Source organism: Tetrao urogallus (assembly GCF_951394365.1).
Source record: "Tetrao urogallus genome assembly, chromosome: 1".
NCBI classification, from domain to species: domain Eukaryota; kingdom Metazoa; phylum Chordata; class Aves; order Galliformes; family Phasianidae; genus Tetrao; species Tetrao urogallus.
In genome coordinates this window covers 131,254,660-131,326,748 of record NC_136813.1, presented here as the reverse complement: position 1 = coordinate 131,326,748, position 72,089 = coordinate 131,254,660, and the positions used below count along the sequence as shown (strand labels likewise).

At 38.8% G+C, this 72,089-nt stretch overlaps 1 protein-coding gene across 1 annotated transcript; it reads right to left on the bottom strand.

Annotated features, from left to right (window-relative positions):
- Nucleotides 1-41,984: 41,984 nt before the first annotated feature.
- Nucleotides 41,985-70,483, bottom strand: SLC15A5 (solute carrier family 15 member 5; the record flags this gene model as incomplete). The annotated part of the gene is made up of 9 exons (XM_079550818.1): nucleotides 41,985-42,132; nucleotides 44,522-44,630; nucleotides 50,863-50,994; nucleotides 55,038-55,226; nucleotides 58,907-59,093; nucleotides 61,429-61,649; nucleotides 64,722-64,891; nucleotides 68,504-68,729; nucleotides 70,117-70,483. The coding sequence occupies 9 exons, from the start codon at nucleotides 70,481-70,483 to the stop codon at nucleotides 41,985-41,987; spliced, it is 1,749 nt and encodes a 582-aa protein (XP_079406944.1).
- Between the last annotated feature and the right edge of the window lie 1,606 nt (nucleotides 70,484-72,089).

Below are 72,089 nucleotides of genomic sequence, written 5' to 3'. Positions count from 1 at the left end.
GGCTGAAGCCTGGTGTCGTGCCAGTGGTGCACCACATGATGGGCAGACCATGGAATAAATATTCCAGCATGTCACTGTGCTATGAATTCTACAAATGAAAGAAATTAAAAAGCCAGGAGCAATTTTGAAAATGATTTGTGATTGGTGGTGCACTTAGGAGTGCTTTTATTGTCACAGGAACATCTCCTTTCACATCCTTAAGGTGAAAGCACCACTCTGCTTCGCTTTGAGGTTCTGGGGACAGCCTGTGACTGCGTGAGGTGTGGAGGCAAGCAGTGGGGCTTGTGCTGGTGAGTATATGTGCACTTAGCAGCGTGCAACTGCTTGTGAGGGTTAGCTTTGCACAGCCTGAGGGTGACAGAACAGCAAATTGCTTCTGACACTTTAAGTATGCGAAAAGACACCAGTTGTGGGGTGGTTTGGTTTTTTTCCTTTTACAGCTATACTATAACTATGCTCTGAAGTGCACATATAAACATTTTATAACATAGATTTGGACTAGCACTTGAAAAATAACCTGAAGACTGGTTCTTTGGCGGAAGGTATTCCTATCAAAATAGCAATCTGTTGCAAGTCAAACTTTCACTCCATGCATAAATGATGCAGAACTTAGTGTACTTCTAATGCAGATGTTACTAGAAGTTTTACTAAAATAGCATGTTAGTATTAATATGGATATGTTATCTTAAATAGAAAGTGAATTCATCTAGAATTGAAAGGCAAAATATTTTAGTTTGCAAGCACTGTACTCAGTGTAAAGAATGGCAGCAGTGAAAGTGAGTGAATCATAAAAACATAGAATACAAATGTTGGAAGGGACCCATAAGGATCATCTACTCCTGTGAACTCCTGCTTCACAGAATCACACAATTGTAGGGGCTGGAAGGGATCTCTGGAGCTCATCAAGTCGAACCCCCCTGCAAAGCAGGCCCTCTGCAGCTGGCTGCACAGGTAGGCATCCAGGCGGGTCTTGAATATCTCCAGAGAAGGAGAATCCACCACCTCCCTGGGCAGCCTGTTCCAATGCTCTGTCACCCTTACTGTGAGGAAATTACTTCGCTTATTGGTGCAGAACTTCCTACGCTCAAGTTTATGGCCATTCCCTGCAGGAACACCCAAAAATCAGACCACATTACTGAGAGTATTGTCCAGGCACTTCTTGGACTTCACAAGCTCAGTGCCATGGTCACTTCCCTCGGAAGCCTGTGTCAATGCCCAACCACTCTCTCAGTGAAGAACTTTTCCCTGATATCCAACCTGAAAGTGAAAGCTTGGATATCCAAGAAGGATAGTTAATCCTCCCCCAGGCCAATGATACTGAGCCACAGACACTAACCTACATGATGCCTTGCTGTCTTCCTTGTTCCTCCTTTGGGCCTGCCTTCAGGCATTTGGTCTTGTGCTTTTCATTTTTCTGGGATGGCATGAGGACTTCCCACAGCAGCGTGCCATGTACACACACCCAGCAAGGCTGGCTGGTTAGATATCTGCAGTTTTTTCTCCAGCAACAGGTAGACCTCAAGTCAAGAAGCCTATTTCATTGCTGCTGCTTGTGTCCACAACTGTAATAAAGCTTTTAAAAATATGTTCTACATAGGTGTTTATTCAAGGAAAAGGCTAATAGCTCTCTTAGTGTTGCCTATCATTAGGTGACTGTGAATACCTGATTCAATCTAAAACGTCTCCTCCAGACCAATGTTTCCATGTCTGACTTCTCAGAAAGGGTTAATTTTGCATCTCTATACTGATCCTTCTCCATCCTGGGGCTGTGTAGGGAAACAACCTTAAGAACTTGGTTGGAGGTCGGCTCTTCAAAGCTAGCAGCTCAGGGGCTGTCTTGTGATACCCTGCATGTCTTTGCTTTTCCTTCGCTGGTCTTTAAACTCCTGCGAGGTTCTTTCACCCTTGTGCAGGGATTCACACAGCCTCCTCTTGGCAAAGTGGCTGGGATAACAACAACCAATGGAGAGGATTGTGAGTGTAAATGCTGTGTGTAAGTGGGGTACCCCAAACTATTTGCCTAAATCTTTATAAGCCTGAAGAGGAAGAAGATGACCACTAAGTAGATTAAGGAGTATCCAGGGTCCTACAAAGACGCTTGTGAAGAAAAGAAGGTGCCAGCCCGAAAATGTGCCTAAAAATGAGTAACATGCAAAGACAGATTCCATGCTTCATGCTCAGCTCCCTCAGGGTTGGTGCTGCCTTCTCCTCACTGGATGTCACAAGTGTACTGATGATGTGGTTTACAGTGCACACGGGAGGGGAGGGTGACTGCCTCAGGGTGCCTCCTCACCCTCAGGGGGCACATCACCATGTGGATGTGAGAGGAGGGGGGTGGTGTCAAAGCTCTGAAGGAGGAGCTGCTGACTCCCTGTGAGGGAGTGGAGAGGCAGTGCTGAGCTCTGCTCTGTGTGACAGCGACAGGGCCCAAGGGAACGGCATGGAGCTGCGTCAGGGGAGGGCAGCTGGGGGTCAGGGACAGGGTCTGCAGCACAGGGAGGTGGGCATGGAACGGGCTGCACAGGGCAGTGGGCACAGCCCTGAGTGCCAGAGTTCAAGGGATGCTGGGACACCACTCTCACACACAGGCTTCGGACTTTGGGTGGTCCTTTGCAGAGTCAGGTGTTGGGTTTGATGATCCTTGTGGATCTCTGCCATCCTGGGCTATTCTATGGTTCTGTGATTCTATGATTCTTATGGAAGGCTTTTCTTGAATTTGTGTTTACTTTTGTGAGTGTCTCATATTTTGGTTTCTCTCTTATGCTTGATAAAGATGTTGGATGTATCGATCACTGATTGCCAGTTAATTACAAGCCATTAATAAATCAATAAACTTCTTTGATCCTGATTTACCTTAAATTATGTGAATTGAGCAGTTTTTCCCTGCAACAACACTAATCTTTCTCTGCGTGTTTTTTTCAGAAATAAATAAACCAATGATGTTGTAAAGCAGACAGCCAGAATGTGGGTGTCTGTGCACATCATATCTCCTCCATCACATTGAATAAAAGGGGCAGGATGAAATAAAAAAAGAGCTACATAGTAATGGGGACATTCCCCACGGCACTGGAAAATAAGTGTACAGCTGAGTGCTTTCCAGGGTGGCAGTAACTCTGGGTAGGGATAAGTCCAGTGAGCTCTTGCAGCACCAAGAGAGCACTGCAAGCTGTACAAATTGTGCTAAGGGAAAGTGGATGGACTAGAGCTGTCGTAAACTGAGAAAGCACAAAGAAGATTTTAAGCCATTTAAGCTTCCTCCTTGTGAAGTCTGTGCTGAGCCCCTGCAGGCTTGTAGCTCAGGAGCTTCCAGGGCCCTGTGCAGACCAGGTGTTAGTTTGCTCTGTGCATCTCATCTGCTCTTGATCTCTCTTCCAGTTTTACTGACGAGGTTGCTGAGCAGTGGCTGCTCTGACAGCAATGGGCACTTGTGGTTCCCTATTTAATAAGAACTAACCTGAGAGAAATTCTCCATCTGCATAGTAGCCTTATGGTCCTCCTTTTTTCTAATTTGCATTGATTTAGAAATGCTAAATCATAATTTCAACAAGGCAGATGCTGCAAGAAATGGAAGATGTAAAAAGAGTGATATAATCACGGTGTTACATTTGAAACAAAACTGTCTCCCCCGAAGGAGGGGACTTGCTTGTGTCAGATCAATCATGAGTTCTTCATCCTAAATGGAGAGAGGGGTGTGTCAGGAATGGGGGCATGGGAGCCACATGCCTCAGTGGATTTAGGCACTGCAATCCCACTGCACAGCCTGCAGATCCCAACTAATGATATTCCAGCATTGGAATTTGAACTACTCATGCACAAAGTTATCTGTGTTTTTGTAGTGGATGTGTTGGTGTCCTCCCTGAAGTCGGCATCAAATCTGCCAGTCAACGACCTCCGTTCTCAGAGAGAAATCTCACTTTCACAGTTTGTAAGGATATATGCCTTCCCTCCCGGGGCCTTCTCCTCTCTCTCTCTCACCCTTCCCATCAACACTCCAGCATGAAAAAGGGATGCCATCAGGCACAGTTATTAATACATAATAGAAGTGCCGTGTGTGATTGTCTGTGAATATTCCAGTGTTTTATGTAACGCAGATTTAGAGATTTCATTGTAAAGTCATTTTAAACTCTGAACTAATGGGTAGTTTGGCAACAGCCTCTAAGTATGAAATCATTATTAATTCCTTTAGTACCATAATAACATTGATTTAGATGAACTCTTATAACATAGAAATTGTATAGTATTTAGCTGTAATTAACGTCCCCTAATTAGGAAGTGTTGCCAAGTAGTTTTCTCTGCTGGCTCTGTTGTACTTAAGTGCAGCTGGATGAAAATTAACCACAAAGGGAACAGCTTGTGTTTTATATGAAGTTTGCCTATGATTGATTAAAAAAATATTCCTTGGTACTTTATTTTATTATCAAAAAGTGTGCACTGGATCATCAGTGTTACAGAGAGCCATAGAGTCCACATGCCATAAACTGCACCAACATTTGTGTAGAATGTTAACCCAATGACGTAGCTACATGTTCACATAACTCATAGATGCATTTTGTCTTAATACCCTGAGTTATCACAGTAAAAATAAATTGATTTTCATGTGGCAGTGATTAATAATGTCTGGAGAAATTTAAGAAGAATTAACAGAATTTAATGTCCACTCAGAAGACATAGTCATAAGCTGCAAGCAGAGAGCATTTGTTGATGTGAAAAATGCTGACATTTTTGGAAATTCAAATTATAAATGAAATACTGCTGTCAGTTTATTGTGCAACTTCGTAGCATATGGTGCTTCTGCTGGTGGGTGTTATTTCAAAGTTTGCAAATCACACTATGAGAGTGTCCCTCTGGTGAGCTTTTGCAATGCTTAGCAACTGTGAATCAAAAGTGACAGTACAGAGGAAGAGGGACTAAAAAAAAATCTGCCTCTAAGACAGTAGAACAAAGTACATGATAAGTTAATACATTTTTACAGGGGGAAAAAAGAGGCCAACATGCTAAAGCTAGAAGAGATCCAGTGCCTTCATTTTTGCACAATAATGCACCAAGTCTTCTAAATTGTTAAAATAAAAATATGGTATCTCTCTCCCAGTCTTTTTGACTTCGGTATGACAAGGGAATTAAAATAACTTTCAAAATTAGGAAAGTTACTTCAATACATAATGTGAACTCCTCCAGATGTTTCTTCTATCAATCTCACTGACAAAAAGTTTATACTGCCACAAAATAGCACTAGCCATCTGAAAATCATTCCACACAAACAAGATAACACGGAGGAAAAGTGTTAGCCAGAAACAAAAATTAAGTGTTCTCTTAGTCCGGCATAAGAAGGGATTTCAACTGATTGGATATAAAACGTGCCACAATAAAGTAAATTTAAATACAGTGATGCAACACCGTCCACCAGTGTTTTCGAGACTAGTACCCAGAGGCTCTCTTTACATGCACATACACTATCAGGAATTGAATATAAATTCTGATTCATTGTGATTTCATCTGACCACTGTTGATACTTGTTGTTCTGCTCCAGGTAGTGATTTTTGGTGCCAGCATGCAGTTGTGATATGTGGTACAGACCTCATCATTTTGCCAATCAAGCTGGCTGAGAATAGAAAGTGATGGAGCTGTCAGTAGCAGTTCAACCATAAGCAATTCTAAACTAAGCAATTTGAAAATTTAAATAGTTATAATGACCAAGATTTTCTACGTTGGCCCTTAATTACTGGAATGTCAATTCAGCTCAAAATTGCCTTTCTCAGGTAATGATAATTGTTAGAAAAGTCTTTGCTTATACACCCACCCATAGCACTCATTAAGTCAAACTTCATCCTTTTTTCTGAGGAGCTGTCAATTTTATGTGACATCACCAATCATCTGCCATCTAAAAAATCTCTGGGCTGTCTTGCTGAAGACAGGCTAATTCTCTTTTAGCTGCTGTGCGCTCCATGGAGCACAGCCTGCTCTTAAAAGCATTGTTGGACCAAAAGAGTGTCATTAGTTGTGTAGTCTTGGCACCACTAAATGGTGATCCACTCAAGTTTGACTGTGGGCATCTTGGCTGAAACCTAGTGTCCACAGAATAGCAATATACTTTTATATACCAAGGAAAATTCTGCTTCCCAGCCCTTTGAAGCATTCAGCATTGGAAGAGAAGACAGATGTCCCCTTCATCACTTCTTCTGGAAAGGAGAAAGAGAAAGAAGGATTCACTGTGTCAGGGAGTTCCTTCTGAGATGGGCGTAAGGTAGAGAGATGGGCAGAACGAACTGCGTGTAAACATGTTCCCATACTTATTCTATATTATTTCTTACATGCCTTTTACATCAATCTGCTATTGCCAATTCAGAATGATTGTATTGCAATTCTCTGGTGTCAACCTGTGCTAGTAGACATTTCTGGTTGTTTTCTTTTTGAACATAAATAAATGAAAAACAGGCAAAACCATCTCCATGAGCAGAATGTGTCTATGAGCAATCAGTTTTTCCTGTAACCTATATTAATATGACTGCTTCCCACAAAAGACCAACAGCACTTACAGCTGTAGCTACAGAACAGGAATGTTGTGGTCTTCTCTTCCAGCTGACCTGGAACAAATTTTGCCTTCTGCCCTCATGGGTAATATTGAATGAGAGGAGAATCAAGAAAAAGTGAGAATAGTACAGTCGCATCTGCTGAAGAAAGTCTGTCACAGGTAGAGGGAATTCAAATGCCGTACTTCAACATTCTGACTAATTCACAGAGTTTACTACCTCGTCATGATGGTGTTTCATGTGCCCAAAGGTAGTATTACACCTCTCTAGACACCATGACCAGTAATAGCATTTTTTTTAATGTTAAAAAAAAAAAAAAAAAGAGGAAAGGGACTTTTATATTGATTTGAAAAGTTCTCAATTTATTTTCCTTCATTAAAAACAGAGAGCTTTTCTATGCTGTCTCCTTGAACATGACACTACCTTCCAGGCCATACACACTGAATGTACCTTTCCCCCACATCTGGAACAGCTGCACAGGGGTTGCAGTCTCATTCTTGCAGTTAAACTCTTTCTTACTAGTTTGGCTGTAACTTGTTTACTTTCTCTCCTCACTCCTGATTCTTGGCATGCACACAGTGAAATAGTAGGGGCCTTAGGCACTTAAAACAAACAAACAAACAAAAAAGAAACCCTCAATAAATCCCCCTAAGAGACCATTTTAATTCTGCTTCTGTTCTTGATGTGCAAGTTCTTACCCTACTATCCCCCTAGAAGCAGTTTATTTCTGTCTGTCAGCCCTGCCAAAAGTGACAAAATCCTCTTTCCCACCCACCATGTAATTGCTCTGTTGTTGCCCTTCCCACACATGCCTGTAGAAAGAAAGCTCTTGCTTTATTTGTACTGCTGAAGTGAATAGCATCCCTTCCTTCCCTTTCTCTCTCCCTCCATGTGGCTTTCAAGTAGTCACACTATCATTATTTGTTGCTATTCTGGAGGAGCTCCCCATCTGAGAAACAAACACATTTGATACAAAAACAGAACAAGGGCCCCATCCTGATCCTCTAGCTGGCCTGAGGAGTTTGGAGCTTGCAAGGAATTCAGGAGCAAATATTGCAAATAAAGATCAAAATTAAAGCATGTTCAGAGGAAGAGCCATAAAACAAAAAAACTGGGGGACCTGGTATTTGTAATTGCAATTTTCTTATTGGAAAGTCTTCGGGACAGAGTAGCTCCCTTTGTTCTGTGCTTGCTCAGAGTTGTGTTGTTAATTTTAGTCTATGACAGCAAAATTTTCAATTACAGCAGAGATATTTTTACTTTTCTGGTGGTTCACTCTGTCCACAGAAAACAAAACCTGTTCTGGAATCATTTTTTTCCAATGCATTTGGGCTTATTTATCCATTTATTTCAAAGGTGCACAGCAGACTGATTTGCACACCTCATTCTTGGTGCTGAGTGTATGATTACAAGAAGATCACAGCACTGCTCCTAAATACATCATCAGAAATGATTTGTTCAACTTGCCTGAGGAAACTGACCCCTATTTCTTGTTAAAACTTCAAAATTCAGTTTTATGGAAAACAAAAAAATGCAGTTTCAGAGCCACTCACCTCTAAGGAAAACAAAACACAATACATTTTTCTTAATACAGTTCTATTTCTTAATAAAAAATTGCGGTAACATAGCCTCAACTGGAACAGATGTTTGTTACAGACATGCTAAGCTGTTCACAGTTTTTGATCTTCTCTGTGATTTGGCAATGCTGAATTGGTAAAAAGCCATAGATGCATTTTTAAATAATAGGGGTGTCATTTGTTTTACATTCAGCTTCCTATTGTATGCAGCTTCACATTTTTGCAGTGTGACAACTGTCTTTGCGAAAAGAAAAAAAAAAACAACTCCATAACAGTGGTCTAAATCACACATTTACTTTTCCTTCAAGCAATGGCAGTTGTCAAAACCTGTTGCTGTCCAGTAGGGGAGCCTTTTAGAGGTATTCCAGTGCTGGCTGCACGCAGACAAAATGCATTAGAGGCCACTCAAATACCACATCTAAACAATGGCACAAACCTGCTTCTGCCCGCTTCATCCGTGAGCAGCCTTGCAAACCACGCGGAGGGCAGCGGGTCTCCTCCTAGCTGCTGAGCACTACCAAGCATATCAAATATCAAGGACTGATAGAAATTTACTTGTATAACTTCCCAACTGTCTATTTATGATATCAGTGGGAGTGTTATCAAAGAACGCAAGAAAGCCCAAGTTAGGAGAAAACAGACAGAATCTGATTGTAGCAGAAGCATGATAAGCTAACCGTGAATTTATACTTCCCTGTGTACCCAAACCTCTCTGTGTTGCCATTTCTCTCAAGCTCTCCCGCTCAGCACTAGCTGCTTCACCTTAAAACCTACTTTTTATTCAAACTTCCATTTTTTTTAGAATTAATGAATTAATTTTTGAAACAGTCCAAGCTTACCTCTGAAGAAGCTGTATGGAAGTACCCTTCATTTCCTGCCTAACCTGAAGAAACGTGTGCTGGGAGAGCACCTTATTATACTACTGGCATTGATGTTCTTCTGATGATGTGCCCAGATTTGTAGCCCTTGTAGGACCTCCTCTCTCCAGCTCAGTAATTGTCAAGTTTCTGTAGGCGTGTCTGATCGATTTTGGATCCAACGCTCAGAGGAGTGCAATTTCACATCACAAAACCCAGCACTGTGGGTTTGGTGATGCTACAGCATTCAAGATCAAGCACATACAGTCATGAGCCTTTTCTCAGCTTCAGGTGCTAAGATCCACATGCCTGACCTTAACCACCAGGCTACATACAGGTGTGCTCATGCAGCTGTGCCCTAGTACAGCCCTGTGTGAAGGTGGGCAGCCTTCACTCCTATCCTCTCCTCAAAAGCTGAAGAACTTCAGTACTAATTGGGCCAGAGAGAGAGGAGAGGGAGTGTGTATGAGCAACAGGGACTGTGGCTCTTCAGATTATTATTTAGAACTTTCCTCTGAGAGGGAGAGTGTTGGGTCCCAGTGCACGCTCTTAGAACTTGATGTATTTTACATTACATGGATTCTACACAGATAAAATACAGGAGGGGCTGTGACTGGAACTCAGGACTCCGTCTTTCGAGCCAAATGCTCTGACCACAAACCTGGCTATAGTCTCCTTCCTTCTCTCTGGCCAAATCATTGCTGATTCTCTTCTACATGGTGGCTCAGCTCTCATAAGAAGACTGGGAAAGGCAAAAATTTCAGACTCCTCAGAGAGAAGCAAATGTACAAATATATTGCTTGGAGATCTTAGGCTTAAGCATGATCAGACTTAGCGAGCGAGCTGGTCAGCTATTTCAAGATTAAGATTGCTTCTCTGGGTGCACAAAGACGGACTGTGAGATGTTTGGAAAACTTGCAAGGAGAAAATTGCTTATAAAAGCTTGAGTCAAAAGCAGGGTTCAAATAGGACTGCAGATTGTGTTACTTGCATATTTCATGCAAATTCTACTGAGGTATCCCAGTCTTCTGTCTTCTTTAGAGAGTGACGTGTCCCCCTGTTCAGCACCCCCTCATTCAGCTGACAAGGTCACTAAGTTTCAAGCATTGTATCTCCACTGGCTCTGATTCCCTCCTATTTTAAGCAATCGTACATGGAATGAAAGACAAGCAGATATTTCTTAGGCAGTCAGAGGCATTTAGCTTTTTGTTGTGTGACACAGGAGGAGAGACGTACCCAACCAACCAACTTCTTGCCTGAACTTGGAGCTCGTCCTTCCTTCACAGCTGACATTTATCCTTCTGCCAAATCAAATCAAATCTCGCTCTCACAGCCATCCTGAAAACTGCATTTACATCCAGTCCAAAGCTCCCTACCTTGTGCCAGCTCTTCGTACGCGTCAAAGTGCTTGGTGGAAAGAACATCCTTATTAAACACACCTGCTTTGGTTTGCTGGACAAGAGCCTATTCCCATTTACAAGTCAGGCATATCGCTGCTGAAGACAGAGGAATTATTCCTTTATATGCCAACTCCAAGAGCAAAATGCATCCCTCCATTCACGTGAAGTGTAAGCCCTCTCTTTTGCCTTTAAGTACCCACCGCCAGCTCCACATTGCACCTTCCATTAATTTAAATCCCAAAATCATTTGGCTCATGATGGGCTGCACTAATACACGAGGAAAAGAGGGGCCTTGCTCATGAAATATTTCAGGTATAATTGGGAAACTGTGGCTACAGATGCAATCCAGGAGCATTTTGGGTTGGTAACCAAGGCAACACATTTTGCTTCAAGACACACTTTTCTGTTGATAATCTATTGTAATGCCAGTAATTGCAGCTGACAAGGCTCTGTTTGTTGTGAGAGATAATTAGCACTTGAAATAAAGTAACAGATTTAAATAAATTGAGGGGAACTGAGTGGTGTGACCTGATCGCTTTAGAAACAAACAGGAGTGTTGGGAGCCTGCATGCGGTGTGATGTTAGTGGTGGCCTCCTCAGTGGCTGAACAATACCAACATTTATTAGGCATTGTTTAATTGGGAATTACAGTCCCCTTCGTGATGAAAACACTTTTTCTGTTTCTCACCCAGGTTATATTTACAATATAAATTATGTGTTAGAAATAAAACAATAAAAACTCTCCTTTACAGAACAAAACTATTGATGTTTTCATCTGCTTGTTCTTTTGCCTAACACCTGGGATGCTTAAAAGATGATGTTTTTAAGTAGATAAGCATTTTGGACAGCTGCAGGGTTTTAAGAGATCCTTGCACCTTGCTCAAGGGTGTGCAGGGAGCATTGTTCATGTAGCATGTAGCAGGAATGTCCATATGGTCAGCAGGCAGCAAGGGTGCTTCAGCTCAATACCAGTTTACTCAAAGCCAGCTTGCATGGCTTAGGTTGTGAACACAGCTCCTTGGTTGGTATTCTTGTCTGTATTAGCTATTGATGTATCTGAAACTGGATGAGCAAGCCAGGGCTTCTGCGTGTTGCAGTGGGGTCTTTTAGCTGGAGGAGTAGGATGCATGCTAGAACCACAGCACCTCTGGGGCTCCCCAAATAAAGCCACTCCATGTCTTGCTTTTCCTTTACTTCTAAGGCACAACTGCTTGGCTCACTGCATAACAAGAAAAGGAACACTGTCCTACTAATGCTTGTGCGCTGCAGGAATTGAAAGTATTTTACATCAACTTGTAGCTGCTAAACTGAGGATGCTTCTGTGATGCAAATAACCTCTTAAAGTCTTTAGGAGACTCTTTTCCATGGTGTCTGAACATCAGTTTTGGCATTCAAGAGAAAATAAGATTTCCTAAGAAAATGAGGTCTGATAGTTTACTACAGAAGCTCAGGCTGGGCCACTTTGTTCTTCTCATATGCAGATGCTGATCAGCAAATTGAGCCTGCAGGTCAGCAGCATCAACCCTAATGATAGGGTACTTCTCTCCTGAAAGCCAGAATGTCTGGGGATAGAGCAATTCAGCTTCTTCATAGGCTCGCACCAAACATGCAAAACCACCTAGCCAGGAAATTGTATCATAACCTGTTTGAAAACACAGTCTGTTGTGTAAATGCATCCATCTCATGGCAGGCCAGAAGGCAAAATCAGTATCCTCTCAAGATTTCCTCATAGATATTCAACGACTTTCTATGGCCACTAATATTGTTTATTTCCTCCATACTTCATCAAAAAGACATCTCTGTTATTCTCAAGATAGCACACTATTTCTCCAACAAACATTAATCAACTGTTCGCATCAGAATCATGCATTCATGATACATTACTGTTCATAGCCCTCTTAATACAGGACAGTAATATTCTCCTGAGCCCAAACCCATATTATTGCTTTCTTTCCACAAGTGGGGACAGTGGTTAAAGGCACCAGAACCAGATAGCAGTTTGCTAGACCCAGCTGAAGTTACAGATGTGATCAGGAGAGGAGACCACCTGGAACCCAGGGGTGCTGATGCTTCAAAGGCCAGTGACCATGCCCTCCCACATGCTCAATTTTCTGTACTAGTTCTTGAGAAGCAATCAAATAAAGACTGTGTGTTAAAAACACAAGTGGAGTGCATAGATTATGATAATCTTTCTTTCGTAATCAGCAATTTAGTGCCGCCAGGCAATGTTTTTGCTTTTTAAATGCTTTGAAACACACAGAAATGTTGCATCTATACGTTATTTAAAAAACAACAACTAATGATCTGCAGTAGTTCCCCAGGAATTAAAAATTGCTTACAATTTATAGCATATGCAGGATCCTACTGCAAATCCCATCCCATCCCCAGTTCTAAGTAGCTCATAAAAATGGCCTGTTTATTTTCTAAAACGATCTGCATAAAAGGATTAAGTTTATTTATTGTAAAAATTAACATCTTTCTGAAACAGTAATGACTATATCATCGAGGAATGTTCTCTCTCTGAATGCCTCCCTCGGCACTGCTGTACAAGGAGACCTGCATTTATAGTCTCCTAGAATAGAGTTAATGCTCATAAGACTCCGCTCTTGTACGCCTACAGCTAAATCATGGAATCTAGCAGATGGTGTATGTGTGTTTCCTAATGCAATGTCTTGTATATGTGTAGTTGTCATAATTAAATAATAACTCCCTACACCGTCTCATGTAACAGGAGAGTCTCAGCCACATTTCCCATCAGAGTGAAGCCGTCAAACCCAACTTGTGGGAAGATGAAGTAGGCTACAAGGAAACTAATATACCGAATACCCCCCATCACCTTCTCTCAGGAATAAAATGAGTTCTTTGTGCAGCCAGTCCTCGTTAAAAATTAAGTAGGAGCATCTCAGTCCAAAAACTGTTGGATACTACAGTCCCAACACATTGCTGAGGTTAAGTAATCTGTCCTTTAGAGAAAGGAGTGTGGCTTCATCTGTTTGGGATTTCCCCTGCTTTTTCTTGGTCATTGTCATGACAGAGGAATTATGGACATCTGCAGGAGGAGTGCCGGTGAGGCAAGACAATTTGCAGCTATCATCTTTGTAAGATAAATGCCACAGCTGCTTTTTATATTCTTTTATGGATGGAAGAGAGAATGATAGGTCTCTGCAGATATTCATTCTTTCCTTGGCTTAGAGAAAGAATTAAGTTGTTGATTAGGCCCAGCAAGAAACATCTCTGTTCAAACTGAGGACAAATGTAACTTATTTTAAGGGATACAAGTTTAACAATTCCAGTATTATCCTTCACTTTGCGGCAGAAAAATCCTTTTACTAAGGATACTATAAATGCCTGGAACAGATGAAAGGCATTTAGCTTTTATTTCATACTAAAAATTAGAATGTGAAATCGAGAAAAGTATCTTTCAAATAGGAGTCTGCAAGTGAAAAAGGAGGCAGTGGGAGCTATCTGCCTCTCCTGTGCAAAGAAAATACAGGGTACGTGTGCTGCTGGTCCCCTTTGGCACAACCTCTGTCTCTAGGCCAGTGCTCTCGTCCTGCTCACAGCCTGCACCTCACTCTTGCAGCGCTGGGAAGCAGCAAGCAGCACCTCCCTGCAGCTTTCCCTTCTGCAAGATAGCAGAGCAGGAGGTTATCATTTCTCCTCCTCTTTCTCAGATTCAGAGAACTGATGATTCTAACCAGGTTTAGTTCTAAGCTTTGCAAAGGGCCCTGTCCCCTTTGCAAACAAATCACTCCTTCTCTATCTCCAGGATCCTAACATCCTCTTTTGGTTTATAAAAGGGAAGATGGAGTTGACCAGAACGTATGAATGGCTCTCTCGGTATTTTTATTTCACAGTGACCATTTTGCTGTGTGTGGGAGAAAAAAAAAGAGAAAAAAAAAGTGCTTTTAAATTTCACATCATACAGCCTAATAAACACTCAAGGGTTGCTATTGCCATGGAAAGCTCATAAGGACAACAAACTCACTTTTTAAATATATTTTTTCTTGAAGTTTGCACTATAATAAATATTCATGCAGTATTCCCTTCACAGTGTAGCTGCTGGAGAACACACTGTAATCTGTTTAAGGAGAACATGAATCGGACTGATAAAAAAAATTGGTAGAATTTTTCTTTTATTTATTTATTTATTTTCAATGTTTTAAATAAAGCTGTCAAAGGTTCATGTGGTAATGAAGAGCTTTGTTGTTATGACAACTGCTTATTCTTTCCCCTTTGAAGAAGCCTGCAATTTGATAGGCAAAACATCAGGAATAATTAAAACAAATGGGAAGTGAAGACAAAACATCTGCTATGAGAAATTTAGATAAATTTAGAAAAATCACACCCGAAACCTTAGCAATCTCACTTGTTCAGTGACAAACTTCAGGTGGAATTCCTTCGTGTCAGCCAGTGTGGGCACACTCAGCAGCTGCTGGGGCTTGGGTGTTCCCACATCTGAAATCCCATCTATTTGTAAGGACACGGGGTGACTCCTTCGTGTAGCTACTTCTCTTCCTCTCCAAAGCTTATCCTTACCAAAGAAGGCTACTTTCAGAAGGTAATTATGAGATAGGCGCATCGTTCCTCCATTTTAAATCAGCAATCAGTTGAAGTATGGCCTCCAAACACTTGGTGAGCTGGGCTAGTTTCTTTCATGACAGGTGGCTCCTGCTCTGTAGGACAGGGAGTGTGGGGCAAGATGAGTTTTGGTAAGGGTGATGTGGATGGAAGGGTTTGGGGAGCCAGGAGGGTTTTCCTTTAGATGTGAATGTGGGCGCTGCTGGAGAGGCTTCTAGAAGATGAGGTAGCCCTCAGAGTTCTGACTGGGCACATACTGAAGGTCCTCGTGGTTTTAATACATCTCCATGTGAGCAGCTACGGCTGTCCATAGCTGAGATGATAAGCGGCCAGCTGTGGTGTGGAGAGCCATACACATGCACCAGGAGATGCACCTAGCAAAAGTATTCCTCTTTTCTGGAGCTAATGCTGGACATAAGGAAAAAACACACTGCAGACAACTACTGAAAATTTTGGAAGGTTTTCCCCAAAGCATATTTTTTCCTCATTGTTATCTGATTCTCATGAGCTGTCCTTCCCAGGGGACATGTGACTGTCAGACTTTAGTCATTTCTACATACAATAACTAATCTGTTAACACAGAGTTTTACTTTTCAAACTGCAAGACTTAACCCCTTAGAGTGAATACAACAGAAGGGCAACAAATGCACGTTCCTGGCTCTGTAGTGTTAATAAACTCAGCATTTGGCAACAAGCTAGCATGGCACACACTGTGCAGGGACCAGCTTCAGGAATGCCAGCATTCTTGCTGTGCTTCTGACTTCACAAGACACTTTGCAATAATTTCTGTAGATTTGCATGCCAGCTCACACTACCAGGTGACTATGGTCTCGTTTTGCAGTTCTCTGAGGCACACACTGTTCTCCATTGCTCTATCCACTTGGAAATAAGCCAGCACTCCTGAGCAGTGGCATTTTAACCACCTCCATTTAAAAGCCTGCATGTTTCATGAAGTCTCTTCTCAATGCCTCTGTGCACTCATTCATTCAGCCAAGATACACTTCCACAAAAGTGAAGATTTCAATGTCCCGACTGAGTAAATATGGTCCCCACTTACTATCCTCTTCTCTGCAGAGAGATTTCAAATATCCAAGAGAAGACTATTTTGCTAAGAAGGTGGCAGGATTTGGAAATAAAAGCAACTGTATGGCTGTTGCAGCTGCAGATTTTTGAGAAGCTGCTGTAGGAGTCTGTGGTAACAAGAAAACAAACAAACAAACAAAAAATAACCAACCAACAAACATAACATTAAAAAAAATACAAAAAATCCCCACAATTAGTATCCAAACAAAAAAAAAAAAAAAAAAAAAAAAAAAAAGAAAAAAGAAAAAAGAAAAAAACAACCAAAGACCCCAACCAATCACCACCACCTAAACCAACCATATTTGACTTTCTCCCCCTGCTGACTGTGTTCCCCAGCTAATCATACATGAGTCTCCAGGCTTGACATTAGATGGTGCTAGGATGATGGGGCGTAGGGATATTCAGTGGGAAAATTCTGGGTGGAAGAGCACAGTAGGTTGCAAATGATTACTTGTCAATAATACATCTGCTCTAGAGCAGCTAATCCATTACTATCTGTCTATGTTAGGCTAACTCACATGGCTGGACACCATTAGCTGGCAGAATGGATATCTAAGGCTTTGTTTCCTCAGCCTGGCTCTGACACTCATCTGGAGTGTGTCCCCTCACTTGCTAGGTGGAGCATACTGCAAGTAAAGAAGAGTTCCTGTGAGATGAACGGAACCTACAGGTGATGCTGAACTTCTACTACTACTTCATGGCAACAGGAAAGCTTTGTGCAAGAATGCCCTAGCTGCAATACCTGCGTCTTCATCAGTCAAATCATCTTGCATGGGTAGACATGCCCGTAGTGTAGCTAGGTATAGTATCTTATCAAATAGTTTTACAAAGTCATTAATTACTAAAGCTCAGAACAATATTATCTAAATATATTATATAAATCTTAAGGTGCCCTTAAATGGAATAACCTTGTTTTGGCTGTAACAGACACAGGCAGTGAGTAGCTCTTCATGGACTGCATGCATTTCCCTGCTCCACCCTTGCTAAGTATGCAGGGAACTTTTGAGGCAATAGTTCATGCACATTCAAAAAACGTTTTTAAAAAGCAACAATAACTCGTTGGCTATTTGCTATCTAAATGAGTAGTCTCAGATGACCATCTTGTTAATGCACACTATAAAATATACTGTCCCTGTTCTCTGGATGTAAAACAAACGCAGAGATTTGTGGGTTCTGGCAGTTGCTGCTTGCTCAGTAATGCTCATTTGTCTTGTCACAAATATAAAATGTAGATTTTTTTGTATATAAATATTTCTAGCTTGGCAAAGTGATTAAAGACAGAGGATATCCATCTTAAAATATCTAAAGGTATAAAAATGAAAAAGTGAAAATAATAGCAATATTTCACAAAGGAATAGGTCAGAAGACCCAGACATTATTATGTGTTTTAGCCTTCGAAAAAAAATGTGGCTAGCCTGACAAGAACCCAATCCATCCTTGGAGAGCCACCCCTGACTTCAGTAACACACACCAATGACCCCATCCCCTTCCAGCAGTGACCTCCTCCTGCTCTAAGTGCAGCCTCATCTGAAGGACCTGGAGATGACTGTGACCCACAGAGCAAACCAGTATTTGGGATATTGCCACTTACTGTGCAGATATTTGCATTTAGAGGGCTAAGATGCTTGGAGTGCAGCAGAAGTGGTAGCATGCAGACAGAGGGGAAGCGAAGTAACCCCCGTGTGTGCTTGCAGAAAACAAGGGATATATATACCCAGGAGCTGGCTGCTGCCTAAGCAGGGCAAAAGTGCTGCTTTAAATCTCTGCATACTTCTTTCAGTTACTGCTAGAGAGAACAAAAGTAGTTACATGAAGCATTAATAAGATCTGAAGTCCTTTCGGTAATAACCAGAGAAATCAATGGAACCACAGATGGCAGGAGCGTCAAGTGTGCAGAGCTCCTGAGCAAAAATTCATGGCATGAAATGTGGATCCTCAGCTGCAAGAAGGGGCGCTGAAACCTGCCTGTCTGACCAGCTGTGTGTGCTCACTGTGATAACCATGCTTGCAGACATGGACTCTGGTACTGCTGAGAGAGAAAACAGCACCCAAAAGAGGCTCCTTTTACAGCTGCTGAGACTGCCTGCAGTCTATGTTCTGTTGCTTCCTTCTCAGTGACTACATGCAACTGCATTGCCACTTCGGGGTCCTAGGGATAGTTATTAGGCAATGGCCACCAAATTACCTTCATTAGAGTGACAAAATGCAATGCCTGAAGCAATGCAAAAATCTTTGTACACTGTTATCCCTCATCATCCAAGGGCTTTTAGCTAGCTGCAGCCAGACTGTTGAGGACCCCCATGTATTAACGCACAGGCAGAAGACAGGAGATGGTAAGAGATGATCAGACGGCAATCATGGAAACAGATACTTAAAAGATCTTTTCATTTCACCGGGTGATGGACCTGATATGCTAATTGAAACAACATCTGTGTCTGCTCATGCGATTTCAAACCATGAAAGCTTTGTTTTGACACTGGTGCGATGGAAAAAAGGTCCTCTTCAAAAGAGTCGTAGTGACCTCATTCAGACACGCTCGCTTTCATGAAAGGTAAAGATGGCAGGCAAAGCAGTGATGCCAGCAGTTTGTTCCTGAGCAGAACACGGAGGGGGAAGGCGGGGGGGGTGGGGGTGGGGGATCATCACATAGTTTGTCTTTCCAGCAGGCTGATTTCCTTTAGCAGCCTGAATAAGCAATTGGCTAGTAGCCAGCTGCGGCGGATTTGTCCCGTGTTTGCAAGATCAGTCAGCGAGCAAAGCTGTTTTCAGTTAATAAATATTTGATTTACAAGGTACAGCGAGTAATAAAAAGGGAAGAGAGTTTAGCTGCTGGGAGATTTGTTTAGCATTTTAGTGGGGATAACTAACAACCAGCATTGGTTGTTTTTCCTCCTTCGCATGGCCAGTGGGCAACCAACTTGATCAGTCTTGCTGCATTACAGCTTATAGCGAGCAGAACTAACACACTGAGCCAAATAGAGGTGGACTGGGATGTATACTGTGCCTTGACAGAAACACAGCTGAAGGGAACATTCGTAGATTCCCCTTTCTTCTTCTCTGCAAGTAACCTGTGATAAATATTGCATTTCTCAGTATCATTGGGAAAAATCAAAACTGTTTGATCCTTTCCATATGATATAGATAGATATATATGAGAGGGGGAAGGACATAACGTAGCAGGTACAGAACAGCCAGCAGCATTTTATCAAAGGAGAAAAGACCCCAGAAGACACTAATCAGCTGACTACAGAGTCCTGGGTATTTTGGATGGAGCTGGAAAACAAAGTGGGACCCTCCTCCCCCCCAAAAAAAAAGAAAAAAGAAAAAAGAAAAAGAACAACAACAACAACAACAAAAAACCTGTGTTTAGGAAAAAAAAAAAAAAAAAAAAAAAAAGAAAACAAAAACAGAATCAAAACCAGCTACAAAAGATTGCATTTTTTTTTAATTTTTAAGTTTTAATTTCCTCCTACAGCACTGAGCCTCTAGGTGGGGATGTGGCCACGCAGGCAAGGCAGGAACAGGGCATCCATCGGGAGGCTGGCAGTGCTCTCCTTGCATGGCGCCAAGCACAGTCTGCATGCTGAAGGAGCCAATGCTCCTGTACTCGGTCTCTGGTGCACGGCAGGCCTCCCGTGTGTCTATGAGAACATCTCCTAGTCCTTCAGATCTCTGCTTCCCCCACTTGTGGAAAGGCAGACTAACCTGCCCACTTCTCAGGTGCAGCTGGATGTTTCCTTCAGTCTCCATACAGGAGTTCTGTGTTGGGAAGCAGGCCCTAAGAAGTGTAGAACACTACTGTTAGTGTTGTGGTAGTTCATTGCAGATCAAAGCCTCCTTCAAAGGAGAAGAGTAAAAGCTTCTTTCTAGAGGCTCAGAAGGGCAGCGTGGCACCAGAAGCACTGTGCATAGACAGTTATTGTTTTCTAGGGCTCTGCCACAAGTTTCTTCCCAGCAGCTACTGATAGGACAGAACAAAGTGTTTTCTCTGTCAAGTACAAATTAATTATTCTGAGTTCTAGCTCTTCAGCCCACTCTATTTTACACTGTTAAACTGCTTTGTATTCGTCCCCAGCGTGATTCCAAGTACATGCCTGGTGTGAGGAAAGCCCCACACAGCCTTACAGGAAAGGACAGACTGCAGGCCTTTCTTGCAAAGCAGTCTGAAAACGTGGCTCACTCTTCACTCCCAGCTACACAGAGTGTACAGAAGCACCTGGGCAGGACAACAAAAGGCAGCCCTAGGCAGCACTATGCCTTCCATTAATGCCTCAGCATCTGGTGGCACTGCGACCTCGGCTGCCCCATGGCTCTGCTCTGAAGAACCAGTTGGCTGGCTGATCTAAAAGCAACAGTGCTGCTGAAGGGATCAGTTATGAGGAGTGTCAGAAGAGATTGGAGCTGTTTAGTCTGGAGAAGAGGAGGCTGAAGGGAGTCCTCATTGCTGTCTATAACTACTTGAAAGGAAGTTGTAGCAGGATGGATGTTGGTCTCTTTCCTCTGTTCAAAAGTGATAGTATGCAACAAAATAGTCTCAAGTAGCACTATGGAAGGCTTAGATTGAATATCAGGAGGAATTTCTTCACAAGGAGGTGGACAGGCATTGCAATGAGCTGTCTAGGGAAGTGGCGGAGTCCTTATACCTGGAGGTATGTAGGATGTGTGAATGTGACAGTAAGGGAGACGGATTAGTGATGGGACTAAGTAGGTCAGGTTGCTGGCTGGATATGATAATCTTGAAGGTCTTTTCCAGCCTAGATGATTCAATTGATTCTGTGGTGTCTCTACTGGACAAGCAGCAGGCACTTGCCTCTGCAGTGATGAGACAGCTTTCTCTAGTAGCCAAATGTGTTAGAAAGGCTTTCTCTTTTCATCTCTGCTAATGTACCAAAGCCTTACGAGAAATAAACTATCTGGTGTGTGTGCTGGGAGGTTGGAAGCTGTAGGTCCTTTGCAAAAAGATTATTTTAAAAATCTGTGGGGAAAAAGTTTGTGTAACATACCAGAGGCTAGGAGCTTAGGATGTTCTCAAGGGTAACAGGAGGTCCCAGTTCATGTCCCTGTTGTGCCTGAACTGAAGAGGTGAGCTCATAGCTGTGCCACACAGGCTGTGCATGCAATAGGTGCTCTATTTTGCAGCCTGACATCTTCCAGATTAGGGGCCCTGTGCAGTGATAGAAGAAGGCCCATATTTGCTTCTCAACTAGCACAGAAGTTCTCACTTTAAATTCTGTACCAGACACAGGAAAAACTTTGCGCCAGTAGTTTCATCAAAGCATATGCTTTTGCAAAAGAGCTTTAATGAATAAATGTTTACTGACTTTTTTTTTTTCCCCAGAAATCCTGTCCAGCTCCACCATTCAGTTATCTCTAAAGACTGCTGTCTGCCATCTGGAAAACAAGGATAAGAATTTTACCTGCCTTTTATGAAGCACATTAGGGTTTAGTGGGTGAACAGCTCACAAAAATAAGTGTAACTAAAAGCTAGTGCTTTCACAAACTGATCTGGCAGCTGCCACACTAATACTGGACAGTAATATCTAACTAGGCCGTGCAAAATTTTGGCATGAGCAGACCTGTGTTATATTCTTTTAAAATATCCATTCATTTCTATGGAACTGGAGTCCAATGGTGATGTCAAGTGTTTTGGGACAAAGAGGGTGTATTTCTTTCATACATGCTTTACTTTCTTATAGCTATTGGGCTGTCTGTTCATAGATAAATGCAGTGGTTTGGGATGGAAAGGACCTTAGAGATCATCTAGTTCCAACTGCCCTGCCAAAGGCAGGGAAACTTTCTGCTAGGCTGGGCTGCCTAGGGCCCATGCATCCTGACCTTGAACATTAAGAGGGATGGGGCATCCACAGCTTCTCCGGGCAGCTTGTAACAGCGCCTCAACCCCACCATGGGAAAGAATTTCTTCCAAATCTTCCAGAGCTGTTCTCAGAGCCTATCCCCACATCATTGCCCTAACTGGCTCAGGCAGCTATAGACAATATCTCAGTCTTACTCTAGAGCTCAGGGCAGAGCCTGTGGTTGCTGCTATTAAGCCAAACTGTAATAGTTGGACCATGAACATTTATTGCAATAACAGCAACGTTACAAAACTGATCATCCCCATCCCTCAGAAACAGGCTGCATCTCTGCTTGTTTTCTGTTGAGGAGGGAAGTGTCCCCAAGGGTCTCCCTTTGGGAACCCCTGTCTTGGCATGAAATGAGTAATGCGATTTATGTAGACGCTGCCAGCTTCTCTCCTTTCTCAGACAGAAAATGGTTTTATCTAGTCAGGTAATGTCACAATAAAGTAGTACAGTAGAAATTTCATCAGTGAATGGTCTAAAAGAGATAGATCACCCAATCTATATTTTCAAAGGTTTTTCAAGCAGTGTGCTGTGCTCAAGTGGCATCAAGCAATATAATGAGAGAAAAAAAGAACAGAGGCTACACCACAGATTTTAAGCAAAATATTTTCCTGAGGGATTGATAATAACATTAACAAAGTTGGATAAACAAGGAGCAGACAATTCAGTGCAGTAAAATTTAGTGAATGCATTATACTTGCTTTTTGTTGAGCTTTTTCAAAACAACTTGATGTATCCTCTGTTTAACCAGGCAGGAGCTGAGAGGAGGGGACAGGCTCTGACAGGGCTGACAACCCCCTGCTAGCTTTGTTCAAGATGATGCTCACACCTCTGCTTCACATCTGCACACTTGCTACATCTTCCCTGCCTGTTGGGTTAGACTAGGGCCATGCCTCACTCTGTCTTCACACATGCATAGGTGGGGATTGTCAGGGGCTAGTTTTTAAAGAAAGGGTAAAGAGCAGTGAACTGAATGCAGTGAATTGAAGGCATTTGCAACATTATTTTTTCCTAATACAAACACTATTTCAATATCTTGCTCTAGTCACATCTGTCCCTTACCAGAGACTGGCCATGGGCACAAGCTCTGCCCAGGTATAGCAGAGCAAGCAGCAGTCCCACATCACTGCTTACCAACAGGTAACACAGGTGAGAGCTGGGTTTCTTCTACATCCTTCACATTTCTGTTCTCATTTGAAAGAAAAAACAGTATGCATATGTGTTAGGAAATGCCACAGGAGTTTTTTCTTTTTAGATCAGGCTGAGAGAGGTGGGGCTGTTCAGCCTGGAGAAGAGAGGGCACTGGGGAGACCCAAGAGCAGCCTTTCTGTATCTAAAGGGAACTAAAAGAGGGGAGATTTACATTGGATATAAGGAAGAAGTTTTTCACAATAAAGGTAGTGAGGCACTGGTTGCCCAGAGAGGTGGTGGATGCCCCATCCCTGGAGACACCCAAGGTCAGGCTGGACGGGGCTCTGAGCAACCTGATCTACCTGTGGGTGTCCCTGTTCACTGCAGGGCAGTTGGACTGGATTGCTTTCAATGGTCCCTTCCAACTCAAATGATTCTATGGTTCTATAAAAATAGGAGGGCTTGGGAGGATGTTTTAATTTTCTAACTCAGAACAGTCAGTGGTGTCACGAACCACTTGCATGTATCTTGACGCACCTCTTCCTGCTGTGTTACTAAATGCGAGACTGCTGTGTCACTATGATATTTTCATGTTTTTAAATACCTGAACACAAAGTCTTAAAAAATAACCAACAACCATATTATTCAAGAAAACGTACACCAAATCCTATGCAGTTAACTTGTGCCACTGCTGCTCTGTCAAGGAGGGATCAATTAGCATCTCAGAAAAAAAACTCGTTCCAAAAGAAAAACCCAGGCTTTTCTTGCAGTTCTTATTAGTTGCTCTGTACCACACTGTCAGTGCCAAAGAAGGACGAGAACACAGGAATTGGTGATGGGCTTTAGTCAACTAAGAGAAAAAGGTGTGTCACCACCTGCAGAGATTTTTTTACTTACTTTCAAAAGAGTGAGTGTTTACAAGCTCACTTCCCACAAAAGTAAAAGCAGATCTAAACCAAACCTATGTAAGTCACTACTGTCTCAACTGATTTAGGCAGCTGTTGTTGCTGATGGTGTCTTTGCTTCTCGACATTCATGAATAAATTCCTTCATCTTAAACCTTACAAACATACAAGTTCATGAAAGAACCCACATGACTCCTTTTATATTTAGGAGATTGAATAAAATATTTATGTCCCTCTGTGTCCCAAATATCAGTTACTTCCTTCACCAAAAAAAGTACATTTGCAGTGGGATTAAAAATTTACCCTACTACAAAACAATATACATTTAACTCATACATTTCCAGCTGTCTTTTTCAGACATACACTGTATTCATTCACCTCCATCCCTTTTGAACCATGCATACCATCAACACCCCCTCTCAAATTTGACAGGTAAGTCAAAAATACAACTATTGTCAGACAACACATCTGCCTGATCTCATGACAGCTACAAGCACATGCAGCATTTACCACTGGGAGAAGTCAGCATTTACTAACGTGTGTCAGACAGCAGCCTGATTTTCCTGGATTATAAGATTCCTAAATTAGGTTGGCCTCAAAATTAATTTTTTAGGTATGGGATATATGAAGAATTTTAAATTTTACTTAGAATTAAGTAACATCTTTCAAATACATACTGGAATGTCTTTTCTGAAATAGTCTTTCAATAGCACAACCATGAAAATCAGAGCCATTAAAAATTGCATGATAGATTGCCTATTAAACAGAACAACAACAACAACAAATAAAAGCAGTCCCTCAAAACAGAAAATCCAACTGGAATATCAATGCTCAAAGTAGGAAAGCCAACACAAATGTGTTTTTGTTTTGTTTTGTTTTTAAAAACCCAAACTTCTACATCATTCTCAGTAGTTTTTTATTCTTAGAAAATCTCCCAAATCTCTCTAAAAATTAACTCTGCTGATGTGTTTTGACCACAGGAGCTGAGGAAGAAGTGAAAATGATATGTAAATTAAGGGGTGAAATGCTGGTTGTGAATGTCAGGTCCATAACAGAATACCTCTGGTAACTAAAATATTGCTTGCTAGTACTAAAAGTTATTATTTTTGCAATTTTGTAAAAATAAATTATTATTGCGTAGAGGAAATGGACATGGGGTTATTTGTTGATGCTCAGCTGAACATGAGCCAGCAGTGGCTAAAAAGGCCAATGGCATCCTGGCTTGTATCAGAAACAGTATGGCCAGCAGGAGCAGAGAAGCCATCATCCCTTTGCACTAAGCACTGGTGAGGCTACACCTTGAGTACCGTGTTCAGTTTTGGGCTCCTCATTACAAGAAACACATCGAGGCTCTGGAGCATGTCCAGAGAAGGGCAACGAAGCTGCTGAGGGGTCTGGAGCACAGGCCTTATCAGGGGAGGCTGAGGGAACTATGTTTTCTCAGCCTAGAGAAGAGGAGGCTCAGGGAGATCTTATTGCTCTCTACAAATACCTGAATGGAGGTTGTGGTGAGGTGAGGGTCAGCCTCTTCTCCCAGGTAACTAGCAATAGGACTAGAGGGAATAGCCTCAGGTTACGTCAGGGGAGATTTAGGTTGGACATTAGGAAAAAATTCTGCTCTGAGGGAGCAGTCAGGAGCTGGAACAGGCTGCCCAAGGAGGTTCTGGAGTCACCATCCCTGGAAGTGTTCAAGAAATATTTAGATATTGTACTGAGGGACACGGTTAGTGAGAAATACTGGTGATAGGTTTACAGTTGGAATGGATGATGTTAGAGGTCTTTTGTAACTTTGGTGATTCTATAATTTAAAATAAAATAGCTATGATACAATAAATAGCCAATTGGTCCCAGCTAAATTGGCATAAGATTTTTCTTAGCTACTTAGTGATGTTACTACGCTAAAGAATTGCCTTCAGGAAAGCATTTATTCCATTGCTTCTGTTTCTTAGAAAGCAAGGGGTCCATTCTGTATTTTGTGACTCAACAGGAGGGTGTCCTGAATGAGTGTTTAACCTTCTATGCAGTAAATGAAGTATACTTTGCAACTCAAATCTTGTTAGGTAGTTGTTTTATTTACTATGGAGCTGTGTTAAATCACTATTTTCATAGAAAAGACCTCTAAGATCATCCAGTCCAACCATCCATCTACCTCCAATATTACTCCTTAACCCATGTCAATAAGCACTACATCTACTCTTTCCTTAAACACCCCCAGAGACAGTGACCCCACCACTTCCCTTGGCAGCCTGTTCCAACCTCACCCCTCTTTCTGAGAAGAATTTTTTTCTAATATCCAACCTGAACTTCTCCTAGCAAAATTTGAGGCCATTCCTTCTTGCAACCATCACTGTTACCTGGGAGAAGAAGCTAACCCCACCTCACTGCTGCCCTCAGATTTAATATTTTTGCAAACAGTAAGAGCTCAGATCCACTGAGCAGGAAGCACATGGTTCTCATGCAGAAGGGATTGGAAAGAAAGAGAGGAAAGGAAGAAATGTACTTCTGAAAATGGAAATCCCCCGAATCTTTCACCTCCATTTCACTAACTGTGCATATAAACAATGTATATTTTCTCAGTTGTGGATCTGAAGTGGCCTGTTTCCAAAATGACAAGAAGTGAGTTGCCCGACCTGATGTTGACTCCATGCTACAATGGAGAAAATAAGCTTGAAAAGTTATGTGGATCAGGGGCATCTATACAGTACCATGACTGTATAAATATTTGAGCTAGTACTGAAACCACACAGAAGTAAAAGTCCTCAAGTCCCCGTGCAAGGTTGATCACATGCCTCTTGTATTTGCCTTTGGAAGACCTCAGGATTGTTTCCCTGTTACTGCATTCCTACAGCCTCTGCTAACACAGAAAGACTTCCCATCTGGATGGTTCTTCTGACAAGCAATAACAACATCTGACTCAGTGATTTCCAGCAGGAGTCCAGAAGAATGCACAGTGGAAAAATTCATCTTTGAATTCATAATTTTTGAACTTATTTTCATTCTCATTCTATGAAAAATTCATTTGTGCTATTAAAAACCGTGGTGGCGGAAACCCAAAAATCCAAGCCAAATTCATAATCGAAGGCAATTAAGTTGATTGCTTCATGATAAATACCACATCTTTTCTTAATGGGGATACTGCTCTTGAGTAAGCAAACTGTTTCTCTGTTCATTAATTTAAAAGAATGCATCTCTCTCAAAAGTTCAATGGAAAACATTCATTTATTACAGAGTTTGTGAAAATCTCAACCATTTAAATAGCTTATATACTAGTAACAGGAGCAGAAAAAGCAACCTGATTCTTCTTATGCAAAAATGTTGATCTTCATTGTCTCCTAAGGATAGAAAATCTACCTCTACAATTCCTGGCCTCAATTTTTTGTTTTCTATTCATTTCTAAGAATCAACACATTCCTAGGGAGTCTGGAGTTTGATTTAGCAACTGAATGTAAGAACCACTGTGAAAGAGCGTTAAGTGACAAAGTTTGTTTCTCAAGTAGGACAAGCAAAAATATAAAGCTGACTGATTTATTCCCCTGGTCCACACCATTTGAGCTATATAGGTTAAGACTGATCCTTTATTCTTAAAAATAGACAAAAATAAAATAACCTAGTCCAGAATTCATTTTAACATTCATATGGAACATAGATAAAGAATTTCAGTGCTCGACAAAATTGAAAAAAGGGGAAAAAAAACCAAAACTAAAAAAAAATGAGAAAAATAAATGATAGAGATCAGTTTTGTAAGTAAAGTCAGGAAAGAGTCTTGGGCTATAATTATAATTTGCAGAATAAGAGTATTTCTGCAGCAGTGAAATAATGAATGACAAAATGCTATTCCTTATTATGATATGATCAACAAAATCAAAATGTAGTTCTTAGCTTAGATAAACCATATGCATTAAAGAGATAATGTAAGAAATGTGAAAAAATTAACTATTAGAATACAAATACAAGCCCTATAAGGGAATTTTAGGACTCCACAATTGAAAAAATCAGGTCGGTCACACTATACTCATGTAAATTATATTAGGCACATCTCAGACCCTCTCTGAAGGCTTTTCTAAATCAGGCAAAAGGAAACCAGGAATTAAAGCCCAAACAGGAGTCCATTGCAGTCATGATTCTCATAATCTTGAAGTAACTGATAGTAACAACTGAGAAGAAACTCAAAGTACTTGATAAAATATTGTCAAAAGAAATTAAGTGAATAAAAATTTGAATTGCTTGGAGTATGTGGTATTTCTCTCTTATTTCCCAGTGTTTCTTTCTTTATTGTTTCAAAATGCAACAACAAATTGCTGGGGGTTAACAAAACTCCATCTGTTGTATTTGAATAACACACAGAAGTGAACTCTGAATGTAATCAAAATCTTCGTACATGTAAGGAAATTAACAACATTGCAAAAATAAGAAAAAAAAATAGATTTTCCCAGAAAGCTGCTTCTCCTTTCAGTTCTGTTATTTACTGCCCAGGCTAAGATTTGACTGAAGGTAATATAGGTGTAAAAAAAAAAAAAAAAAAGATTTATATATATATGTGTGTGTGTATGTATATAATGGTAAAATTCATTTTTTCATGCTTTGTGGTGCCAGGAGGCAGAAGCAGCTCTTCAAACCATCTTTAGAAAGGGACTAAATATGATGTGTTTTGGAAGTCCATTCTGTTGCGTATTTATGGCTATGTGGAATGTAGCGAACAGCGCTAACTAACTGTAGTAGTCATTAATTGAAAAGCTATAATGTGCAGAAATATTGGAAGATTAGGCATATCAGAATACTGGGAACATACATACTCCAGTTCTGGGGACCAAAGTCAACGTAGTATGATATGATCATTTTACACGCCAAGCAGTATCAAGATGTTCTGCATCAAAAGCTGCTTGTAGTTTACTAATAGGCACTGGATGCTCAGAGTGATATCCAGCCAAATTGGCATTTTAAATGGAAGGTACCACCATAATTGTAGAACTGAGCCAAGGCCTGTCCCTCTTTTGGCTTCCTTAGTCAACTGGCCAGAGGGCATCTGAGGAGGATCAGCACCTTCAGCACTTCTGCATGCGACACACTCTTTGAGATCATCCACTCAAGAGATGTGCACTGGTTGTATTTATCATAACCAACTACCATCCCCTGCATGTTGCAGCTCCTTTGTGAGTTTCTGTTTGAGCACATACAAGGATAAACTTCTGTGAATCTCTTAAAGATATGTACGCTGCAGGATAATAATAGTAATAATATTAATAATAAGTATTTAATGTGGCTTCCTGATATGACTCAGCAGTCAAACATTTATTTTCATTCAGAGATATTTAGCATTATGATTCAAATAGATGCAGGTGCCATTAGCTATTTATGAGCGAAAGATTCTCAATTAAGTATTCTTGATTTGTTAACAATTCAAGTTACAATGGAGCTTTTATTTCCTTTTAATTGTAAGCAAACAGTATTATTAGTTCTCAAGGCAGACAAAACAGCAGTATTATCACTATTCATTTAGCATTTTTACTAAGAAACACTATAAAAAAGAGAAAGTAACAAAACCCCCCCACCTCAGTCTCTTCCTCCACCCCTCAAGATATCCTTTCTAATCCTATAAAAGCATCTGTCTTTGATTTCAAGTGGAGTACCTGCTGTGCAGGATGCAATGCCAATCCAATTTGTGTGCAACAAAACCAAATGGGTTGAAATGAACTCTGCATTTTAAAGATGTTTTTGTTTAATCATTACCGTCACTTCTCTTTAATGAATGCATTAATCAAGCAAAACTTCAAGCAAAAACGGAAAGGCTCATCTCAAGAAATGAAAAAACAAACAAAAAACCCTTCCCATCTTCACAATATCCGCTACTGTCAAACGCTGTTACACTTTCCTTTGGCAGAACTTCAAATGCATATTACTGTAGGTTGTTTGGAGATGTTAAGTGTAAGCAGCAGCTCCCTCAGAAAGAAGCGGAGGAGGAAACAGGTGAGTTGCCTCACAGAACTGAGCTCTGCTTCTGAGCTGATGGACGACCGTCTACTCAGGATGTACAGCCCTGACACTTCCTGACCACCCCTCCACATGTCCTACAATGCCTTTTTGTTTGGTTTGGTTTTATTGAAAATAGAGAAGAATAGTCAATATACTGCTGACAGTGATATGTAAAAAAACACACACGCAACATTTATTCTGTCCTTAGAAATACGTTTGTTGCAAAGCTGGGTATCAGTAAGAATGTTCAGTGTTGAGCAGATGTCCATCGAACAACATAAGGTACAGAGTTGTCATGAAAAGAGCCTCATTTTTAGGAATCGGGGTAGGTATGAACATACATTTTACATATACAAATTCACATGTGCCCATAATTTGCCACGTGATGTTTATTCCAAGTTTTGAAGATTAATTTTCCTGGAAGAATATGGGCAAAGAAGAACACAAAATGAGAGAGCAACACAGGTTTTTCAGTCTGGCATTCCTGCCTCCTCCATTACCCAGGTAGGATTAAGGATTTATGAAATTTGACCATCATGATACACTGGCAGAAGCCAACTGTCATTTCACGAATAAAGCAGACGTAACTTAATGAAACATGCTCAGCTGTCAGATGCATTTATATAAATGCTTTTTTCCTTATAAGGATTTTCCTAATTTAAATTGTCATAATCTTTTGTCATTGTAATATTTTAAATCCATTGCACTTCTCTTGCTTAATTTGAGCATTATATTTTTGCAAACGTTTAAGGAATTTGTACTGGTCACTGCACTTAGGTACCGCATGCAAATCTGGGGAAAAGAGCTGTTGAGAGCTGTACCAAAGCTGCAGCATTCCTTCACAAGGGTTTATTACAGAGCTAGATCTTTTCCTGGAGGAATTATCCAATAGCACTCTATTAAAGGACCATAAAAATTTTAAAGACATTTTATGATTAGGCCGGTGACCTCTACAAGAATTTCTCCCAAAGCTTCCACAAATTTTATCTCAATGTGGAAAAAAAAAAAAAAAAAAAAACAAACTGCACAGGAGCCATCAGATTTAATTTAAATTAATTTGTAGTTTGGCAACAACAAAAACCCAGTGTTTCTAGAATCAGGTGAGCTAAGAGGATTATATTATAATATTACATAAAATAATCTTTCTTTTATTCTAACCATAATAACAAAAAAGAAATGAAATTAGATTTCCATACGCTCTCTTTATTCCTGGAGGGTTCATATTCCTTTTTTCACATATCTGCACCAAACTAGGGAGCATCAAAGTTGGCTACACTGATGCGCAGCAGATAGACATTTTGCTGTTCCGATGCTAACTAGAAGATTAGGAGCTCCTGAAATGGCACCAGCTAAGTGACTGAATTTGATCACCAGCACATTCAGAAAAGAGAGCGAGACAGCTCCTCTCAGACTCATTACAGACTCCAGGATGAACCAAGGTACACATGAATTTTGTATGAGATAAATTGAAAAAGTTGTATAAAAAGTTCAAGTTGTGATTTTTTCTCATTGAAACTTTTTTTTTTTTGAGGAGTGTCTATCCACCTAACAGAAAACATATTTACTTCTTATTCCAGTGTTGTGCATTCAGAATAATAGCCAATATTTCCCTTGCTATTTCTCCCAAATTCTTCATTTGAAATGCAATTAAAAGATACCCACATTTTCTTCTAAGAAAGACCCAATTTCCTGATTTCAGTTGCTGATAGGTATGAAACAACATGGGGGGCGGGGGGGGGAGGGTGAGTAAAGGAAAAGACAAGAGAGAAAGAAGTCATCCCAACCTTCTGTCAGGCACTTTACAGCATAATGAGCTATGATGAAAAACAAGTCAAACGCTGAAAAAAACAAGAAAGCTTGGAAATCTGATCTTGCTGACAGGATCTGGAGTAATTAATTTTAACCCATGTGACCACTGGATGTCCTCACTGTTCCTTGAATGCAATGCAGACATCATCTAGCTGGCAGATAGAAAAAGCAGCAGAATTGACAAAGAGCAGAGTGTGTGCAAGGACACAGCAAGTGATGACTCCCACAGTAGCCAAACCTCTAGTGCACACAGACACAAACACGCACACCTGCATGTACAGAAGCAAACTAGAGAGCAGGGGAGCAGCAGCCCACAGGCACTGAGAGAGAAATACTCTTTGAATACGGTTTCCACCAAATTCACTTGGCGCCTGCTGCACGCTTAATAATGCATCATGGAGCGAGGCTGGGTGACAGATCTGGGAGGGAGCCAGAAAGCAGAACTGCTTCTCCTGAGGTGTGCAGGAATACTGGACTGGAGCTTGGTGTGCAGTGCGGCAAATGGAAAAGACCCCAGTGCCATAACAGGTGAGAGTACGGGTGAGAAGGAACAGGGATGTCGGCACCAGACCGCTGAACAGCTGCCAGTCAAAAGCATCCAAAGGAGCCAGAGTAACAAGAGAACACCTACAATGCCATGGGGTGCTCTCCAAATCAAAGGTTTGAGGGCACTGGTGGGATGAAAACTGGACAAATCAAGGAAAGGAAAACAAAAAATCCACCAGGATTCATGTCCTATTTTGAGGTCAGGTTGAATGAGAGGTTTGAGTTCACATAAAGGTGTAGCAAGCTGAGGTGTTAGCATCAACTTATACTTACTTACTGTGTCATGTGACTGAAGGTCAGATCTGCCATCCAAAAAAAAAAAAAAAAAGTAAAAATTGCTTTGCTTATTTCTGTGTCAAAAAGGAATGAGATCATGCCATTTTCCCATGGAAGGATTTTCCTATCAGTAGTTCAAAATCAAATTATAAATCACCTATGTCTCTTCTGTGCAGACCTCGAAAATTCTTTTTCTGCAGCAAAAGACTGTGAAAAAGAATCCCCCTCCCCAGTACCCCAGGTCCTTCCTCTATCCCCACATTCTTCTATTTGTTGATGTTAGGCATTGAGCTAAAAAGGTTGCTGTGGGAAGGCAGCAATTACTCATACAAAACAATATTTGAGGAGTGAAAGTAAACAATTTGTGCATTCTCTCTTCTTCTCTGTGATTCCTACTGCTTCTAGAAGTCTGAGCAGTGATGAGGTTTGGCCACAGCTGACTTCAAGGAAAAAAAAAAAAAGTATAGAAACCACAAGAGCACAGGTAGCTAACAGAGAGATACTGAAAACAAATCTGAATAGTAAGCAACACGTTGCACTGGAACACAATCAACTTGAAAATTATATAAGGTACAATTATCATCAATATAACGTTTAGTTACATAAACAGCAAGATGATGACCAGAAACATAGAACTTGGGGGTAACTCCTTCAGCCTGAATGCTGCACAGAGCACAAGCAGGCCATCGTGTTCTCCCTTGTGCATCTTCCTCACAGCCTGCTACAAGGATCATGGGGCTGACATAGCACCGCTATTCTTTTGTTCTCATTTCAGACATTCACAAACTGAACCGCACTGAAAAGGCAAGGTTTTTTTTTTTTTTTTAGGGAAGATGCCCTGGGGGAGGGAAATGCATGAATATATTTGAATAATAAATTAATTTGAGAATTTCATGGTTTGCAATTAAATTAATTAGGTACTCTGAATTACTGTCCAGTGACTCTTCAAGCTTGTTCTACTTGGTTTGAAGTGATGTAAATACATAACTATGCCAGATAAGCCTTAGACAGCTTTTGTTTTCTCCCCTGGATCTCATCTGTACTACCAGATCAGCAACTGACCATAATGCATGTGCTTCGTATGAAGAACGAAATGGCTCAAGTGATTTGTTGCGATTCAATAATAATAATACAAAAAATAATACCTGTTAGTCTGACTTCTTGTAGTCAATACTCTCTTCTGAAGCATGTTGTCTGACAGAGAGAATTCATTGTGTATGTTTCAGCATTCCAAAAATATGAGTTACTATCATGACTCTTCATCCAAAGATCTGAGATTGCTTAAAAATGTCAGAGATGCTTTATGACAGCTGCTCGAATTCTGAGCAGTTTCTTTATAGCTTTTGGCTCTAAAGGTGCATAAGTAACACATCTAATCCCAAGACCTGATTACTTTCCCAGTTTTAAAATGGAGACTGCGCATTCTCATTTTCAGGCTGTCTGCTGGAAAGGCAACTTTCCGGCACCTCATCTGCTCTCAAGGAATGACATTGCCACTTCAAGCCAAGCTGAAGTCAAGTAAGAGTGCTGTGCACTTTCCAGCATTCAGCTTTTTGCATCTTAATCAGGTGCTACAATTAGATAATAACCAAAATTAAGGGAAACAAAAGTTTAGGAAAAAAGCTCAGAAACATTTTGAGTCCATCAAATCTCTTTGGGGCCCCAAATTTCAAGATCCTGTCAACACTCTCTTATCCAGAAGCCAGAGAAGGAAGAGTTTGGCCATTAGTTTTGTGGCTGTGCCTTATGGCTAAAGCAGATTCTTCTGAACCCATCGGATTCCTCCAATTTTAGTACGACCATGGTTTGAGAACTGTCAGATCTACCTCAGGATAATTTATATGAAATCTTTATCCATTAGGGATACAAATGAGCTCAGAGAAATTATAGTTAGGGAAACAAAGATAACCCAACAGCCAAGCCATTGCTAGGTTCCTTCCCAGTACCTCTACAGAGAAAGCTTTGCCAATGCAAGTTGAAAGATGACTGAATGCAGTAGTATTAAGAGGTGTCCTCAGGCTTAAAAAAAAAAAAAGCCTTTGAACAAATTCCTTGTACTTTTCTTCTGTAGCATTTGTTCCTTACCTTTTACTCACTTAGCAGTATGAGTTTGGTCCCGAGATGCTGCAACAAGCTCCGATTAAAGCAGTTTTAGCTACTCTTACATGATAGAAACCACGTGCACGAAATCACCATGCAGTCCAGACTGAACCACTTGTAATGCCTAGACAGAGACCCATAAGTGGGATAAACCAGAACAGGACTACATGGCAAAACCCGTCTTGCAGTAGAATCTCACAAATTCAGTTTTAATTTTTGTAAACAGATTGCTTCTTGGGTTGTTATTATTAGTGTGAGCTGGACAGCTTGAATTGGAGAATAATTTATTCCCTGTGCATTTCTAATTACAGAAAAGAGGTTCACTCACTGACACACTTGTCCGTCTTGTTCTTTCCTGTCTTTCAGGCATGGCTGGTTGCAGTTAAATAGACAGACCAGCGCAAACTGCATAAGAAACACAACTCTGTCAAAAAAGGACTGAAGTGTTACCATTAATTATTCTGGACCATGTGCTCATTTACAACAGATCTAACATGAGAAATATTCTCAGAGGTGTCAAACAGCCTCAATTTCATAGGTGCACAGGGGTAGCACTGACTAAATGTTTGAGTGACTGGTAGGATGTGACCTGCCAGAGACCCCTGAAGCTTGGGGATTTCATGTGCAATTTGTGTTTCAGCATTCAATAGATAATTTAAATTGGGCCACTCTCTCTGAGCATTTCTGAAGGATCTACATGCCTGAGCCCGCCTTGGAACTGTATGAGAATCTCAAAAAAAAATTTATGAGCATCTGTGCAAGTGATTATTTGGAACTCACTGCATCTTAAAAGGCTTGAAGAAAGAAAGTGAGAATGTAGTTTTCTAAAGAATGTGGAAAGTTAGGTGTAACAACCACCAGCTGCATAGGAACATAGCTTGAAAATGCAAACTGCGGGAAAGAACTAAAACAGAATCGCGATGATTTAGTTAACTATCTTGATATTACAAAAACCTGAGGAGAAAACAGTTCACCCAAGCCATTAACCAGGTGAACTAACTTCACGAAAGCAATAATCGATCAACTGGTAATTCACTTTGGAACTGGGAAAAAGAAAATAACACAAAAAACTGGGTTTAACTAAGCTATACTCTACAACCATTTCAACCAGTGCTTCAGGAATATCCTTCTTACGCGCAATTTTTGAACTACAAGCAGTGCATGAGATAGGTGCTCCCTCTATGCCAGTGTAATTACTTTTATTTTTATTCTATTTTATTTTAAAGCCTCTGTATGTTGTAACAGAGAAGACCTCCATCAAACTAGTATTTCCTATTCCACTTAACAACAGAAGGATTTCCCACAACACAACAACATTATTTTCAAATCAGTAATAATCACTTTGTCTCCCTGGTATGGTTTGCTGCTCTGTTATTAAAGCTTTTTACTTATTTTTACTTATTTTTACAAAATCTGTATAATTTATATATATGGATCTCTGCGTTGAAGAGTCCTCCTTAAAGTGGTGAACATTCCCTTGCTCTTTTTCATAGAAAATATATGCAGAACTTTTGGTGTTTAAAGTTTTATACAGCATTCGAACATTAAAGTTTACTTTACAAAGAGTTTAAGCTTTAAAAGCATTTCTATTAAGTGACAACTCTTTATAAGCAGTGACAAAGCTTGTTGAAGAGGTTATCATCTGTCAGCAAGTTATTAAATTATCTCAGGTTTGTATATTTTTCACATGATATACTGAACGTTTTAAAACTAACAAACAATTTCAAGACAACAAGAGAACTCTAAGACAACGTAGAGAAATGCAGAGTTGTGCACAGTGCTGGATTAGCTTTCAAGCAACGCCTTCTGCTAACCTTTGGTTACTACTTAAAATTGCTTTTGAATTTGAGATTTTTGTTCGTTTGTTTGTTTCAAAGGTATCCTCTTTCTGCCAGCTAGCCAAGTAGACAGCATTTACATACTGCATTCATTGACCATCCCTGCAGCAAAGCTGAGAAAACTTGCCATGCTCTTTTAAAGCACTCCTATAACTACCATCCTCAACCTGAGATCTTCTGAAGTTCACAAGACAAGACAAGGAAAACATTCAGGATCTGTTTTCAAAAGATGCTTTTTCACAGACTACAGTGCAGGGAAGACAAATGTTGACTGCTAAGGGCTTCTGTTCCTTTGTTTGTTTTCTGACAGATTTTTTTTTTTATTAGTTGTTGTTGGTTTATTTTTATTTATTTATTTATTTAGTTTAGATGTTAAAGCATCTCTTTTTCTGAGTTGAAAATTAAAAAAATATTTTGTATTATTTTTCATTAAGTAAAAATAGTGCATCAAAAAACCCAACACACCTTCGTTCAACCTCCATCCCAGAGATACCCTGCTGGGTATAGAAAACTCAGTTTCCACTTACTGCTCTAAACTAAACTATTCCAGAGGTGGTGCAGCAAGCATTTGAACAGGAGTTTCCCACAACTAACAGGAAAGGAGTATAACCCCCAAACCGTAAACTTAATAACTGAAGTATTTTCTAGATGTGTGTTTTTTCTCAAAGGAGTATTACAGGATTGGAATGGACATATTTTGGCTCTACACAAAACTGTAGTGTTTGGAAAGAGGTGGGCTACCCTCCAATTAAACCGTATATATACTTATTTGTTTTAACCCACACACACACAAAAAAAAGTAGGAAGATATGCCAGTCATTCAGTATTTTAAAAAAATTTCTGCTCATTTTCTGAGTGTGCACATCCCCAACAAAAAGCACAAGTTGCCTTCATGATTTGTTATTCTTAGTGTGTTATCCAGTCCTCTGCATAGATGAAGCATCTCCAAAATACAGAAAAATCATTACCAGATAAATTCTTTTTAGTTTAAACTCTCATTGTGCATAAGTACTGATTAACTAAATTTAAAAAGCCAGCACCAGGACTAGTAGACTTCATAAGGTTCAGATGTCAATTTCCCCACCAACTTTCTCTAAATTAAGGAAATCTATACTTCAGGTTACAGGCAGAGACTGAAGCTAGAATAATTTAAAGAACTAAACCAACAGAATAATACTTTCTTCAGTGAGCATTGCTTCAGATCAGGAAGGTAAAAAGGAAGAGCTAATTTGTATTCTATTTAAAGCAGATACGCCGTGAGGAGACTTGTGAACCTATTTTTACTGTAAAGAATTATATAAAAACAGTCTTTCCAAACACACTGGAAGGCACTTATGTCTGTCCCTGCCAAGGCATGTTACTTTATGTTACAGCAAACTGACACCAAGCTGAAGTCCAAAAGGATTAATTCTGGGACCATGAGGAAGGCTTCTCCTGACTCCTTCCTACCTAGATTTTCCACAGACGCTGAACAAGAATGAGAAACTAAGCAAGAGTGATTTTTATATTGAGCAGGTCAGGCACCTCTTTCTCCAGAAACTGGCGGAAAAGCAGCAATTTTAGGAAATGTGCACAAGCTTTTCAGATGCACTAGTAGTTCCACCTAACAGAAAGCAAAAAGATATCTAGCACAGACCTACAGAGATTGGTTTAATGCTGTAAAATTACATTTTAATCCAACACACTCGGAGTTCTTTACCAAAAAAGAGTTCAGAATGTTATTACTCCTTTCACAGACAGAGGACCTGACTCGGATTAAATAATTTGCACAAGGACACACATGAAGTCTATGCAATGTCTGATCCAGGACCTATCTTCTGACTACTACTGTGGAGCATTAACAGCCCCCTCTTTCCTCTGCAAAGCTTCAGGCTTCAACAAACAAAGCATTCCTCATAGCTAATTGGTATTACATGGAAACTCAACTGCTCTTATTTACAAAACTACAGATTTATGTCAAGCAAAGCCAATTATGCTTAATGTTTAAACTATTGCAGGTGCTCAATGACATTGTTGCTAGGCAGTAGAAGTGAAATTGCTCTTTTAATGCATCTTGTTCCAACTGGGAGCATGTGTTTTATCATCAGTGCAAACTTAACAGATGGAGATCTTAATCCTCACCAACGAGCTTTCTTCACCCTTCCGCACTTGAAATGGTGTCCCATACATTTAGACTTAACTGAGGTGCTCAGTGAACTGTCTGGGACAACTCATTTTTCATATGTGCATACATGAATACAGAATAAAGCACACATTTAACCCTTAAAGCAGCACCAGCAATGCTCAGCACTCCATATGGCTATTCAAGGTTAGTACTGACCTTTCTGAGCACGGTACCCAAGTAGCTGTAACCAGATCTGTTAGACAGCACATAAGCAGCTTCTTTCAAAGTTGAGACTGAATCCACAGATTCCTTTATATTAATTTCATTGCTTGTCAGGACAAGGTTTGAAAAATTTAAGCAGTAAAACTACAAAACTGAACTGGGATGTTTCTGTTCACTGACAGCCTGTGAACCCCAGTTTGGAGGCGACTTCTTCCATGCACTATTTCAAAGATTCAGCCCTTTATGATAGGGATCAAAACATGCATATCTGCATTTACTTCATGCATTGCAACATGAACATGTTATCTGAATGTTTTATCGTCTCCCATGAGAAGTGTCATAGATCAACAAAATACTGAACAAAAAGCTGTTTTAACAATTTACAGCTGCTTATTACGTCATTTCCCATGCATACATGCCTCAGTATTTATTCTCTTCATTTTTCATAATGGATTAACCCAGATGTAATAGGCAGCATCTTTCAAAGTCAAGACCACAGCTACAGAGTCCTTTACACTTATTTCACATATGCTGGGACAAGATTTATAAAAAGTAGGAAATGGTCTGAAACTAAAAATAATTCCATTATTTTTGTATACAGCCCCAAGTGCTCCAGTTGGGGAAGCATCCCTATCTGTTGAGGTGTAACTGCTGAATTGCTCTGTCTTAACAACAAGCAAATATTCACCACACAAACCATTTTAATTCATGTAATTCTAATATCTCCTTATGAAGGGTGCCCAATGTTCACTCTCCATTGCTGTAAGGCTTTCTTGCAGTGTTGCATGATGGAGATCCTTCCTTACAGGGATTTTTTTTTTTCTTCAGAATGACAGATCTTTATCAGACAATTAAACTGCAGTATTTTATGTTCTCTGCTGTGATCTATTTTCAGATTTTGATCTCCAAGAAACAACAGTCTCAGTGTGTGCAATCTCAAATTTCCTAAGCATGACTGGAAGAAATACATATGTTCAGAATGGGAACTGAACCAAGGATCACCAGAACCACAGGCTTCTAAAAAGTTCATCTTATCATCAGAGAAGCCAAGTAAATTTTGCTACCAACTGGAGAGAAGTCACCAAGACAGCACATCAAAAGGCCATACGCAAACTCCTAACACTCAAATGTGCATAATTTTTAAGATTAAAGAAGCACAGAAATAGAAATTCACAGACCAGGTCTCAGAGACTTGAAAAGAAATCTTCTGCTTCAGAAAGCTCTTTCACAGAAACCTAAACAAAACAATCAGCAATCTCAAGATTCTCAGTAGATAGGGTCTCTCTTCTCTCCTGGGACCCCTGGAGTTTCTTCCTCTTCACTATGCAAGCAGAAGCCAAGGTGAGAAAAGTAGGCAGCCTTCCTCCACCCACTTCCCCTCCCCCCCAAAAAAAACCCTCACAGAGCAAACAGCCAGTTGTACACTCAGCTGTGCCACTGAATCACTGTCTCAGTCAGAAAGCACTTCTTGAATGTGGACAACCATAACTGATAAGCATGCATGAAGATACTTGTGTTGGTGGAGATGGAAGAAACATCCCAGGATCAGTTTCCCTTTTATCACAAAGGACAATATTAAACAAGTTCCACAAAAGCTTACTTGCAGATGGGTACCTCTCTTTTCCACAATATCTGTCGCCATCTGGGCTTAAACTGGGCTCTTAGTCACCTTCTGATGACTCTCATCTACACAAGTTGTTTCCCTTGAGAAATATTAAGGGAGATCATCTCTACCATGTTTTGTTTAAAAGATGAGTGCTCATTACGCACAGGCATTAAGGTTGTCTGGCAAATCTACCTTTGATATATCAGCATTGCATTTTATTCAGTTTTCCTTTTATCTCATGACTTTAAAAATTCTCTTTTATTTATTTATTTTTTTAAACAAACTTTAAATACAAGTGAGATCAAACTAACAGCTTTAAGACAGTCCTGACTGCCTTCCTTCCTACTTGTTAGATATACTTACTGCATTTTGCTTCCCCCTCAGTGCTCCCCACCCCAGCCTATACCTGCAGCACGGTTAAATGGATAACAGTACTGTGATTACCTTCATCAACTCTTTTACAGTTTCAGTGCATAAACTGTGTCACTTCAGAGCATTGTGTGCATTCAGTGTGATTTCTCCTGTGGTATAGCATTCCTTGTGTCTGGTAGCATTCTGACTAAAATTTTCAACTCTGTCAACTCTTAATCAAAGTGTTCCTCTAGTTTTTGGGTTTTGTATATTTCTTTATTACGTGAGAACCCTAATACTTTCCTCATTATCATTTTATTAATATGACTTAAAAAGGATTGATCAGCATTACAAGTCAGTTTCGGGAGTGCTTAACACTGTTTAGATTTTTAAGATTAATTTCATTAATTCATTAATTTCAATTTTGTTAATTGTTTCTTCCTCAACTTGCAGCTGTATCTACACTTTCCTGAACATCTTCCTAACACCTTCCACCCTGTCCAACTGGGTAACAATTAGTGATTTTCACCTAAATAAGTTGTAGCCTCTGGATCTCCCACTAGCAACATTACTGTATATCATCCTCTAGGAATGACAAATACCACAGTGCTTCTGCTAAGGTGATGGCTACATGCCTTGGTGCTTGGCTACAAGTGTCTCGCACCAGATTTTTACAGATTTGTCACTAGCTTATAATATCAGTATATTCCTGGTAGACCTCAAGGCAATCTCTAGATAAGTTTAGCAAGGCAGTGCTCCATTTTCTATTTTCCTGAAGAGGAAACTAAGGTGAAGCAGCAACTTGCTGAAGATCGGAGAGCAGGTAAATATTAACCAGGAATAACACAAGACTCCTATCTTACAAGTATGAATTAATTAATACTGCCTACAAAGTTATTTTCAAATGATACTGTCACAGTAATTCACTAAACAAATATATACATGAATTTATTAATCATAAATACACATGAATACCTGTTCTTTTTCCTATGGAGATTAAAAGCATCTCTACACCAACCATGCAAAGCAGTGAGCTCTCATTGTCTGTGGCATGCATTATGACAGTGCAGCATCCTACAAGGCTAAATCCTAAGACAATTGCTATTTTGTAAACTTATAAATAACAGTCCTAAGGTGATTAGTAACTACATTGGTGGTTCCATTAAAGTGCACTACATTATATTTCATTAGAAAGCTTATAGATAACAATCAAAATCTAATCCAACAAGGGTGAAACTTTTCAAGTTGTCTCCACAGGAGACAAAATGGAAGAATGATCCAGGACACTACCATAGTGCTCGACGACTTCGTCGTGTTTCAGAAAGACTTTTTCCTCAGAAAGACTTCCTCTGAATTCACTGGTATACGCCTGGTTCAGACTGCTGTATCTGGGCAGGAGAATAGTGAAGGAAAACGCTAGGGTACACATCCTTTCTGGGACTGATTTCACACAAGATAAAAGTGCCTTAGGAATCCTGAGTTTCTAAGCAGTCAAAGAATATGGTAGCAGTACACACTTTCATGGAAACTTTCACAACAGAAGGACAAGAAGTTCTAAAATTGATGCAAGCATTAACAAAAGCAGTACTTTATCAATAAATATACAGCAATTAATATCTGGAATAGTACACAAAAACACTGTTTTGCAAACATGCTTTTCTCAGAGAAACTTCAGTAGACTTCTTCTAATTCAAAGTTATAAATGCTAATATCCTCCTACAGTTAAATCAGTGCTTATACCTGTATAGTCTCATCCTTTTTTCTCCCTTCTGCAAAGTGACAAGTATGAGAATTTAATTTGGCACAAAATGAAATGGTAACATTTAATCCCAAAAATATATTTCATGTTGGTCGCGGTCATCTTACTGAAAAATAAAATACCTCAATATCGTAATGAAATGTCAATTTGAAATAAAATTAAATATATACACACACAATATTTGCTCTAAAAGTAATGCCTCCTATCTTATGTTGGCTCACAATGTCAAAGGCAGATATTGGTGGTATGGCCATAGAGGTTGGACCTTCCCATCAACATTTTGTTAGATTTTGTTGCCTTGGGATGGATGGCAGCAGAGGGGCAGCCTGACAAATTGGTGTCTGACACTGAAGTGTCTATGAAGACAAGGTGTCTCACTGAATGTAGAAAAAACTGCATCCATTAACATTTATCAATGCTTGCTGAATGCTTATGGAACCCAAACAGTGGATTTTAGCACAGTGAGGTGGGTGGTTTGTTTCAGCAGTGGTGATACTGATGTGAAAGACAAGCCACATTCTGGATAGCCACACACAGCTGGTGCAGATTTTGTATAATCACAGCTTGCAGGCTCTTGTTCGTTGCTGGTGAAAACGCACAGCTGTACATTTCATAGTTGAAAAATTCTGTTTTGTAGCTGAAAATTTGCTTCATCAAATGGTGCTATTGTACTCTTTCTAGCTGTTGTAGTTGGAAAGGAAATAATAGGAAGCATTACTTTTGTAGCAGCCTACCTATTTGTAAGAAAATATGAGAATTTTGTTGACTCCTAAAGACAAGTTAATTTGTGGCAAAATTATTTGTTGAGCTTGAACCAGTTTTGAAAACCAAAATCCATCAGTTTTCAACACTAAGTGACACAAATAGGTATTTCAGTTTACAGAAGAGAAAAATCTCATTTTATAAGAAGACTAGACAAAGTACCTGGAGGAGAAACATTTTCAACCATGATTCAGGTCACAGTTGAAAGATCTGAAGTGAGAACTAGCTACCTGTACAAATGGACACTCGTGTTTCAGGTTACAATGAAGTGATAAGATGCTACAGTAAGTGTTGGTACTGCAAAGTTAGAGTAATACGCAATAGGAAAAGAAGCATTTTTCTTAAAGAGTTCCTGGCACCTTGGAAATCTTCTATTACTGTTGTTATCAAACCACTATTTCAAGTCTTCTGAAAGATTTTCATAGAATTGCAGCCAGATATCTTGAGAGAATGCCATTTACACATGACCTTTCCCCCCTCATGATAGCACTGCTTCCCTCTCCATTCTTAACCACAAGTATTCCTTAAACACTGACAAACTGATTAAATATTCCAGAATACAAGATGCAGACCAGCTCTGAAGCCATCCTGGATACAAGGTGAATTGCTTCTTGTAATTCCTTGCATTTTACAGGCAATATGTGGGCATTAAACCTTGGCTCTACAGGTGGCAAAGACTTGCTTTCTCTTTGGAGGCTAATTGAGCAATTCCACCATTATATCCAGCAAAAAGTTTCATTCATCTCACTACTCAGACTATCACAAATTATTTCTCCATTACTCTGTTGAGATCACTACATCAAGCTTTAACCAGTAGTGTTATGCTATCTTTTTGCAGCTCTCACATCTACTGCCTTATGCTAAGGCTCATAGGGACAATAGCAGTGTTTACCATACTTTGGTACATAAACAAGTGCACTGTAAGTCATTTTTAGAGTTTTAATACCTTGGTGCTATAGTTTTAATCCCATATTTATGTCCTTTAGGAAAGGATTCTCTTTTTAGTTCAAGTCATTTTTTGTATTAAAAGACTCTTAAGGTACTCAAGATTAATTATATGCCTTTGGCTATTTACTTTTACCACACATTTTCTGTGAAATCTCCCACTTCAGGAAAAGAAAAAGCCCACAGAATTCTGAATCCTGGACAACATCATACGATCACTACTAATTCAGTATTGCATGCTACTTACAGGTTCTGCAAGAATTTCTGCCCTACCTACAAATGAAACATCAAGTTTATTTCCTCACACATACCTGTGTGCAATGGTCCAGAACCCAAGGGTGTTCACCATCATCAAGGAAGCCAAGAAGAAGAAGAATCTCTCCAATTTACCTTCATGTAGCAAGTGTGGAAACCAGTTGCCTGTCAAAGCAGACATTTGAAGCAGAATTAGTTTGCCTTGCAGGGTGAGACGTGATTTTTATGAAAGACACAAAGAGAAGCTTCTGTAATACACAGTCACAGCAGGTGACTTGAACCCTCCTGTAGCTATTTGCACAGTCTTAATTCACTCAATATGTATTTTTTTCCAAGTCTACAGTGCACTTTGCTTCTGATACGCAGACATGAAGTGAAGAAATTTCTTTTTTTTTTTTTTTTTTAATAAATCTGAATCATATTAGAAAGTTAACTATACAGCTACTACAGTCATGACCGGGCCATTATCCCATTAAACGAATGTCAGTGCAAAAGTTTTAGGAAGGGTAATAATTAAGGTGGTTCATAGAAATCTTTATTTACGTCTCTCATGGTTTTAACAGGATTTTGTTTCAAAAAAAAAAAAAATATATATATATATATTTTTTTTTTTTTTTATTGCCTTGAGTGTTGCTTCATTACCAAGATGCCAGCTGACATTTAACTTTCTCTACGGTTGCCTTTAACTAGGAGTCTGTAACACATTATTGCATTGTACACATAATTTGTTCTGCAAGAGTCACAGAGCTTTGGCTCACTGAGGCTTTTAGCAATAGTGTCTGGGACATTCTGGAAGAAAGACTCCCTTCCAGAACAGTACCACCTATAGATGCACACCCAGAGCATCTGTCTGTATTACGTGCTTTCAATGTTTCTCATTACAACCAGCAAATAAAGCTCAGGTGGTAAATTATTACTATGGAAATTGAGATACTTAACAGGAAAGCAAGCCCCAGTCAGACTGAACCTGAAGACAATCACCTCCTGAAGCATTATAATCAACTACAATGAGAGGTAAAACCAAGGTGAAAAAAGAAATGACTGTAGATACGGAATATCAGAGAGCTGAACAGTGCTATAATGACCTCCTATGTTATTTGAGAGCACAGGTTGTTTACTGCCTTTGAGGAAGGAGAGTCTGCCCTCATTAGCAAGTAGTGAAGTTCAAGAGGAGCACTCAGCCACAGCTGAGAACCCGATGCCCACACTGCACACAGCTTAGGAAGGCTGTGTCAGACTGATTCCCATTAGCAGCTGGAACACAGCCAGCACAGGCATTTTGGGGATTTAGTTTCATCCAAAGGAATGATTTTTTTTTTTTTTTTTTTTTTTTTTTTTTTGTGGTCCAAGATTGCTGTGATGCAAACCAATGCACAAATGGAGATGATCAGAAAAATACAAGTCAGAAGTACACACCTGACCTGAACTAAACCACCAGCATTTATGCACATAAATATACCTTTCTTTGCTCCCTCAAATTCTGGTACCAATCCCTTCCCATTTATATGGGTCACTATTCACCACTTGAACTAGCTTAAAAGGGAGAGGAAGAAAATAGCTTTCTATGGCATAACTATCCTGTGCAGAGCTGATAGCCACAATTTATCTTTTGACCACTGAAGACATCTTCAGCCATCCAGTGGAATTCTTAGCATGTTAACTTTTTACTAATTAGATTTGGAGAGAGAAGAAAAAAAAATACACACACACTTACTTACATCTTTCCTTCACATTTTGGCATGGTAAACACATTTCTTTTCAAAGCAGTTACCTCTCTCTCTCCTGGGACTGTCAGGGAACACCTGCCATCAGTGCAGCAGCTCTCCCCCAGCTCTCAGCTGACTCTGTGCCATGTCACCTTCCTGCCTGTCACAGCACAGCACCACCTCACCTCCACGCCTGGTGCCTTTTGTAGCATTATTCCAGAGTGAGCTTTAAAACGTATCACTTAACACTGTCAGTTGACTGAGCTCCTAGGTGCTATAGCTTCATTTTAGTAGCTTATAAACTTTTACTGTCATAATTCACAATCAGGTAGTTTTTCATTTTGCATCCCCGTGTGGCTGACAGAGCTCACGGAGAGAGCAGGTCTATCTGATGAGAGGGGAAGCACACATGGGGCTTAGTGCTACGGCTTGTCAAAGCAGAGTTCACACTGTCTGCCAGGTTACTTACACCGGCTGGTATAACTATATGAGCAGGAGGAGTCTCCTAATGGAATAGCGTTTACAATGTAAACTGAACAGAAAATATGGACTTTAAAATAGTACTAAGCTATATATAAGGAATTCAGCGGCTTTTGAGAAAAAGTGAAATAGATTTTGGACACTATCTTAATGGTAGGAAAGGTACCATACTGAAAGGTTGAAAGTGAGACTGGTTGGCTCTATCGGTGGAACGTGCACATAGGCATTAGGAGACCTGGGTTCTGCCTTCGTTTTACCTCCTCTAGAACCTCAAAGATCAGGTTGGTCTGGCAATATGTATTTTCACCAGTGTGTATAGCCAGCATTAATTAATGACTTCCTGGTTTCTGTCACAAATACTTGCTTCTTTTCTTCCTTTTAAAAGTAGGTTGACTTCCCAATGGAGTAAGTGTTATACCTGAGTGACATTATCTTCTGCTCACACGCAGTGCACAGAGAATCCCCTGCTGACAAGAAGACTTGGGAGAACAGCCATTGGTGCTGTAACTTCGACCATACGTTTTGGACAGTGAAACTACCTTTAGACACCTCACTCCTTGCCCACCAGAAGCTTTCACAAGCCATATCTAGCACGAATCTAGAACGGGCTGGCTTTGGTTCATGTTTTCAGAATTTTATTCTTAGGTATGAATGCTAGGAACTTATTGGGTCTGTTTGTTTGTTTTTTGATGGAATAAAATGCCCTTGGCACTACTGTGTTTGAAGAATTCAGAACTTTTTCATCCTTCAATCACAATGCAATATGCTAACAATTCACTTTTCCCCAAAAGACACTGCCTTTGGGTTCTGTCAATCCTTTACTTTTCTATAGAGATTGCCAACAGAAGTGCCAATTACAAGGTTGGTTTGTCACATAGATAATTGCTCACTGGGAATTAACTTTCTACAACAAGCTCCTGATTTCCATTTTTATTCCAACAATAGAAATACTCAGTAGCATGAATCACCACAGAATCAGAAGTTTCCTTCAGCCAACTATTTTAAAGAGCCTTTTGCTATTTGCTAGAGGTGAACTGGTTATGCATTTCATAGCAAATATACAAAAGAATTAGAAGACTAAGCCCAGGAAAATCCTGAGTTCCTCAACATTGCTACCAGATGTTGTCAAATTAAAAATACCTGGTAAACTTGCACCAACATTCACCAACCTTATCCATTTTGCATCAAAAACGTTCAAATAGAGCAGAGGAATCTGATACAACACCAAGAAAAAAAATGGATCCTTCCAACGCAGGAGAAAAAGTAGGCGAATCAGTGACTTGTGCCAGTTGTGGTGGACGACCCCATTAGCGGCAGACAGTAAAATAAGCTATGAAGAAGTACGTGGAAAGGGCTACAGAAAACATTTGCCAGATGTGCTGGCACACACAAGGTACTTGTCACAGTGGTGGTACCCTTGGAGTTCTCAAGGGATTCACAGTGAAGCCCAAAGTCACAGAGGAAGGAAGCTTACTGAATAATACCATCATTTTCAGTACAGGGAAAGTAGAGAAGATAAAGTAAAGAAATCATATGAAATCATAACAGTTTAGTTCATTCTGTACAACTCCTGTATTTTTTTTAACTCTATCCTTCAACATAGAATGTGACTATAGAAAAAAAAAAATCAGATTTTAGAAAAGAATTGCACCTCCTATAATTTCATCAAGTTAGCAGGCATATATTTGGTGTTTAATCATATCTGAATTCAAGTCTTGGCCTCCCTCTAATCCTTGTTAGCTAAGTAGGAACCAATGGATAATACCATCTGGACTACAAGAAATATCTTTTAGCTTTATCATCATTGGTGTTTAGAATCACAAAAAGCTCCAATCAGGAAAGAGAAAAAACTAGCTATCTCAATACAACTGTGTCAGGGCAGTTTCCTTTCTCTGACCTTTCCTCCCTCCCCCCTTAAATATTTACATTAATATTTTTAGAGAACAGTACTCTAAAATGATTGACATAGGAGGACAGGTTGTGTCTTGCATCTTCTTCCATTAAAATGTTAGGAGAGGTAAGAGATCCAAAAGGAAGCAGTTTCCCAGCTTGTACTGAAAATATCACTGTCACCCATCATCTGTTTGCACTCGTCAGATTTTTTTTTTTTTTAAACATTATATTTCATCAAATTCACACCATCCCCCATAAATGTGATTAACAAGTGATTAATGCAGCTTCTGTGACTGATATTTGATCAACTTTGCCAATAAAAATCTAAATAATAATAAAAATCTAAATAATTTTCTAAACTAGTGACATGAAGTAGTATATAAAAAGGTTTAAATAATATTCTCACTCTCTGTGCTTCAAAACATACACTGGAGGATCTTCTTCACTGCATCCTGAATTGCCTCATGGCAATCATGGCCACATTGCTTAAATATGGGGAAACCAGAAATAGTTTTGGCATAAGTTCAGTGAAACAAATCATTGCATAAAGCAAAAGCATCCATAGCCCAAGAATTACATGCAGAGACTTGTGAAATCCTACAAAAAGTGTTGCTTAAACACTGTCATCATCTTTCAGCAAGAAAAGAATGAATCCCCATCTTGGTTAAATTGGTTTAGCTTTTCAGAGGAAAAAAAAAGATCAGAGTCATTTGTTTTTCTCCACAATTTCTTAAATTGTCCATGTACCAAATGTTTCAGAAGCTCTTTAAACAGAGCTGAAAAAAATACCAAAAGCAAGAGTATGTCGTTTGAACTTACTTCATTTAGGAGTGGTCAACATTTTGTTCTTTGAAGCTCTGTCATCTTTAGAAGTTTCAAGAATTAACTGTTAATCTTTATAATTTAAAGAATTATTGCTTTTCTGATCTAAAGCTTTTCATTGGAAGCGCAAAAGAACACCTTGAGAAGCATATTATAAAAATTCAGAAAAGTACAGAATATGAATATTTCATAAGAAATGCTTTCATATAAAACAAGACCAACTCCAAGTAATTGTTACATGCTATGTCCAGCCCCAGAAACTAAATCACAAGCTTACTTTGATTCAAGACAGTGATACAGAAGTCTGGTGGGGTGAGTGAAAGAATACTTCACTAGAGATGCTCAAGAAGTGTTTGGATGTGGTACTAAGGGATAAGGTTTAGTGGGGAAGCTATTAGTGGTAGGCAAACATTTAGACTAGATGATTTTGGAGGTCTTCCAACCTTGGTGATTCTATGATTGTACAATGACAAAAATCTGTTACGCCGGTGAAAATTCAAGCAGCTCTGCTCACTGCCACAGATGTCTTTGTACATGATGGTTCTTTGCCTGATTCATCCACTGCCTTTACCCATCTCCAGGTGACGCTTGTCTGCCTGGTAATTAGACTCTAAGTGTGAGCTTAAAAACCACCCCTATTTCAGAAATGTAAACAAAAGAATCCCTGTCCTTCAGCTCAAGGTCTCAAATGCATCCCTTTTCAAATTTACTTATGAAAAAGTCATATGTATTGAACAAAGATCTATCAGCAGAGGAAAAAAAACCTTAAGCCCTTTGCCTTTCTTTAAAGACAGCTTCACAGAGAAAACTCCAGTATGGGGGCTTGAACTAAATACTGCTTAGAAGAATTAAACCAAATTACACGTAACTCACCTCGAAACATACCAAGTTTTCTGGGAATGGCATTATTTGCCTGAAAAAGGGTAAAACACATGGCAAAACCATACTGTCACAGAATCTGGTTCTTCTAGTAATTGACGAAAGGGAGAGGGGTAAAGACTGCAAGAAAGAAGTGTGTCTGGGGAAATAAATCCCTTGGATAGCTTTGAAATGCTCAATCCAACTTCCTTTCCTTTATGTCATAGTGAAACAGAAGAGATGTATTCTGCACTCTCTGAAGCAGTTATCTTGGTGCCATGGCCTGAAACCTCCTTGTAATAATTGTGGCTAACATGAACATATTTGTTCATTAACAACAACAAAATAAATCCAAGATGATTTATTTTCTAGTATTGCAGAGGAGAATAGAGATTGGAGGTAGGGGCTTCCTGCATAGTGCCATTCTCTAATTACTCCACCTATCAAAACTAAGTCTACTCCTTAAATTTAGCTTTACAGCTGTATTCATCTATTTTCTTTCTTAATTCCATCTTAACTGTGAAAGCACATCAATAAAATTTTGGCATTCCCTTCAACTGCACTGTCTATTGCTCCAGATCAATAATCAATGGCATTAGAAAACTGCTCAGAAACACCAGTCATGGGCATATTCTTACCTTGAGTGCCAGTGTGGGCTGTCTGAACAAAGAAAGCTCCCATAAAGCAGCCAGCTCCATTGAAGAGAGTTAAAAAATGCATGGAAATTCCTCGAATTCTTTCTGGTACAAGCCAGAATGATAGCAATGAACCTTTAAAAGAGAAGCAGATACAGCGACAGCTTTGTTTTATTTTTAAAAGCAATGGTAGAAGACAGATGAGAAAAATCTCCAGTCTGTGTAATACGAACTTTGTATATTTTAGCCATAGAGGCTACTGCAGAAGGGCAATTACATCTGTTGGCATAGAAGTTAAGAAAAACCCAAGGAGAACTCCATTGCAAGTACGATGCGTGAAGAAAGCAGATGTGATATTTAACTGCAGGACCTCATATGCCAGAGCCAGTGCAGCAAGGCCACTAACGAATACTTCTGAACTTCAGTGCACTGCCTTTAATAGGACACTTGATTTGAGTTAATTTAAGGCTTGGCAGTGCTCCATTTCCTTGGACAGAAACCCCAGGGTTACTAACTACTTTAAAACATATTGTCCTTCACTTGTTTGCCAGAAGAGTAAACTAGAAAAAGAAAACTTTAGATGTGAGAGGATGCAGCATATAATTTTAACATGGAAGACTGTAATTCCCTAATTGTAATTTAGCTAAAGTAAGTTATAGTAACAGCAAGCTCTTATAACAATTTTTCTTTGAACAAGTTTCTCTGGTCAAAACTTTTGCTCCCCAATGTTACACCTTGAGCCCTCATCCAGAACAATTTTTCAAGCCCCAATATCTTCCAGTCTGCTTTATTACCTGAGTTTGAATGACCCCAACCTGAGAAGCTTGTCAACAGAGAAGCCTATTTGGATGCTGAGCTGTCTGGAGCATTACTGAAATCAAATGAAACTTCACAGTGACTGTCTCCCATCTTTTTTTTTTTTTTTTTTTTTTTCCTCCATTTGGATGTCCAAATTAGAGACTTAGAAACATTTTTAAAAAGAAAAAGAAAAGGTACTATGGGCAGTGTTCTTTTTCTCCTTCATTTGCAAGGGAAGCCAAAGACCTGAGTGAGAAAGCAGGTGAGCCCAGGACATCATCTGTAGATGGAACAATACAGTCTGAAACACTGGACTGTCAGTGTCCTAACTACTTTGAGTCTGAGAGCCTAGAAAGTATTTGATTATGGGCTTATTTTGTCCCCCTCATCACCAGGCTGCAAAGTATGTATCTTGGCAAAATTCTGCTTGGTAATAGTATCCTACTTAGTAAATTATTCCTGCTGTTAGAATTGCATACTCCATTCCTCACTTCTCCCACAGTGAACAATTAACCAGCTGCTGCATTTCACTCTGGAGACCACAGCATTTCATTGGTGGGTGAAGCGATCCCCAATATATTCTTTAACTAATAGAGCAGTTTGTTACAAGGCTTTCCATCTTTAAGTGCTTGGAGAAACGGTGATGGGCAAAGGAAAGCATAGCAGTGCTATAGCAAACATTGTAAACCTAGTAGCTTTGGACAAGCAGCTACAGAGCACCCAATTGCTCAGATGCTGTCAGTGCAACACAGCTGCTGTGCTCAGTAGGATGTCTCCCCATCACCATCCACATCTCATGCACTGCAGGGGCAAATGCTTGCTAATGATGCTCCACAGGATGGATTTCTTCCTCCACTTCTTTTTTTAGCACTAAGCTTTAGAAGAATAATTTCCTCCTTCAAAGCAAGCTAGGGAGCAAATTCAAGCTCCCTGCATGTGTGTGTGATCTTAAATTCTAACAGTGAAGGAGAGCAGTTATTTTATCATTTTATATATATATATATATATAGAGAGAGAGAGAGAGAGAGAGAGAGAGAGAGAGAGAGAGAGAGAGAGAGAGGGATTTTAAGCAAGACTTCAGCATTAGGCAAAATTTATATACTCTTCTTACATATTCTTAAAGATCTTCATGCCACCCAAGGCAGGTGATTATGTAAGCTTCCTATCAACAAAATACTGAAATGTATCTTATAAACAATTGTAAGTACCAGTGATCAAATACAGATAAGGAGTTTAACATGCCAGACCTAGCTTCTCTAGCTAGTCACTCCAGAAATGAGGTTCTTCCTCTCTTTCCCCTGATTACAAGTGTGAACATTTCTGTCTTCAACTAGGATCATGTACTTTCAGACCAAGTGAATTATTATGATAATTGAATTTGACCTTCTGCATAATACAGGCAGTAAAGCGTCTTGAAAGGTGAAACAACTATTTCAGTGTCTAGACTGTCATTACCATTGATGTGGATCCAGTGAAGGGTTCCTGTACAGTAATTCAGTTCAGGCTGAAATAGAAACCAGTAGGCCAAAGAGATGCCAAAAGCTGCCCAAAATGCTCCAGTGTGCCTTGGTCATCTGCATGGGGCAGATCATGTAGATCTTATGGGAGAACTATAAGCCAGCAGCAGCAGAAGGCCAGGTAGTTACTATAAAAGGAGCATGCTTGCCCTGCATGCACATCTTTACCTCTATAAAAAGAGGTGCTAGGACACCTACCTGTGGGCAAAGGAATGCAAGCCTGCATCTCAACCGAAAATAGTAGTAATCTACCTATTTTAGGCACCTACCTTTATTTTTTTTTTTTTTTCCCCATGCAAATCTCAAGCTCTGACTTAGCCCAAGGGTTCTTGAATCACACCTATGACTGTAGCTTTTAGTGAGATGCTTAGTCTTTATTTGAATGAAAGACAATAGTTTTCTTCCTAAAACTAATTCTTCAAAATAAAACAACTTGGTCCTGTGGGGCATCTTTTTGTTTGTTTTGTTTTTAAAAGCTGATGTCATCTTCCAGTCACTGGACTTGTGCTGTGTTCTACTATGTTAGTTAAGAGCTTTATTCCACCAGAAATATTCTTTTCATGCAGCAGCATAAGACTGTAAGCAAGCCACCTTTTAACTATTTTTTTTTTTTTTTTTTTTTTTGTTAAGCTTAAGAGGAAGGTCACAGTTTTCTGTTACATTTAACCTGTAACCTAGAAACCACACAACCTGCCTAGAAACCTATCTCAATTAAGTACTTGAGAGCAAATCGGATGAAGAGGCATTATGAAGGTGTTAAGTATTTAAAACTAGGGAAAATTACCTTTTTAGTGACAAACCATGACCCACTATTCTGAGTAGTCTTACAGTGCAAGAATGAAGTCAAAATTTTTTCCTTCTCTTAAATAAAAATTTCTGGGGTTGCACTGAGAACAACAGACACTCAACCTGTCAAACTAAATGCTCGTGGAGGTCATGTAGTTAATAACATTACATATATATTTTTTTAAATGGATGTTGATTAGTTTATTTTTGTTAACAACTTCTAAAATATGTATTGCAAGGTAAAACACCTTGTGATTCTCAGAAGAAAATAAGCCTCAAGAGTGTCAGTGTAAATAAAGTAAAAAGAGAAGTTTTAGATTCACAATCACAAGTGCATCTACATAATTTATGGATGACAGATGTGACTTAAGCTCTGCCTGTGCTCTGCAAGAGTGTTTATGTCTGGCTCCATTACACAACTAAGGCATGATGCCCTGTGGAGGCATCTTCACATGACTTCTGAATGGAGTACAAACAGTAGTCCTACCTTTGCCTACAATGTTTTCCCAGTTATTAGGTCAGTTAAATTGTGGTATCTCCTTGCATATACTATGTCTGTGAAAAAACCACGTGATTTTATTACATGGTTCATTAAAAGGGTAAGCTAAATTGCTTCTCCTTGCTGTGGTCTGAATATGCTCAAAAACTGCAAGCATGGCTCAGTTATCGCGCGTTTGTTCAGTCTCAAGAAAATCATCAGGAACAGAGTAGTTCAGAACTGAAGGAACCTCAAAAACCTATCTGGACTGGCTCCTCCATGAAGCAGCTTCCATTTCAAGGAAAAAACAGTCCCAAGCCCAGAATCCTACTATCATAATCTTCCACAAGATGACAAGTAACACAAACCTGGGGCCTGACAAGACTGCAGCACCTCCCCCTTACATATAATAATACAATACCACTACATTACAGCCAGCAAGACAAGTTTTGTTACACAAAGCAGGTAAAGAATAAATCCGCTCATTAAGCCTGTGAAACAGAGTCAGGGATAAAATATTACATGATCGTTTCTTTTTAGATAGTGGCATTACTGGCAAATCAGGATGCTCTTGTATTAGCTTTTTAGGTGTTACTTACAAGAGGGAGTTACCAAGGCTTCAGCCACTCCAAGGAGGATGTACTGTGGAGCTAAGTGGAAGCAAGGCATGGATGAGACCAGGAGAACCTCCTCAGAAAGGGTCTGTTCCACCTGAGGAAAATGCTTGCGGTGTATTTCAGAGAAGCCAGCAACCATCACAGAAAGTGCAGCAGATAATTGACCTGCAACTGGGTTAAGAGCAGAGTGTTCACCAAGGTTGCAGTTATAGGAACACCACATATTTACAGTGAAGCAGAGTCCAAGCACATACAAAGGAAAAGTTTTTAAAGTTTTAAAAACAAGAAGAGATCCTTCTCCATGAATTTGATTCTAAATCTATGGTAAAGAGACACGAGCTCAGCACACACAGAATGCAAGGATGCATGGTAAAGGAGAGATTTTTTAAAAATATTTTAAATTATTGTTATTTTTTAATATTAGAGGAGATGAGGAAAAAAAAAGGCAGGTTGTCCAGTTACCAGAAAAGATTGAGTACTAAGAGCAGGGGAAATCCTACAATTCAAGTAGCAATAAATTTCTGAAGTATACAGACAATATCTGTCTTACCTTATTTTTTTCCTATATAGAAAGTAGTGCAGGCAAACTACTGTATTTCTAAAGTAACCACACCATTCCCTCAGCTTAAGACTGCTACCTGAGGCAACAGAAACTTCAGCACATACTGTTAACCAACACATCACTGGAATATACAGCAGAAAAGCCTGCAGAAGCCTATCAGAAAGCCTGCAGAACTGGAAACTGGTAGGTTTCTTTTTTTTCTCCTGTCATTTCTATACAAAGGAACACAAAGCTCTCATGTCAGAAGTTATGTACTTCTCACTTGGTACTAATATATCTCTCCACATTATCACCTCTTCACTACTCTTAGCATTATTAATGGAAAAACCTGTGCCCTCACATACTCGAGTTTGAAATTATCCTTCCTTTTATTCAGAATTTAAAGAATTATCTACTCCTTAACTATCTGTGCCATCAAACGAGCACTAGTGTTAGTTCAAGGGGGGGTGATAAAAGGCTTGGCTGTGGGAAGAGGAAAGCTGTAGCAGCCCAGACTTCAGTGGTCTGAGAGTGTTCTTCTTCACTGTATTTTATGAGAAAACTTGAATTAAGGGACACATACAACAAATAGATATGCCATTCTCTGTTGAATTTCCTGTACTAGCTGGTTAAATCAAGCAGAAAAAAAAACAACTCAGTACACCTAAATCCATGTTTTTCATGAAGAGATCCACCATCTAAATTCTCTTTAAGATTTTCAAGTTTGCTACATCATACTAGATTTACGAATAAACCAACAATTATAGAGTAACAAATTACAGTTTTCACACAGGTCTTATTAGATAAATCAGATAGTTCAACACTGTCCCATGGTTTGTCTTTGAAACTTTTAACATACTGAAAGTTCCCAGGAAACTATTTAAATTTCTTCCTCTTAAAAAGTTCACCTTAAAATATAGGTATGAGCTAGCTTAAAACTAACATCCTATTTGTACTTTCAATGTTGTTCCTGAAAATAATTGTGAATTTAATTAACTGTTGGCAAAGATATTGGCACTTAGAGGTCTTCCATATTTGCAGGTGCAGTCATATGCTTGGATATCTCAAGCCATTGCCTGTACTCAGAGGCATTTTTTATGCCTCAGGTAATTTATCACCCCTAACAGAAGGCTATTTTAATAAATGAACCTATTAAGAAGAAAACACTGCATATATTCTACTGCTGTTCAGTGTAACAGGATATAACATTAATACTTAGTTTTCCTTAAAACCATGGAAACTTCATCTGAATGTGCTTTCTGTGCTTTAATGCAGATGTTATTTTAAAAACTAGGGTAATTGCAACCTGCTGTGTTATATGCATCTGGTTTGTATAAAACTTAATAACACTCTTAATTAGGCTAATTTACTCAGATTAATACCTCTATGTGTGTCAGTACTCACTGTGCTGCATGCCATGGGGCACTGAATTAATAGTAACACACTGAGAAAATAGTCGTTTATAAATATTTTTGTCTGAGGTTTGTAATACAGGCTGCATGATAAAACATGTGGGAAGTTTAATGAGAGCATCTCTGGAAGGGAGTAGCTTTAAGTGAACACAGAATGGAAGCTGTTTTTCTTGTGGAATTGCATGTAGTTGATATCAGAAGACGGTTGCAGATATCCCTCCAGATCTCAGAACAGAGGAAGTCTGAGGTTAGGGATCCCATGGCAAAAGGGGACCAGGAAACTGAAGAAGAGTAATGTCAAAGGAAAGCAGTCCAACTTCATCAGGCATCACCTGTAGTAAAATGTACTAAAATTATCTCTGCTTTTAGGCCATGAATTTCCATAAATGAGCCCCAAATCCACGTCTGAGCTTAAATGCTTATTGTTGAAAGCATTGGAACTAATAAAAGCAGAGACTTCTACACACTACTTCTACAAGGAAAAAGAGCTCTGAAAATCCTTCCTTTCTTTCCTTTATGTAACTTATGTAACTTATGTAATTAAGCACATAAGAAGGAATGTGTAAGTTACGTTTTAGATTAGTATTCATTAAAATGCTAAAGACTTGGACAATAATATATTACATATTTAACTTCAAATTCTAGTGCTAGAGAGGAAACCTGTACCTCTCCAAATAATCCTCCACTTGAGAAATGTTGAAAATTGAGAACAGCACATGATGCACATTTGTTTGTTTGTGCAATCAGTAGTCTGTGACTTCAGAACTTGGGCGATTTTAGAAATAGCTATTGTACATAAAACTAGACTAACTTTTTTTTTTTTTTTTACTTCCTGCTTGGGATTCAATTAAAGAGTCAGGAATGGACTGTAACAGTGATAAGTTCCATAGAATCATCATAGAATCATAGAAAGGCCTGGGTTGAAAAGGATCACAGTCATCATCGAGTTTCAACCCCCCTGCTGTGTGCAGGGTTGTCAACCAGCAGACCAGGCTGCCCAGAGCCACATCCAGCCTGGCCTTGAATGCCTCCAGGGATGGGGCATCCACAACCTCCTTGGGCAACCTGTTCCACTGCATCACCAACTTCTGTATGAAAAACTTCCTCCTAATATTTAACCTAAACCTTCCTGTCTTAGTTTAAAACCATTCCTCCCTTGTCCTATCACTATCCCCCCTTGTAAACAGCCGTTCCCCTTCCTGTTTATACACTCCCTTCAAGTACTGGCAGGCCACAGTGAGATCTCCCTGGAGCCTTCTCCTTTCCAAGCTAAACAAGCCCAGTTCCCTCAATCTATCTTTATAGGAGAAAGAATTCTAGTAAGCTGCAGTCCTAATGTCAATACAGGGATAGCTTAAAAAATATGAAAAAAGCATATATTTATAACTTAGTTATTTAAATCCAAACTCATAATTTTGAGCAACAGAATCTTTTTCAAGAATCAGAGAGCTACCAACAAAGATTAACCCCCTGAAAAACCCCTTCCAAATTAAAAAAAATGTAAACAATTAGGAAAAAGCATATAGAAAGTAACCAGTATGAAGTAAAATGCAAACTTAAATGGTTAGTGCTATTTCTTCCACCAGTTCCTTAGGATGACTTAGTTCTTTCCTCAGTGTTTGTCTCAATACGTTTTATTGATCAGAAGAACTTCAGTCTTCTTCATCAATAAAAACTATGTCTTTTTCTCTAAATATCTAACATTTTTTAGGACTGTCTTTTCTGAAGTTTCTTTGAAATATACCTACCTCTGTCATCCCAAAACAAATCTATCTTAGTATTTATAGTTTGAAATAGTGGTAAAACATAGTATCAACTGCTGAGTTGGTTTTTTTTTTTTTTTTTTTTTCCAAAACAAAAATATGTATCAAAACTTCATAAACAGATTTTAGACTTACCAATGTAAATTGTTGGAGAATGTCCACTTGCCTTGGAGCTGAAGAGATATGAGTTAATGCATTCCAAAATTGGAACAAGAATCAGTAGCGGCACGATGCTTATCACATTCATCGCAGCAATAGGCAATACAAATCCACTGAAGTTCAAGTTGGAATTCATGGTTTGGAGATAATATCCTGAAGGAATCTGTATTGTGGAATACAAACCAACTTCAGCATAAGTTACTTTTTATGGATAATGGCTTTTTTTTTTTCCTGTAACAGAAGCTTCTTCAACACTTCCTTCTGAAGAAGTCACAGAAAACCAATTACACACTAACCAAAAGGAGTAACCATTCATGATTAGAGCCTTTCAGATAGTGACTCTCATTCTCTGCTAGGCTTTAACATTATCTACTTATTTCACTTACTTCTCAGTTTAACAAATCTAAGGAGCAGCCCATCAGTTTATATTAGCTCTAATGAAGATCAAATAAACCATCAGTCAACATAATAAATTCTCCTGAGTACTTCAGTGACTTCTTACATGTCTTCACAGTGTACAGCATGACTCTTTTCATTTTAGAATAGCATGATGCAGAGTTGTCTTGAATTTCTAATTGTTTGCTCTAAGTGAAAGAATATTTTAAAGACATTCTTGCCATCACATAGCTTTAAGAGCTACATAGATTTAGCCATAGTCTTTGAAGCAGCTTAATGTGGCTGACATTAATGTGACTGGCATAGCAGCTGTGAAGGGCTACTTTTTTTACTTCTGTAAATCAAAACCAGAAAACAGTACTCAATTCAGCAACATTCCAATGCTATTCATCAGGATATGAAGTTAAGCAGACTTAAGACTGTCTTTCACTTCAAAAAGCAAGTAGTTCCTATTTGTTTGACGATACATAAAAATTGGCTGAGTTTATTGACACATACACAAGAAAGCCCGCTGTTTATATCAACCAACTTCTCTGCTTGTGTTTTTTGAGGAACCTTGGTATACTAAGCACTGAAACTTCACTAACAACAAGGAGTTACAATCCACTTCATTTTACAGACTGATAGGAAAATAGGTAGAAAAGAGGTAACTTGAGTAATTCACAGAAAGCAGCCATGGCAGAGCTGGATGTAGAATGGATTTTTTTACTCTCATTTCTGCTTTCATAGCATTTTGAATTTCTGAGGTTTTGTACATGGCTTTTCCGTGCAACTGGCAATGCCAAATCCAGATGGAATATTACTTGTAGCTGTCTGAAAATTAAAGTGTAGCTAGTAACCCAGATCTTCAAGGGTTACTCATCAATTATTATAGTCAACTGTAGTCAACATCATTTCACTCGATGCTAAAGAGTTGTTCAAATGCTAGATGTTAATAAGAATAGTGTCACCCATATTTCATTTCCCCTCAAAAAATAGAAGATGTAAAAGGATGAATAAATAGAAACAGAATCATGACAGATCAGACATCAGCTAAGTTACATTGGTTCCTCATTTCTATTGCCTATTGGAAATCAGAATTGACTTATTAGGAATTAAATTATCATCAACATGAAATCTGTTAATAGTATGGAGAAAATACAATTAATCTTTATGAAAAATATCAATCTATTGCCTAGTCTAAGAAAAAACCTTAGACATATCGGAAATTCTGCTGAATGTCTTTTCAGGAGGTGCAAGCAGTCTTTTCCAGATATATACTTAGACACTACAACAGAGATTATTGATTCCTGACTCATTTCCATCTGGCCATTAACACATAGCCTCAGTCACTTGTGTGTTTGTTTTTATTTTGTCTTCCACTCTCCCTGGTATGGAGCTGAGTGAGAGAAGAAAAGGTAGCAGATGAGCAGGAATTTTTAACAGTTGCAAGATAATGTCAATGAAATAGTGTATGTTACACATTTGTAAGAATTTCCTTAAGCACCCTGTGCATGCATTTTGAAACCAATAACTAAAAATGAATTTCTAAATTTGTTACGCCAGTTGCCAAAGGGTAAGCTGCTTCAAGCTCCTGCTTAGCCAGGATCATCCAGTCAGAAATTAATCTGAAGGAATCGTGTCAGTTGAAGCAACTCCGTGAAATATTTACATATCATTCATACATTTGGGCTTCGAAAGAACTGTTTCCATGAATGGAAAACTACACATTTCCACTGTAGATGCAGCAGACTTATAAATCTACCAGAACAGTAGAAATACACAACTAAAACAGCAAAGAAAGATTTTATGCCTTTCCTAAAAATTGAGTGAATATTTAAGAAATTGGAAAATTGTGCGTTTCACAGGAGTGCTGAGCCTGAATCTCCAAAACATGAGGAAAACAGGAGTCTCAGCACTAGATATTTCAGTTGAAGGGATAGATAGAAATGAGCAGAAGAAAGACACAGGAACTACATCGCAGCAAGGCTGATTTTAGTTATTTGATGAGATGAAGACTATTCTGCAAGGTGGTTCTGTTGGTAAAGCAACAGTTAAGAACCATGTGAAATGGTAGTAAACAGTCTTTTTTTGAGATTTGGTTTGAAAAGTTGTTTACTCACCTGCATAATACATGTTCTGTAAAGAATTTGGAAAGCAAACAACGGGAAGAGCCTGGCAAGTGACTTTGTACTTTCCACTTGAGTCTCACTGTACCGACCACCATGATATTCCTTGGCATGATCTAACCAGCTGGATACATCTCCACTAAAGTAGCGATACTGCACACAGCACGTTTTCAGTGCATTACCAATTACCCCAAAAGTTGTCAGAAGGGAACTGTCTGGAAACAATCAGACATAAGGCATTAGTACATTTTTATTTGCTGCCAAAAATAACAGAACAAAGCATTTTGTGAGCAAAAATATAACTTGATATATCGGGAGGTGTTGTATTACCTTCCCTTGTTTTGGCTTTCTCTTGAAAGAATTTAAACCCAAGATAGGAATGAAATGTCGCATCTCTGCTGAAGTCCAACAAGAGCCATGTAGAAATGAAGTGAGAAGGAAAGGGAGCTCAAAGGAGGGCTGACGGGATAGAAAGTTTTAAGGAACATGTTTCAATGTTAGAGATATCTTAGGACTCCCAACGTGCTGTGGAAAAAGCTTCCAGTCTAGTTGTTGGCATATTAAAATTTGTCCACAAGTAATTGCTAGCTTGGTTCTTTCTCGAAGAAATATAACAAGGACAGAATTGTTACCTGCATGCTTGAAGATACAGATTTATTTACCTCTGGTAAGTTGCCCATCCATGAGAATGAAAGCTATAGCATCTCTCTGCCTTTCTGATGTGTTGAAGCACTATAGAAGCCATGTATATAGTGTCCAAATATAACATGAATTCAGAAGACGGTAGAAAAAAAAGTTTCCCTATCACCTCTGCTGTTGAAAGTATTTTCTAGAATGTTCATCTGACACCTATAGGATATTCTTCCAATACTAAGAAATGGAAATGAAAAAAAAAATGACTGTCTAGCATTAACCTGTGGACTGTTGGCACAGTTAAATAAAACCTGAAGTAGAGAACATGACTGAAGCTTCCAAATATAGACACTACATACAGATTTTATTTTCTGTGACTTTGCTAAGCTAATATTCTTACCAATCACTGTAAGCATTGCTAAAATTCAGATCCAACGTATTTCAAGACCAGACTTGAGGACTAAGAACTATTCAGACTTTCAGATTGAACTGACTAAGAAGATAATCAGAAAAATGTGAGAGTTAGAGCTCTTGTCATAGCTCCTTAGTGTCATTTCAATCAGTTACCTACAAAAAGTTACTTGTACGAAATATGTATGTTTCTTACAACAGAATTCAAAGCAGATTCATAAGTGGTAAACTAGTAAATAGTTAAGTAAAAGTTGTAGTTCAGTCAGGAACTTGAGTCATACGTAGCCTATATCAAGAGGATATTGCCAGTTACATATTTAGAATAAGTGTCTTACCCATTCTTCAGAAGCAAAGCAGTAAATCCTACAATACTCCGCAGTAACAAATTTTTCAGATTACAGAAGTACACACCTGAGTAGTTCAACATCACATACTCTGTACTATTATTTCTAATGTTTTCTTAAGAGCATCTATCTGTATATATATTAAATTACATATTCCAGAAGGAAATTTCCCCTCTCTGTTATACTTAAGATCTTGGTTCTAACACTCTGCTACTATGACCTTTATGTAATCATGAATATCTATATTACTTAATCATAATGAAAAAAAATCGCTATACTGCACTCTAGATGGTGGATACACATTTTTCCCTCCATCTCTGATCACTGCCAATCCTAAAATTTTTAGCAATGGAAGAAATGCAAATTTAGTCCATGTTTGACAGGTAAACATAATTGAATGCATGTTCCGTATTTGAAGAGTTACATCAGAAAAAAAAAGAAACACACAAAAATCCTGTAAGGTCATCTATGGATTTGAATAACAGCTTTGATGTATTTAATGTTTCACTGTCTTACCAGAAGATACAAAGTATGTTATGTTTTATTTTGACTAAAGAGATAAAAACACATTTTTCTAGTGATTAGCATTCTGCATAGATGTGGAAAACACTTAAGTTGAATAACATTCATTCATAGAAAAGAAAAAAAAAACAATACACGAAATATTCTGCTAGTTTTGTAGATGACTAATATAGCAAAAGATTGGCCAGTATAACACAAGATTGTGTTATCCTTTTTAGTGGTGTCAAACTACTTAAACAAGTAACCAGATTTGGTTCATTTGAATCATTCCAGTGCAGGCTAGATGCTGAAGACTATTCTTAGCTTCTCAGGTTGTAAGACCTGTAGCAAGACCCAGAGAGCTTGACAATTACTATTCTCTCTATAAAAAGAACAGCTTAAGTTGACACTAGCCTTTACATACCTCAGTGAGATATGATTTTTTGAAGGGCATTGGGGAAGGGGTGCATTTCTTTCTAGTATTTCCATCACATAACATTCCAAGATACTTGGTTCACACATTCTTTCATTGCTAATAATTTTTTTATCGGACTGAACTAATAACAAAAACACAAATATCTTTATTTCAGTTTCTGTGTTCTACTGGAAAAAGTAAAGCAAGATTTGGGCACTTCTATAGACTTATTCTTACTTAGGCACTTAGGCTCCAGTTACATTTCTGTGCTTGGTTAAAGGAGAGAGAGAGTTGTCATCAAAACATTTTGAAAAGCTGAAGTACTAGTTAGTACTAATTGCTAACTGATGAGCCAACAGACATATAAGAACTTCTGCTTTAAAATATCAAAATTCTGCTTTGGAGCTATTTAGAGCTATTCAGTATTTTCAATTATTTTCAAATACATACAAATACCCAAGGTTGTATTGGAAAGCACACTGAAATAATAAGCATGAGATATTCTGGAATACTGAGATATTACAAAGTTTGCTGATTGATTTTGTAAACTCACTGCTTAGTTGCTCAGTTGTAACTTCATACCAAACTCTGGAGCATGCTCATAAGTGAAAACAAGTACGTTTGGTACCAACACCTCAACACAACTTGGGCACAGATTGGACAAAACACACTGACATTAGTAATGTGCAACATGCATGTAGTATCTATTCCTGTACATGAAACTGCTCTGAACCTATACCTGGACAAGGCAGAAGATGTACATAAGTTCACTAGAGGCTGCTTTCAATTTTTCAGCCTATCCAGAATCTATATATTTATCTTTACAGAGGATATTTTCTCTTAGACTGACTCCATAGAGGTAAAACCCCTCCCCAGGTATCTACAATCAAACAGGTAATTGTTTTGAAAGAACTTATTTAGATGTCCAAAATGATGCTAAAACAATCTCTAAATATACTTCCTAAGAGATAGTTCCTTCTTACCTGTTTTGGGTTTGTAAATCATTTCTCCACGCACCATGTGAATTGTGATCATGGCCATAAGCACAGACACAAATGGGAGAAGAAAACCAAGATTTCTCGCCACAGATTGCTGGATATAAGAGATGCTGACAAAGACAACTGCTGAATTTAAGTTAATCAGCCAATAAAACCTAGTACACAGAGACAGAGAAGCCAAGATTAGAAGAGCTGAATAATTTACAGCTTTTATATAATGGTATAGTTAAGTATTACTGTTATGGACAGCATCAGTAACACACACACACACCCACTTACACAGCAGAAACACCTAAATTCGCTTGGATGTTTCAGCTTGGTGAGGTAAGCAATAAAACTAAGACACTAAGGCAGAAGAGCTGAACAAGTTATCAATCTAGAGCCATAAATAAACTTGTGGATAGGAATAATTAAATGTCAGCATTTACCATTTATACTTTTAATATCTGATAATGTAAGCTTAATGTATGTAAAATTATGAAATTGCATTTTTAACCTTAACAAAGAAATAACATTGCACATAACAGCCATTCAATTATTTCCTCTGGAGTGAAATAAAACTTCTTATCCCAACTTAGGTTTGAGAGAATACTGTACAAATAGTATCTACTGGAGCAGTCGACCAATATATCCCACTTACTAAGGAAATGCTTTGGACAGTAGGTTTATAAACATGAAAAAGCTGCTTTTCTGTGGATTAAACATTATTTTGAGACATTTAAAAAACAAATTCATTTTGAGTAGTCAGTGATCTAGCTTTCAGGGTACTTGCTTTGGGTACTTTGGTGATTCTTCTCAGCTCTAGTCCATTTGCTTGGATTATCAAGACTAAATGTCAGGCAGGTGGCCACAGTGAGCAACAGCTTTGTTAGTAGACTTTCCCCTTCACTCTTAGAAGTCCGTGGAGGACCTTGATTAAATAAATTCTTTTGAGAATCTTATGCTTTGAAGACTTCTCTCCAAATCAGCAACATATGTTTTGGCAAATCCTTTAAGTAAAAGCTACTTCTAAAAGGGAAGAAGTACAAGAGGAATGGATCTGTAGAGCCAGATATCTTGTGTTAAGGACCCAGTATGTCTAGCCAAGGATTTTACTTTGTACGTTTTAGTCTGTCCCTGTGGACTCAAAGTTTACTATTGGCTTGAGAGTAGCAAATGTACCATAAATTTTGTGGTTACGTATTCTGAAAGAACTCAGCTTCTGCATTCTGATTTCAACTCAAGAGCATATTTCTGATATAAGCAAAAACGTTATCATGAAACGTCTAGAAAAAAGATCTTACTACAATATATTATGGGAATATATTCATTATGACAACTTAAGAAGTAATACCCAGGTGACTTTTAACTTAAAAGCATTGTTACTGTACTTGAAAAGCTTCCACTTGCTATAACAATTGAGATGAACTTGCTGAACAAAGACAGATCTAGAGGAAAAACACTAGAAAATATTCAAAAATTTAGCTTTGTCACTTTCTTTTAATAATTCTGAAAATGGAATATGTTTTCTGTCTCTTATAATACTATTTAATTTTTTTTTAATTGATTGAGCCAGATGACCTTAAGTTTCAATCCAAATTCAGACCCAGATATTCCACATATTTGAGAAAGGCTCAGTACCCAAACCACATATTTACCTGCACAACTTTTTAGGAGGAGATGAATTTTATTTAGAATCACTTCAGAGTTCTCTATAAAGAGAAAGTGAAAAAGATAAAAGGGGTAGACTAATTATTTAATTTAACGTTAAAGTGTCCTGGGCTGACAGCATAGATGAATTCACTGTATATGGAAAGAAAAGTGATTTAGAAGAGACATAGGAAAGAAGGGAAATATAGTTCCATCATTCCCTGTCTTCTTCTGTAGCAGACCAGTAAGATGAGACAACATTGCTAGCTGCCATCCTTTGTCTCAATTGTGTACCTTTCACTCTTATTATCTGCTGCCATAGACAGAATTTGTTTAAGAGGGAACAGCCATAGAGCATTTTGGAAGTTAGAACCAGGTCCTAGATGTGCAAAGCAATCTTCTTCAGGAATTGAATTAAAAAGCAGGTAGTTGCAGGTTTATACTTCATCATTTCATTTAAAACCTACCTTTAACATAGTAAGTATGAATTTCTTTTAAACAGAATGTGGCTAAGGACATAAGCTCTTACTCATCAAAAGTATACAATCACCTTTTTTATCTATTACTTCAAAGTTCAATCCTATGACAAATATCTACCAAAAAAACACTCTACCAAGAAAAAATGATTATATTCTGAGAGGTTGTAATGAGATTAAGACCACTAAGAATATAACTTCGTTTTTAAAATTTTGAGATAGCAATTAAATAGCCTCTTTTCAGATGCCATTGCAAAAAACACACATGTGCCTTTCTTAATATTTCCAAAGCCCCAAGAAATAACCCATTTGGATTTCACCCAAGGAACTTTTTATTCAGATTATGTCTTCTTTGTAATCAACACTGAGAAATGTCACTTTGATTAAACACAACTCTGAATGGCTAAGACCACAGTACAATAAATTCTCCAGCGCTATCTTTCAGAACAACTGATTGCACTCCAGTCTTAATCCCCTAGAGTCTTATTTAATCAAAATGATGTTGCTAATTAAGGATTAAAAATCAGAATAGAGTAAAAAGATATATTTTTTTTCTTCTCTCCTATGGGCAGGTCAGGGAGGCAGAATCTGCTCTACAGAACTAAAAAGTCTCATCCACCTTTGGTAAAGCTGCTTTATTCACCACTGAAGTTTGGATTTAATTCAGAATTCTCTGATACTAACATAATTGGTGGAAAAAAAGAATAGCCAGGAGAGCTACTCCCAAAGGAATAAAGATCTGATTCACAAAGATCTTCATTGACTCCTCAGTGTTTTGTTGTCAATATGACAGTGTGCTAAGTTTTGATTTTATTAAGTGTATGTATATAGGGAAAGGACAGGAAAGGGGACAGTTTTAGACTTTATTTCTCTCTGACTCAAAGCAGAAGTCCTACAGTTTAATCAGAAGGTCCAGGTGAATGTTTAGTGCTACAAAGTGATAAATGGAGGCAAACAGATGACCAAAAATGATCCCCCTGACACAAAAACAGTTATTTTGAAAAAGAAAAAACAAAAACCAACAATTGATTTTTAGAAACTATTTTACCTCTTCAATTTTTCCTCCAAATTTTCCTGAAAAATGAGATATTGTAAATGAAATATAAATGTAAAGTGCTTCATCTGATACCAAGTGTTCTGAGTGCAAGATCCGACATAATATATCATTTTCTTACCACTGATATCAGCAGTTAGAGTCTACTAGCGATCTTCAGTTCCAACAAATCAGCAAATTCTATTGCTACCTGTAATTTCTAAAAATTTACTCCAATGAAATTCTAATGTATCACTGAATTTTGTCACACTCAGGGATTAATAGCAAAATTAAATCAAATTATAGATACGTTAGCTGTAGAACAATGTATTCCATTTGTTTTCCTAACAGCAGCAGGACACTAAGTGTGAGTACTTGAGCAAGTTATGCAGTCCTGGTTCTTGACTGAAGATTACTACTGAAGACCAAAATAGACGATCACCAGTTGGTCCTGGAAAGCAAGAACTATACCAAAGGTTTTGACATAAATTCTTGGAAACTGTTTCAAAGCTTAAATATTCTCTGCTTAAAACCCAGTAAATAACAACAATAATTGCAAGTCTACAGGGAATTTCAAAGCAATGCAATATCATTCTCTACAGATACTTAGCTGTTCTTGAGTTACTAACCAGTTGAAAAAAGAAAGAAGTTCCTTTGGTCCACAGTTCTCAAGGTTGTATGCACTTAATGGACAAACTATAGCTCTTATGCCTCCTATTCCCAGGCTAGCTGTGAGTAGTGCAAAGTAGAACACTATTTTCTGCTCTTTTTTGGTTAGTGTATGAAGAAGAATATGTCGTTTGTCAATGTAGATATCTTCAAAAGGGAAAGCCACAATGGGTAGCAGGGCTGTGCCTGGAATCAGAAGGAAATCATTATTTGAAATAAATTAAAGTCAGACTGATAAATGTGAATCTGTAAGCAATTATGTTGAAAAGATGGAAATCAGAAGACAACGGATGAGAGTGAAGAGGAAGGGCCTTACTTCTGCAGAAAGCTAGAAAGACAACACCACTGTGAGCCTCTATGAAAGCAGTTTTCTCTAATATGCTTGCAAGGATTTAGGTCCTTCAATATATTGAAGAGCTTACCCTGGAAACGAAAATCCTCCCATTGTGCTTTTCCCATTTCTTGCGTGTAGAGAGCAGTAGCTCTCCACTAGCCAGCAAAGAAACTAAAACAGCCAAAAAGCCTCCCCATTGTGGAATAATTAAGATTTAAAAAATATATATTTAAACTGAGTCTTTAATGAGGTCTATGATTTAACAAAGAAAGTCTCAAAGGTTTTACTTTTTTGTTGTTTCTTTTTAAGTTGTTCTGGTTTTCTGTTGCAGCTTCATGGGAAAAATATGTTTTTAGGAACTGAACTCACAGAAGCACTGCCATGAATTGCATTTAGCAGCTCTAGTCTGCAAAGCAAGTCTCAGATTTGGTCAGCTATAGATTATCTGTGCTTTAATTGGAGACAAACTCAAAATATCACGAATTGAAACAACATCAGCTTGACATTAGCCAAGGTTTAAGACTACAGCTGTGCATCAAACCCTTACATTTAGAAGCATTCAATTAACCCGACAAAACGATCACCAGTTCTGAAATGCACTGAATCTCTCTATTTAGCTTAATTAGTTTTGGAGATCTTTTTTGCATAGAAGATCTCCGGAAGAGCAGTTGGGGAAGATTTGGATTTCTGTTAGAAAGCAAGCTCTCAATATAAGCATTAGGATATATCCTCCATACTCACTGCAGCGTTTGTTTATACTGATGGGTGCTTAAATGCATCTTTCCCAGTTACCCAACTACAACAGTCATGTCTTCACATACAACAGAAATGTTACTACCATCAGCTGGGAAGTGCTTTCCATTCTTTTTCTCAAACTCTGTCTAAAACATCCCATTTGCCCTAAACACTAGCAACAACAGATGCTTGTTAAAGGGACCAGTTCTAAGAAAGAGCTGAGCAACTGCAATCTTAAGAGCTAAGCCACGTTAGAGAAGTAAAGATCACACACCTGCTAATCCATAAGACATGAAAATGCTTCTTATCCTTGCTCTATGTATTACCTCACAAAAACACATAGGCAGAAAACTGCAAAGTGTTTTGTGGAGGAAAAAAATGAAGTAATTCATTATGAGCAAAACTGGCCACGAGCTTGGAGAAAATTATTGATTTTCAGTGTTCAACAATACATTTCTGTAACAGAAGTTTTGTAGCATTAAAGCACACCTGGGTGTCACCTACCTAAGAAGTGTAGAAACATGCAGATGCACACCAGCTTGATCCTCCCCACCAGGCACTCGGCGAGCCAGCCAGCCAGCACTGGCGTCAGCATGGAGGTGCCCACAAAGCACATATTTACAATGGCAGCCTGGTAGTTGCGATAGCCAAGTCTGACGGTGCAGAAGAGGATCATATTGCAGACGATGCCAAAGAATGTGAACCTCTCACACAGCTCCACCAGCAGCACACAAATAGCCTCCTGGACTTTCTTCTCAGGCAGAGTCAGGTTTCCAGCACGGTTTCTTCTACCAGGTAGCAGGTTTTTCTCCTTTTCAGTGTCAGCTGTAAGCTGCTTCTCTTGAACATCACCACTGCCTGCACCAGGCATGCTTGACTTCTTTGACTAGGACTCAGGAGGGCAGCTTAAGTTACAGGTATACTTCTGTTCTCCTCCACTGTAATTAGCAAACTGGTAAGACTCTCACTTTGAATTCCACACTTTACCACTACAATTTCGTAGGGCACCAGTCACTTTTGTGCTATTACATATAGGATCAAAGAGTTTCCAACAAATAAATTAATCAGAGACATACCAGTGTTTCAACTTCTGAATTTAGCAACATTCAGGAACACAGCCTATTTAATTAATCCATTCATATAAGAAAAACATTTTTTCCCCAATGTATGTTATCTGTTAAATTACTTGAGTCCAATTCAGTACATACAACTCTATTTGTATGTTAAAGGTAAAGGTTTAAATAGACAGGAAAGCCAATATTATCAGCAGATTTTAAATAATAAATCAAGAAATACAGATATAGTAAACTGGAGCTTTAAATAGGCAACAGATGAAAAATTGCAAGCAGTTTTTTTTCCAAAAGTTAGCAGTATCTAATTTATTAGATTTGTTATATTTAGTTGAAATTCAGATAAGTTAACTAGAAAAATAAATAATGCAACTACATTTATGTTAGGGAATCAAATTTTAAAAGGAAATAAGTAAGTTGAATGTATTAGCAAAGAATAAAAGCTATCTGAAAGCAACGTAAACCAAAACTGCTTTTCTAACTAAATATTGTGTGGCAATACATCATTTCGGACAAGAGCACATACAATTTCTGCCCAGTAAAAGCAATCACTAGCTTAAATAACATATCTGATGAAACAAAGTTGCTCCTTGTGCCTCTCATCCACAGAAAAGTTTGCAGTTTTCCCAAATCAGTTTGTTTGTTTCTTGGAGCTCATTAAGGTGACTATCACCTTTTTGAAACACTCCCAAAGAAGAATGAGAAGTACTTTAGACAAACATAAATGCATATGCATGTTGCAAAGCAGTGGTAAATCAGGTGTATTTCTTTAAGAAGATATCTCAATGCCTCAGCATTTTTGTGTCATATTTTTCTAAATGTCTATATAACTATTTTCATTTTACCTTCTCAGACCTATTAAGGCTTCTACATCCCCAAACTGATGCACAACAGTATATAACCAGTATTGATAGATTCCTAGACTACCTCCAAATTAAATCTTTGAATGCTACTGCCAAATTCTAGTTTACTTCCTTGTCTTGTCTAAAAAGTATCTGACTTAAACACAAAGCCTAGAAAATCTGAAACTTGAGTCTACATAACCAAACACTGTACCTTAAAATAATTCTAAAATACATATTTTTAAAACTGAGTAAAAGTCTAAAGCCAGAATTCAAACACTACAGAAATTTTTGTCAGAGATGTCCAAATGAGAATGAAAATAGCCATGTCATGTAACATAACCAAGAACTGCTTCTGTCTTTTCACCTACAGTAGCTACAGAAATTTTCATTTGGACAAACCCAACAGAGAAATCCAACCTAGAAATCACCTGTAACTCAACCAACCTCACTAAAGCCTAATGAAGCCAACTCCAAATCCAAACACAAGTAAAAACTGCTTATAGACCAAAAGGCATATATGTCTTTCACTGCACAGAGATACTCTCATTTAACTGTTCAGCAA